Source organism: Gopherus flavomarginatus, chromosome 18, assembly GCF_025201925.1.
Source record: "Gopherus flavomarginatus isolate rGopFla2 chromosome 18, rGopFla2.mat.asm, whole genome shotgun sequence".
Taxonomy (NCBI): Eukaryota; Metazoa; Chordata; order Testudines; family Testudinidae; genus Gopherus; species Gopherus flavomarginatus.
This window is the reverse complement of record NC_066634.1, coordinates 1,369-69,526: the sequence shown is the minus strand read 5'-3', so window position 1 is coordinate 69,526 and position 68,158 is coordinate 1,369. Positions and strand designations below refer to the sequence as shown.

General features: G+C 62.9%; 3 protein-coding genes and 3 long non-coding RNA genes across 21 annotated transcripts in view; 1 reads left to right on the top strand and 5 right to left on the bottom strand.

The window, feature by feature from the left end:
* The window catches only part of LOC127036864 (transketolase-like), a 10,021-nt gene extending 8,565 nt beyond the window's left edge, over positions 1-1,456 (bottom strand). Inside the window, exon 1 of the mRNA XM_050928138.1 lies at positions 1,362-1,456. Coding sequence (XP_050784095.1) covers positions 1,362-1,456 — 95 coding nt within the window. The remainder of the gene's footprint in view (positions 1-1,361) is intronic.
* A 23,191-nt stretch (positions 1,457-24,647) lies between these two features.
* Positions 24,648-34,130, bottom strand: LOC127036817 (red-sensitive opsin). Its single transcript, XM_050928050.1, has 6 exons — positions 34,022-34,130; positions 32,532-32,828; positions 30,035-30,203; positions 28,422-28,587; positions 26,869-27,108; positions 24,648-24,857 (listed from the first exon to the last, which is right to left on the bottom strand). The coding sequence occupies exons 1-6, from the start codon at positions 34,128-34,130 to the stop codon at positions 24,741-24,743; spliced, it is 1,098 nt and encodes a 365-aa protein (XP_050784007.1). The 3' UTR covers positions 24,648-24,740.
* A 773-nt stretch (positions 34,131-34,903) lies between these two features.
* Positions 34,904-38,218, bottom strand: LOC127036825 (uncharacterized). Of its 6 annotated transcripts, none has more exons than XR_007770243.1 (3): positions 36,917-38,218; positions 36,021-36,860; positions 34,904-34,960 (listed from the first exon to the last, which is right to left on the bottom strand). It is a non-coding gene; the product is annotated as an uncharacterized LOC127036825 (long non-coding RNA). The 6 variants fall into 6 exon arrangements; XR_007770240.1 differs by having other exon boundaries at positions 34,915-34,960; positions 36,001-36,860; XR_007770242.1 differs by lacking the exon at positions 34,904-34,960 and adding an exon at positions 35,200-35,256.
* Positions 38,219-38,254: 36 nt separating this feature from the next.
* LOC127036824 (uncharacterized) lies at positions 38,255-40,257 on the bottom strand. 9 transcript variants are annotated; one of them, XR_007770233.1, is made up of 5 exons: positions 39,607-39,622; positions 39,409-39,507; positions 38,833-39,111; positions 38,655-38,733; positions 38,255-38,555 (listed from the first exon to the last, which is right to left on the bottom strand). It is a non-coding gene; the product is annotated as an uncharacterized LOC127036824 (long non-coding RNA). The 9 variants fall into 9 exon arrangements; XR_007770235.1 differs by lacking the exon at positions 38,655-38,733 and having other exon boundaries at positions 38,543-38,634; XR_007770232.1 differs by lacking the exon at positions 39,607-39,622 and adding an exon at positions 39,659-40,257 and having other exon boundaries at positions 38,549-38,733; positions 39,409-39,446.
* Positions 40,258-41,144: 887 nt separating this feature from the next.
* Positions 41,145-42,674, top strand: LOC127036999 (uncharacterized). Of its 3 annotated transcripts, XR_007770257.1 has the most exons (4): positions 41,145-41,223; positions 41,285-41,543; positions 41,741-41,912; positions 42,012-42,185. It is a non-coding gene; the product is annotated as an uncharacterized LOC127036999 (long non-coding RNA). The 3 variants fall into 3 exon arrangements; XR_007770256.1 differs by lacking the exon at positions 41,145-41,223 and having other exon boundaries at positions 41,243-41,543; XR_007770258.1 differs by lacking the exons at positions 41,145-41,223; positions 41,285-41,543 and adding an exon at positions 42,196-42,674 and having other exon boundaries at positions 41,659-41,912; positions 42,012-42,134.
* Positions 42,675-45,761: 3,087 nt separating this feature from the next.
* On the bottom strand, positions 45,762-52,187 carry LOC127037192 (blue-sensitive opsin-like). The gene is made up of 6 exons (XM_050928714.1): positions 51,585-52,187; positions 51,271-51,439; positions 49,202-49,367; positions 46,979-47,218; positions 46,655-46,781; positions 45,762-45,787 (listed from the first exon to the last, which is right to left on the bottom strand). Coding segments are annotated over exons 1-6 (1,089 nt in total). The 5' UTR covers positions 51,970-52,187; the 3' UTR covers positions 45,762-45,785.
* Between the last annotated feature and the right edge of the window lie 15,971 nt (positions 52,188-68,158).

The following is a 68,158-nucleotide window of genomic DNA, read 5'->3' as shown; positions in this document are numbered from 1 at the left end:
CCATCACCCCCCCCTGTGCACCGATCCCCCTTTGCAACAGGAGCACAAAGCCTTCCCACACAGCCCCCTCCGCCTTGCAATGGCTCCCCTGGGGGGAGGGGCACGCAGAGCCCCCCCGCCTTGCAATGGCTCCCCCGGGGGGAGGGGCCCGCACAGAGCTCCGCCCCACCTTACAATGGCTCCCCCGGGGGGAAGGGCCTGCACAGAGCCCCCTCCGCCTTGCAATGGCACCCCCAGGGGGAGGGGCCCTGTCACGGAGTGTGGGGGAGTCCAGCCCTGCACCCCTCTTCCTGGGACCCACAGTGACTCTCGGCCAGCCAGTAAAACAGAAGGTTTATTGGACAACAGGAACACAGGTTACAGCAGGGCTTGCAGGCACAGTCAGGACCCCTCCACCGAGTCCTTCTGGGCTTTCAGGGTGCTTGGATCCTAGCTAGGATCCCCTGAATTCCGCCCACACAGCCCCAAGCCCAAACTCAAACTGCTTCCCTCCTGCCGCTCCCTTCCTTTGTCCCCTTCCCGGGCAAAGGTGTTGACCTTTCCCCTCCCTTACCTAGCTCAGGTTACAGGCCCTGGCATCGTCCATCCCCTAAAGTCCTCCCCTGCTCTCCCACTCCCCACACAGACAGTCCCTACTGCATCACAGGCCCGCACAGAGCTCCCCCCCCCCGCCTTGCAATGGAACCCCTGGGGGAGGGGCCTGCACAGAGCCTCCCCCACCTTGCAATGGCACCCCTGGGGGGAGGGGCCCGCACAGAGCCCCCCCGCCTTGCAATGGCACCCTCGGGGGGAGGGGCCCGCACAGAGCCCCCCCCACCTTGCAATGGCACCCCCGGGGGAGGGGCCCGCACAGAGCCTCCCCCGCCTTGCAATGGCACCCCCGGGGGGAGGGGCCCGCACAGAGCCCCCCCCGCCTTGCAATGGCACCCCCGGGGGGAGGGGCCCGCACAGAGCCCCCCCCCGCCTTGCAATGGCACCCCCGGGGGAGGGGCCCGCACAGAGCCCCCCCTGCCTTGCAATGGCACCCCCGGGGGAGGGGCCCGCACAGAGTCCCCCTGCCTTGCAATGGCACCCCCGGGGGGAGGGGCCCGCACAGAGCCCCCCCCCGCCTTGCAATGGCACCCCCGGGGGGAGGGGCCCGCACAGAGCCCCCCTCCGCCTTGCAATGGCTCCCCGGGGGGAGGGGCACCCACAGAGCCCCCCCCCGCCTTGCAATGGCTCCCCGGGGGGAGGGGCACCCACAGAGCCCCCCCCCGCCTTGCAATGGCTCCCCCGGGGGGAGGGGCACCCACAGAGCCCCCCTCCGCCTTGCAATGGCTCCCCGGGGGGAGGGGCACCCCCCAGGGCCCGACTACGCTTACCCCGAGCCCGCAGCGCTCGTGACCCGCAGGCGGTTCGCGGCATCTCGCAGCGCCTGCAGCGGGGGCTGCTCCAGCCGGGGCTCCGCACTGGCCATGCTGCAGCTGCCGGGACCCGGCGCGGCGTCTGGCGGCTGCCCCGCCCCACCCCAGCAGGAAGTGAGATCAGAGGGGGGGATTCCCTCCAAGAATGTGGGACCCCCTAGCCCGGCCCCCCCACCCCCACACTGTTCTGCTCTGGCTGGCCAGTTGTCCACAGGATCCCCATCCAGGCCTGGAGTAACTCTGGATTGACCCCGCAGGAGCTCAGCTCAGAACCCGGCCCTGCCCCTGTTGCAATCTGGGGTGACTCCGGACTGACCCCTGCAGGAGCTCAGCTCAGAACCCAGCCCTGCCCCCGTTACAATCTGGGGTGACTCCGGATTGACCCCCGCAGGAGCTCAGCGAGGAAAAGCGGGCGTTAGCCGTGGCAGGGTGCATTGTGGGACGGCAGGGGGGCGTTAGCAACGGTAGGGTGCATTGTGGGATGGCGGAGGGGGTAAGCCGCTGCAGGGTGCATTGTGGGATGGCGGGAGGGGTGTTAGCTGTGGCAGGGTGCATTGTGGGATGGCGGGGGGGGTTAGCCATGGCAGGGTACGTTGTGGGATGGCAGGTGTGATGTTACTGAGATAATCTGGGACCATATAGAACATGGTTGCCACCAAGGTCCTGTAGTGGAAGCAAATCGCATATGCAGGGGGTGAGCTGCGGTGTCTAGGCCAGATTGCGGGGTGCTGGGTAGGATTGTCCTGTCTGGGTGCCTGTGTCATTTTGTAGTGGAAATTACGAATATTGGCTCTGTACGGTCTGTGCTTCAAACTTATGCTGTGATTCTGGGTGCCCTGTTTAAGCAATTTGTCCTGAATTGGCACCTCAGTTGAGTCCAGCCAGAACTGCAGTGTCACGGTGTAGTTGGCAGGATTCACAGAACCAGGTCAATTAAGCTTTGGGTCAGAACCCCACACTAGCCAAATCTGAATTTTGGGATTGAGAGTTTGGTTGGTTAAAGATCAGCGACCATGAGCCAGAAAGCATCAGCAAAAGCAATGAAACTTGCAATGCAGTTTGAACATGAGCAAAACCTGGCAGAAATTTGAATGAGAGAGAAGCAGCCTTGGCCCAGCTGGAGAAAGAAGCTGCTGAGAGAGAAGAAAAAGCTCGTAAGGGGCGTCTGGAGCTGCTGGCTGCTGAGGAGAAAGCTCCACAGAGGCAACAGGAGACTCACAAGATGCAACTAGGAACGGCCAGACTCCAGCCAGTTCCAAGTCAAAGAAGCAAGGGAAGAACAGCAGAAATTGGATCCTTTTGGAAGTCTAGTGTCTAACAATGTTGGTATGTTGTGTAACTCTGAGCAGTTGTCTGGTAACCAAACGTACCCAACACGGCCACCTTGTATGTCAATGCTGTTACTGTGAGTTCAGTAGAAGGTGGCTCCATAAATTGTGCCCGTGCTCTGTACAGGAGTGGTCATGGAAAATTCATAGAGTGTAAAGGTCAATGGTAAAAGCTGTTTAGGGCAAATGATGGCTTCTAACGTCACTCTTGTTAAAGCAGATCTGGTCAAAGAGGAAGATTATTTACCAGATCTGAGTGTGAATGTTGTAGTCCTCGAGGAGTTTACAGCGCGTGTGCCTTTAGCCAGAATCCACCTCGAATGGACTGGGGCTCAGCATGAAGTGATAGCTGGCATCAGGAAGTTATTGCCTAAGGATCTTTTGATTGGGGAAGATGTTAAAGCTTTGTTCAGTCCAGGTAGCCAGTCACAGGACCTGTGTCTATTGTGGGCACTGATTTGCCTGGGGAGGGTTGCTCCAAAGGTTTGTCTGTGCCAGAAAGCCGTGTGGCTGGGATTGGAGTTTCTGAACGTCTGTCTAATGTCTCAGAAGTGAATCTGGAATTAGATCAAGCACAGAAAGATCTCAGAGGTCAGGAAAATGTTTCTCAGGAGCAGGTTAAAGTTGATGGTCAGATTGAAGCCCTGGAGGTTTTTCGCCTTCCCCTGCAGCGTGGGGCACGGGTCGCTTGCTGGTGGTTTCTCTGCAGCTTGAGGTCTTCAAACCATTTTTGAGGATTTCAATAACTCGGTCCTGGGATAGGGGTTGTTATAAAATTGGATGGGTGGGGTTCTGTGGCCTGCCTTGTGCAGGAGGTCAGACTAGATGACCAGATTGGTCCCTTCTGACCTATGAGTCTATGAGTCTATGAAGCCCTAATGGAGGAAGGAAAGGGGAGATTTTCAGTGGGTGATGGATTGGTGGTTAGTGCAGGTTGTAAAAGGGAACCTGAAAAGGGTGACTGTGATTTGCTGGAAGTAGCTCAGTGTAGTGAGAAGAGCAGCAGTGTGTCTGTTGGGAATGGCCATGTGCCTGGTAGGGGAAGTTTGGAGGAGCCTAGGCAGCCTTGTGAGCAGATGGCTTTGTCTACTCAGCAGTTTGGGAAGACAAGGATAGTGGAAGATGAGTGTCTCTATCCCTTACCTGTTTTCTGGATGGAGAATTGGGACAGTGAAGGAAATGTGCCTGTGTCTGTCAGGGGTATTGACTTGCCTATGGAGGGAGCTACCTCGGTCTCCAAGCAGTTGTCTGTGAACAGCCCTCTGTGCTGGGACAAGGGAAATGAGATCCCAAGCTGTGTGTCTGGGGAAGGAGAATGTGTCTCCGGCTCTTCTGTGTCTGTGGAGCAGACAGAAAAGACGGTTACTTACCTTTGTAACTGTTGTTCTTCGAGATGTGTTGCTCATATCCATTCCAGTTAGGTGTGTGCGCCGCGCGTGCACGTTCGTCGGAAAACTTTTACCCTAGCAACTCGGTGGGCCGGCAGGTCGCCCCCTAGAGTGGCGCCACCATGGCGCTTGATATATATCCCTGCCGGCCCACCCGCTCCTCAGTTCCTTCTTGCCGGCTACTCCGACAGTGGGGAAGGAGGGCGGGTGTGGAATAGATATGAGCAACACATCTCGAAGAACAACAGTTACAAAGGTAAGTAACCGTCTTTTCTTCTTCGAGTGATTGCTCATATCCATTCCAGTTAGGTGAATCCCAAGCCTTATGTAGGCGGTGGGGTCGGAGTGAAATGTGGCAGAATGAAAACTGCTGAGCCAGAGGCTACAGCATCTCCTGACTGTTGAACCAGGGCATACTGCGAAGCAAAGGTATGGACCGAGGACCAATGGAGCTGCGCGACAGATCTCGTGGGTAGGAACACGAGCCAGCAAGGCGGCAGATGAAGCCTGAGCCCTGGTAAACTGCACGATGATGTGGCTTGGGGAAAATATGAGCCGAATCATAACAAGTTCGGAAGTCTGCCATCACCCGAGATGTGATCCTCTGAGAGGAAAACAAGCAAGCCCTCCCTTTGGCCCGCTACCGTGACAGAGCTGGGGCACCTTACGAAATGGTTCTGGCAGCGCAATATAAATGCGAGCACTCCACAGATGTCCAAGGAGTGCAATGGTTGTGCCCATTGCGTTGAGCTGTGGGTAACATGAAAGGCCGAAACCACCTTAGGGAGGAAAGCCGGGTGCGGTCATAACTGCACCTTGTCTTTGTGAAACCTAGTGTACGGCGGAACCCTCGTAAGAGCTCTGAGCTCGGAGACCCGTCTGGCCGATGTAACAGCTACGAGGAAAGTTTGTCGTCCAAGACGGGTATATCAGAGGGCCAGTCGTGAACGGCTCGACTGGGGGAGACATAAGTCTGATTAAAACTAGGTTGAGGTCCCAGGTTGGGGCTGGCGGCGCACCCGAGGGTGCAAGCTCTCCAAGCCCTTGAGGGATCTCGAACCCATAGAGCATGAGAACACGGAACGTCCACCTTAGCCTGGCTGGAAGGTAGAGATGGTTGCTGAGTGTATCCTCAGCGATGATACTGCCAGGACCTGCCGCTGAAGGCCAGAGGTAGGCCAAATAGAGGGGGTCGAGACCTCAGCAGGAGCAAGATCGAGCGTATTGCAGCTGTAGAAGAAATGCTTCCACCTGGCCCGGTACGTTGACCAGGTGGAAGGCTTCCTGTCACCCCGGCTCAGTTACGCAGCGGCCACACCGTGAGGCGAAGAGGCTGCAGGTCCGAGTGACGAAGCCTGTTGTTGCCCTGAGTGATGAGGTCTGGGTGGGGTGGCAGGGTAATTGGGTCTGTTATTGACAGGCCGAGCAACGTGGTATATCAGTGCTGCCTGGACCACTCTGGAGTGATCATGATGATGCGCGCTCTGCCCCTGCGGAGTTTGAGCAGGACCTAATGAACCAGTGGGAACAGTGGGAAGGCATAATGGAGTTGGCCTTTCCACGGCATCAGGAATGCGCCCAAGACCGATCCTGAGGAGAGACTTTGGAAGGAGCAGAACATCTGGCATTTTCTGCTCTCTCGGTGAGTGAACAGGTCTATGTGAGGAAACATCTCCGCTTCTGGACAGCAGAGCGCCTCACATGGGGCAGAGTGGTCACTCGTAAGACAGGAAAGACCTGCTGAGTCCAAGCGCCAAGACGTTCCGAACGCCTGGGAGAAGGGACGACACCAGCTCCATCGAGTAGGCCATGCAAAAGTCCCAGAAATGGATGGCCTCCTGACAAAAAAGTGGGGGGGAGGACCATGTCCCTCCCTGGATACTTATGAAGCACATGGCCGCTGTGTTGGCTGTAAACACCGAGATACAACGGCCTCGCAGCTGCCGCTGGAACCCCTGGTACGCCAGGCGGACTACTCTCATTTTTGGGGCATTGAAGTGGAATGCCAGCTCCCGAGAAGACCAAAGGCCTTAAGCTCGGAGGTGACCGTGAGCACTTGAGCAGAGAGATGATGCGTCCGTCGTCAGGGGCAGTGAGGGCTGGGGCGGAGGAAACCGCCTCCCTGCCCACACCAGGGAGGGAGTTAGCCACCACTCTAGGGAGCCTAAGGTGCTCGAGGGAACGGTGACTACCATGACCATTGGCTCCCTGTCCGGGTGGTACGCGGAGGTGAGTCGGACTTGGAAAGGACGGAGGCGGAGCTTGGCATGTTTGGTTACCAACTTGCGGGCAACCATGGACCCAGGAGACTGAGACAAGTACGAGCCGAGGTCGTTGGGAAAGCCTGCAGACCTCAGATGATTGTTGCCATCGCCTAAAACCGCAGTTGTGATAAGCAGGCTCCGGCTAGGTAGGAGACCAAGATAGCTCCTAGGAAGTCCAACCTCTGCGTGGGAACCAGAGTGGATTGCTCTATAGTGATCATCAGGCCTCGACCTGTGAATAAGACCGTGACGATGCCCACGCGCTGAGTGGTTTGTGTCTCAGAGTCTCCTCGGATAAGCGAATCGTCCAGATACGGAAAAACGCATATCCGACATCAGCGAAGGTAGGCGGCGACTATGGCCGTAAACCAGAAGTACTGACAGTCAGCTAGAAGGCGGAGGTATCTCCTGTGCGGAGGGAAGATGGCGTAGCGAAAGTACGCGTCCTTCATATCCAGGGCGGCATAGTAGCCCCCCAGGAGGCAAGGATGGAATAATGGTCCCCAGGGATACCGTGCAGAACTTCAACCTTATCCTAAACCGGTTGAGTCCGTGCAGGACTAGGAAGGTCTGAGACCTGCGTTCGAGTGGGGAACTAGGGCATAACGGGAGTAAAACCCCTTGCCCCTTTCGTCCATCGGCGTCTGCACCTCTTATACGAGGAATTGCTCGTGAGAGGGGTCCCTGAACGGGGACAGGGCTGGAATAAATTAGAGGTGGTATCTATGCTCCACCGTGCGCAGGATCTAGCGATCTGAAATTAACTAGGGCCACGCCAGGAGAAAGCGGGATTGGGATCCCGGTCTGTGACTGGTACACCGCCCTCAGGCGCACCTTGGAAGGTTCGTCTGCGACCGCCTTGGCCTCGCCGTTTGCCAAAGTCCTGTCTCTGGCTAGGCACAGAGTATGGCGGGTGGGGGCAGAAAGGCCTGCGTTTGGTCGCTGGCAAATGCATGCTGAGAGAGCGCATTAGGACCCTATCGTCCATTAGGCTTGGCAGCCTGAGGCTGTCTTTGCCGCGAAAGGCCTTTACCACAAAGGGTAAATCCGGAATGGCATACTGCAGCTCCGGCCGGAGGTTTAAAACCTGGAGCCATGAGATGCACCTCATGGCGACACCAAAGGCCAGAGTCCTGGCTGGAGAGTCTGCTGCATCGAACGAGGCCTGGAGGGATGCTCTGGGTACCTTTTTCTTTTCCCCCGTCCTCCAAGACGGCAGCGAACTCTTGGCCGGTTTCGGGGCTGGCGCCCACTGGCCATCATATCAGAATCGTGGTCCTGAGCATAAGATCTGCGCATGTGGGATGACACGCATGCGTGTCCGAATGGCCATGGAGGTACTAAAAGAAGGCACAGGCAGAGTCTCTGACTCTATCGGACCTTGCCCAACTCGGCACCGGGAGCCGGCACCGGGATGCGTACCGGTACCTGGAACGAGATCCAGACCCGCAACCAGAATGGTGCCTGGAGGTCGACCGAGATCTCGAGGCTCGGGGAGAGGCTACAGGAGTCAAGGTACCTGTCGCGGTGCCGGGAGTCGGAACGGTGCCGATAGCGGGTCGGCGAATGGGATACCGACCGGTGCAGCGAGTGCGACTAGTACCGATGAGGAAAACAGCACCGGGACTGCAAGTGGTGTCGGGCGTGCCGACAGGATCTGGAGTGTCTGCGGGACCGTGATCATGAACGGTGCCGCTCTGCTGTGCTGACAGAGGATGGTCACATGAAGAGACTGTATTACCCGCACCGGCGGTGCCGGGGTCAGGCAGCATCGACTCTGTCATGGCAATGAGATCCCTCGCCGTTGGTAATGCCGCCAGCATGGAGGGAACAGCAGGCTCAACCACAGTGCATACTGGGGAGCTGTCAGGCACCGGATTCGAAGGCCCTCATGGGACCGGGATCGACGGTACCGAGGTCGTCAGAGCTTCGGTGGGCGTCGGTGCCGGGCGATCCGAGTTAGATGAGCTGTGTGGCTGCGGTGCCGTCGGCACGGAAGCAGCAGGAGCAATAAGCTCAACCACGGCGCGCGCCGGGGAGCCGTCAGGCACCGGATTCCACGGCCCTTGTGGGACTGGAATCGACGGTGCCGACGTTGTCGGTGCTTCAGAGGTGTCGGTGCCGGGCAATCCGACTAGACGAGCTGGCTGCGGCGCCGTTGGCACGGAAGCAGCAGGAGCAGTAGCTCAACCACGGCGCGTGCCGGGGAGCCGTCAGGCACCGGATTCTACGGCCTTTATGGGACCGGGATCGACGGTGCCGACGTCGTCGGTGTCGCAGCAAGTGTCGGTGCGGGGCGATCCGACTGAGACGAGCTCTCTGGCTGCGGTGCCGTTGGCACGGAAGCAGCAGGAGCAATAGCTCAACCACGGCGCGTGCCGGGGAGCCGTCAGGCACCGGATTCTACGGCCCTTGTGGGACCGGGATCGACGGTGCCGACGTCGTCGGTGCCGCAGCAGGTGCTGGTGCCAGGCGATCCGACTAGACGAGCTCTCTGGCTGCGGTGCCGTTGGCACGGAAGCAGCAGGAGCAGAAGCTCAACCACGGCGCGTGCCGGGGAGCCGTCAGGCACCGGATTCTACGGCCCTTGTGGGACCGGGATCGACGGTGCCGACGTCGTCGGTGCCGTAGCAGGTGTTGGTGCCAGGCGATCCGACTTAGACGAGCTCTCTGGCTGCGGTGCCGATGGCACGGAAGCAGCAGGAGCAGTAGCTCAACCACGGCGCGTGCCGGGGAGCCGTCAGGCACCGGATTCTACGGCCCTTGTGCGACCGGGATCGACGGTGCCGACGTCGTTGGTGCCTCAGCAGGTGTCGGTGCCGGGCGATCCAACTTAGACGAGCTCTCTGGCTGCGGTGCAGTCGGCACGGAAGCAGCAGGAGCAGTAAGCTCTACCACGGCGCGTGCCGGGGAGCTGTTAGGCACCGGATTCAATGGCCCTGGGGGACTGGAATCGACGGTGCCGATGCCATCGGTGCCTCTGCAGGTGTCGGTGCCGGGCCATCCGACTTAGGCGAGCTCTCTGGCTGCGATGCAGGTGGCACGGAAGCAGCAGGAGCAGGGGGCTCTACCACGGCGTGTGCCGGGGAGCCGTCAGGCACCAGCAGGAATTGTAGGCTCTCTCAACCTCGGAGGAAGGGAGCGGTGCCGAGTCGACTTCGGTGCCGGCGACGGCCGGTGCCGAAAGGCCTTGGCAGTACCGGCGGAGTCCGGTGCCGAGGAGGCGCTTCTGCCAGCCGCTTGATCGTCGCTCGGCGCCCAAGGTGGAGGGGTAAGTGAAAGTCCCGCTCCTTTTTGTTCTCGGCTTAAAAGCCTTGCAAATGGGGTACTTAGCTGTCAAGTGATTCCCTGAGGCACTTCAAACAGGAGTCGTGTGGATCTCCCTTCGGCATCGGCTTCTGGCAGGCCGAGCCCATTTTAAAACCCGGTGAGCCGTGCATGGGCTCCGGCACCGGGTTCATGGAAGGGGCTACTTCCTGAACCCCGCTAACAATTATCAATCTAACTATGTTAGCAGAGAAAAAACGTATAACTATACAAATATATATATAAAGGAATTATAACTGTATAACTATATACGAGAACAACGAGTAGCTAGGGAAGTGGAGGTCAGCTAAGCTGCGCTCCACTGTTCCAACGACCGACACGGGCGGTAAGAAGGAACTGAGGAGCGGGTGGGCCGGCAGGGATATATATCAAGCGCCATGGTGGCGCCACTCTAGGGGGCGACCTGCCGGCCCACCGAGTTGCTAGGGTAAAAGTTTTCCGACGAATGTGCACGCGCGGCGCACACACCTAACTGGAATGGATATGAGCAATCACTCGAAGAAGAAGAGGCCTTTCAGCCTGTGAGGGTTGAGAATAGTGCAGTTGTCTCACAGTTGGTTCTGGATTCAACTAAAGCCCAGGAAAGGAATGGTCCTAAGTTTGTGTCTGCTGGGGAGAATGGCGCTGTGACTAGGGTGCATCCAGTTAGTGTCGTAGCAAAATCCCAGAGACCAGACAATTCTGGTGCTTGTAGTTTGCCAGTTCCTAATGTGTGGTTGGAAAAGGGTGTAGCAATTCTGTCTGCTCAGGGTGATACCCTAGCCAGGGCACAAGGAGAGCAGAAAGGTAAGTTAATTGTGTTACCTACTGACAGTTTGATGACTTGTAGCAAGAAGGAAACGATTCCTGAACTTGTGTGTGGCCAAAGGAAGGAGAATGTTTCCAACCTGTTATCTAGTGAGTCTATGAGTTTGCCTGAAAGGGGGTTGTGTAGGAATCTGCCTGGTGGGCCCGAGGTGATTCTGGATGTAAATGAGACCCAGCAAGAGGAAAGTGTCCTTTAGAGCAAGCCCTTGGTGAAGAGGGTAAGGGCAGAAGTTCTGAGAGGGGTGAATTGCTGCTTAGAAAAGCTCATAGGGAAAGGAACCCCCGTGGTAACCTTTGCAAACAGTTTCCTGCAGCTGAAGGGTGTGAACGTGAGTTAATCAAGGAAGTTTCAGTTCCTAACAGCCGGAAATTTTCTGTTGTGAATGGATCCACTGACTTTCCTTTTGAAAGATCCGGTGTGGGTAGCCTAGAGAAGGTCTCACTCAGATGGAGTAAAAGCTCTTAAGAAAGCTGAGCAGCCCTATAACCAAGTGGCTGTGTGTGGCCAGCTTGTTGGGAAGACAATCGTGTTGGAACAGGAATGTCTCCAAGCTGATTCTGTAAGTGAGCAGCCTGTGCTTCAGGGTCTGAGGACAGAATTGGTTACTGGTATTTCAGAGCAAAACAGTTTTATGGCCGAATGCTTGAGGATGCAGGGGAAAGCAAGCAAACTCTCACCCTCAGACCCTCTGGATTCAGGTGGTATCTCTGTAAGACAGTCCAGCATTGGAATTGGTAGCAGCTAAGAAGTTAAAAGCTAGTGTTTGTGTTGATGCAAATTACCTGGCTGGCAGGGAGAAGAAAGACTTGCTAATAGCTGTTAGCACAGAGAGCCTACCCAGTGAATTTGGTTAAGCAAGAGAAATCAGGGTTTGATCCTGCAGGACAAGGAGGAAAGAGAAAACTGAATTTTGCAAAGGGAAGCCGCAGTTAACCCTAAAATGCCCAAACCCCAATGGTATGGAGCCAAAGGTGTGGCATGACAAACCTGATTGTAGATGGACAATTGCAATGAATTTGTTGTTATTGCTAATGGTGATTTTTGTAACTAATGTGTTGCTATTACCAAGAACTGTAAGAATGTACAATGTGCCTAATCCTTTGGAAAATCCCATGAACATGTTGAAAGCAATACTTGGGAACACACTTTATGTTGAAGGGCGTTGTGTGACGTTATTGATATAAACTGGGACCATATAGAACATGGTTTGCAACCAAGGTCCTGTAGTTGCACCTATGTAAAGGGGGTCATATAAGGTGTCTAGGACCAGGTTCTGGGTTGCTGGTTAGGATGATGCTATCTGTATGTCTGTATCATTGTGTAGTTGAAGTTATAAGTATTGGAACTGTTGGGTCTAAACTTTTGGTGAACTTTGGGGAGCCAAAACACACCCAGACTGGCCGTCTCTGCATAATCCTTTCTGAACCCTTTATCGAACAAAGCACTGACCTGCAAACTACTCATGACACCCCCTTTCTCAAGTAGCCATTAGCCTTTATCTCTATGCATTTACTTGTTAAACTTGCTTTTCCTGTAAAATCTTGATTGATTATGCATGACCATTATCTTTTGTTAATCACTTTGTTTACTTCTGTGTATAAATATTGATGCTCACCCCTAATAAAGGGGCCACACTTAATCTAAAGCTTTGAGAGCTAAGGATAGTGTGAGCCCGTTGATCAACGCATTGGTGTCTGGTCTCTGACAGAATTGTGTGCCCCATACCAACTCCGCACGAACTCGGGTGCTGGAGAGGTGAGTGAGGACTTGCTTTATTACCTAACAATTTGGGGGCTCGTCCGGGATTTGAACCCGGGACTCTGAATGGGACATTCAAGAGGCCGCCTCACTGCCAGGCAACTGGGGAGCCCAAGCCGCTGAACTCTATGCCCTGGCCCGAGCTTGCCAGTTGGCCGCTGGTAAGACCGTTACCATTTTTACTGATAGCAAATATGCTTTTGGAGTTGTGCATTGTCATATCCACCTCTGGAAGTTTCGAGGTTTCCAGACAGCTGCCGGTAAACCCATTCAGCACCTCCCCCTCATCCACAAGCTTTTGGACGCCCTCCAAAAAACCCTCTGTCCTGGCTGTAGTTCACTGCCGGGCCCATACTAAAGATAGTAGCCCCGTTACCCGTGGGAATGCCCTGGCTGACGCCTCCGCCAAGAAGGCTGCCACCTTACCTTTAGCCATGCCCACATTGGCTATTGCAACCTCCTCCTTTACTCCACCGCACCCCGTACCAGTACCCGCTGCTGAACTACAATCGTGGGAAAGCCTCGGGGCCACTCTGGTCAAAGGGACCTGGCTTATGCCAGATGGCCGAGCCTGCCTCCCTCGCTCCACATACCCCGTGGCAGTTCGCTGGCACCATGATAAAGGGGGTCACTACGGCACGCACGCCCTCGTGGACACTATCGCTCGCTTTTGGTATGCTCCAGGCATTCAACCCTATTGCCTATCAATAGTGAAAGCATGCAGCACATGTCAGCGTAATGGACCTGCTCCGCCTCTTAACAAAATTAAGGGTGGAAGACCTCCGCCTGCTGCTCCATTTCAACATCTTCAAATTGACTTTGCAGATATGCCAAAGGCTTTTGGGAAAAAGCACCTCCTTGTTTTGGTTTGCCCTCTGACTTCCTGGGTCGAAGCTTTTCCTACTGCTAATTGTACTGCTGCCACAGTGGCGAAGATTCTCCTTAGAGATATTGTACCCCGTTTTGGCATCCCTCTTGTGCTCGACTCAGATCGCGGACCTCACTTTACTGGTCATGTCCTTGGCCGTTTAGAACAAGGACTGGGCATTTCACACTCCTTTCATACACCCTACCACCCCCAGTCTAGCGGGAAAGTTGAGCGTATGAATAGGGAACTTAAGTTTACATTGGCTAAATACTGTCAGGAAACAGGATTAAAGTGGCCTCAGGTACTTCCCTTGGTCCTGTTTCACCTTCGTACTCGCCCAACCCGCGCATTGGGATTATCCCCCTTTGAACTGCTCTATGGACACCCCCCTTTCAAAGGCAGGGCGCTACCACGTGCTGATGTTTCACTATTGGGAGGGGATCATATGACCGCGTGTCAGTTTCTCTCCCTACAGGCTCGCCTTCGTACCCTTTGGAAAGCCTCGCAGTTTTCCCAGACCGTGCCGCTGGAGGAACAAATCCACCCGTTCCAACCAGGGGACTTCGTCTGGGCCAAAAAGTTCGTTCGTGACGACACCCTCCAGCCAAGGTTTACTGGACCCCACCAGGTTCTTTTGACAACCCAGACTGCAGTGTTCCTGGAAGGACGCAAATCTTGGATCCACCACTCCCACGTCAAGCCAGCCGTAGTGGACCACAGTGACGGACCAGCAGCTCTTGTCACCACTGAGGACACTGCCTTCGACCAGTGGACCAGCTTACCTCTCTCAGACATTAGACTTAAATTGACTCGAAAAAAATGAGAGGACCCTTTATTCTGACAACTGTATGCTTTTTTTTATGCTTTTTTAGTTTATTTTCTGCTTATGAAGATAATGCTTTTATTAGATATTCCCACGAGGTTAAAACTCGTATTTTAGGAAATAGAAGTGATTGCTGGGTATGTACTCAATTTCCAGTAAATGCAGCACAGGGACTCCCCTTCACACCCATTCCCCTAACCACTGCTAATATGACTTGGATGCCACCGACTAGAATAAAAGATCCAGTCCAACCCAATCTTACATGGGACAAAACAGGAGTGCCAATTAACAAATATCTCAGGGTAACCAATCAAACAGGATCACTGTGTTTTGTTAAAGAAAAAGGGTCAACTTTTGTGGGAACAAGTAAATGCAACATATATTTTAATGGCACCGCCTTTAGTAAAAATCTTGGCTTCAAGCCTTGCGCATCCCACTTATCCCATATGTGGATCCCTCACCCCGATCCAACCTTTTCAACTTTTTCATGGAGGGGCAGGTTTTCAGAGTCAGTTTTTAAAAAGCCCTGCTCAGATCTCGAGGGTGTCCAACTAATTGTTAAAGGATACACAATTGCCTTCTACAACTGCTCAAGAAGTACTACACTGCCCTTTGAGGACAACACTACCAAATTGTGCCTCTGCAGTTCACACAACGACCCCTCTGCGTTACCAGGGGAACAGTGGTACAACGGGTGGTGGGTTACCTCCTACTTTGAGAAATGGAATACCCAAAACGCATTATATGGAACATACTGGGTGTGCGGGCCCAAGGCTTATTATTTTCTCTCCCCTGATTGGGCAGGGTCATGTTATTTGGCATGGCTAGCACCGCCTTCTCGCATCTCCCTCACTCCCCCTCATTTTCCCCACGTTCGTAACATCCGTGAAACTGACAGAGATATTAATCTCCGTGATGGTTTGTCCTGGCAGCGGTGGGCTGGTCACACTAGCTTGAAGGGTGCTATCATCCGCCTACAGGGACTATTAGAATCTTTGACAAATGAAACTGCAACCCTATTTGAAAATCAGGCCGGGGAAATGTCCCAGCTGCGCCAGTTAGCTTTGCAAAACAGAATGGCTTTAGATATGATGTTAGCAGCCCAGGGAGGAACTTGCGCCCTCATAAATGAAGAATGCTGTGTTTTTGTAAATGACACCTACTCTGACACTTTTCAACGTACCAAACACCTAAGGGAAATGGCTAAAAACTACTCCTTTGGCCAGCCACCTTATGATTGGTGGGGAGCCTTATGGAATTGGCTGCCCGGACTTGGGTGGGTTAAAAACCTCTTGGTGGGTGTTGTTGGGGCCATAGTAGTCCTTATAATACTGTGTTGCTGTATTCAGTGTGTCCCCTCCCTCATAAACTCATGTAAGTCAGTTTATTCTTTTCCCACTTCAGCTAAAAGCCTTACTCTCTTCGAATTGGCCCAGGCTGAAATTGCCAAGCGGCCCTTGAGATCTTGAAATAGGGTGTAGCTTTTTGATTAATAGTTATCTCAAAGCTACAAATGGAGGAATGTTGGGTCTAAACTTTTGGTGAACTTTGGGGAGCCAAAACACACCCAGACTGGCCGTCTCTGCATAATCCTTCCTGAACCCTTTATCGAACAAAGCACTGACCTGCAAACTACTCATGACACCCCCTTTCTCAAGTAGCCATTAGCCTTTATCTCTATGCATTTACTTGTTAAACTTGCTTTTCCTGTAAAATCTTGATTGATTATGCATGACCATTATCTTTTGTTAATCACTTTGTTTACTTCTGTGTATAAATATTGATGCTCACCCCTAATAAAGGGGCCACACTTAATCTAAAGCTTTGAGAGCTAAGGATAGTGTGAGCCCGTTGATCAACGCATTGGTGTCTGGTCTCTGACAGAATTGTGTGCCCCATACCAACTCCGCACGAACTCGGGTGCTGGAGAGGTGAGTGAGGACTTGCTTTATTACCTAACAGAACTATACTGTCTGTATTTCAAATTGGTGCTGTAGTTCTGGGTGACACCCCAGACAAGTTGGTGTTAGCTCTGCCTAGCCTGCTTGATGGCCCATTAAGGACCATCAGCTACACAACTGACCCATTGAGAGGAGGCAGATCCGCCTTGTGACTCAGCAGGGTGTGCAGGGACTGGCCCATGTGACTCCAGACTCCATGTTGCTGTAATTTTCCACAGTAAGAACAAAGAAGTGTTCTTACACCTGGAAGTGCCTGTATAAGGCTGATGCCTCATCTCCATCTGGTCTTCAATCCTGCTTCTTACCTCTGGAGGGACTTTGCTACAAGCTGAAGCTCTGAACAAAGGACTGAACGACCCGTCCCAGCGGGGGATGTTCTCCAGAGACTTGATTTGAACTTGCAGTTAATTCCATTACTGCTACAAGCCTGAACTAAGAACTTTGCCATCACTGTATGTAATTGATTCCATTTAACCAATTCTAGCTCTCCTCTCTATCTTTTTCCCTTTATGAATAAACCTTTAGATTTTAGATTCTAAAGGATTGGCAACAGCGTGATTTGTGGGTAAGATCTGATGTGTATATTGACCTGGGTCTGGGGCTTGGTCCTTTGGGATCGAGAGAACCTTTTTCTTTTACTGGGGTGTTGGTTTTCATAACCATTCATCCCCAGAACGGGTGGGACTGGTGGTGATACGGGGAGACTGGAGTGTCTAAGGAAATTGCTTGTGTGACTTGTGGTTAGCCAGTGGGGTGAAACCGAAGTCCTTTTTGTCTGACTGGTTTGGTTTGTCTTAGATGTGGAAAAACCCCAGCCTAGGTCTGTAACTGCCCTGTTTGAGCAATTGGTCCTGAATTGGCACTCTCAGTTGGATCCTGCCAGAACCGCATCGTCACACCCTGCTATACTGGTGTTTCACAGTTAATGTCTGTAAACAGTATTGGAACTTTTCACTGGGGAAAAGACATTCCAGACCTGATATGCTGTATGGAAAAGGGAAACTGAGGCACGCTACCATATTGCTTGCATGGCTAAATGCCAAGATTCCTGTACTATGGACAACATTAATTTCTACATTGATTTGATATTAATTGGATTCCAAACATTTGCCAGAGCATGTATGGATAAAGTAGCTCTTTTCTTTAGCTCTTGGCAAGATCATGTGAGACGCACAGAAACCTGCTGCAAGAGCAGATCCAATCCACTATTGTTCTAAGTTTTAACTGGAGTTTGCAAAGAGATACAATCATGTTACTGAACAAGACTTTGATAAACCATTTCTGTTATACACTGGTAGGGCCTCTAACCCAACACTCAATGTAGTGAGACGGACCTAAGGATGGGGAGCTCTTAGGATGCAGCCAGTGATGTTTTTGTCACCCCTTCCTGTATCAATTTTGCGTTAAGGGTGTGACGTTACTGAGATATTCTGGGACCAACTAGAACATGGGTGCAACCTAGGTCCTGTCGTGGCAGCAAATCGCATGTGCAGGGGGTGAGCTGCGGTGTCTAGGCCAGGTTGCGGGGTGCTGGGTAGGATTGTGCTGCCCGGGTGCACGTGTCATTTTGTAGTGGAAGTTGTGAATATCGTCTCTGTCCTGTCTGTGCTTCACACTCGGGCTGTGCCTCGGGGTGACACCCCAGACGAGTTGGGGTCAGCTCGGCCTGGCCAGCTTGGGAGCCCGTTACGGCCCATCAGCTGCAACTGACCCATGGCGAGGAGGCAGATCCGCCTTGTGACTCAGCCAAGTGCAGGGCCTGGCCCAGGTGACCCCAGGCTCCACATTGCTGTAATTTTCCACAGTGAGAACAAAGAGGTTCTTACGCCTGGAAAAGCCTAGAAAAGGCCGAGGCCTCGTCTCCACCTGGTCCTCAATCCTGCCCCTGAGCTCTGGGGACTTTGCTACGAACTGAAGCTCTGAACAAAGGACTGAACGACCCGTCCCAGCGGGGCATGTTCCAGGGACGGGATCTGAACCTGCAGGCTCCTCCGTCATGGCTACAAGCCTGACCCAAGGACTCTGCCATCACTGGATGGAACTGATTCCATGTCACCAATTCTAGCTCCCGTCTGGATCTTTTCCCTTTTATGACTAAACCTTTCGATTTTAGATTCTAGAGGGTTGGCACCAGCGGGATTGGGGGTAAGATCTGATGTGTGTATTGACTTGGGTCTGGGGCCTGATTCTTTGGGATCGAGAGAACCTTGGTCCTTTACTGGGGTGTTGGGTTTCATACCCATCCATCCCCTGCCGAGTGGCGCAGGTGGGGGCACTGGGAGACTGGAGTGTCTGAGGGAATCGTGTGTGTGACTCGTGGTTAGCCGGGGGGGTGAGACCAAAGTTCTCTGGGTCTGGCTGGTCGGTGCCGTAGAGGTGGAAAACCCCAGCCTGGGGCTGTAACTGCCCTGTTTAAGCGATTGGTCCTGAACTGGCACCTCAGTTGGGTCCCGCCAGAACCGCTTCGTCACAGCGGGGGTGGGTAAGCCACAGCAGGGAGCCTTCTGGGACGGTGGGGGGAAGCGGGCGTTAGCCGCGGCAGGTTGCCTTGTGGGACGGCGGGGGGAGGGCATTAACTGCAGCAGGGTGCAGTGTGGGATGGCAGGGGGGGCTTTTACTGCAGCAGGGTGCATTGTGGGATGGCAGGGGGGCTTTAGCTGTGGCAGGGTGCATTGTGGGATGGTGGGGGGGTGTTAGCCATGGCAGGGTGCATTGGGGGACAGCGGGGGGAAGTAGGCATTAGCTGTGGCAGGGTGCATTGTGGGACGGCGGGGGGGGTGTTAGCCGTGGCAGGGTGCATTGTGGGATGGTGGGTGGGGTGTTAGCCGCAGCAGGGTGCATTGGGGGAAGCGGGCGTTAGCTGTGGCAGGGTGCATTGTGGGACGGCGGGGGGGGCGTTACCCACGACAGGTGCATTGTGGGATGGCGGGAGGTGTTAGCCGTGGCAGGGTGCCTTAGGGGACAGCAGGGGGAGCGGGCATTAGCTGCGGCAGGGTGCATTGTGGGATGGCAGGAGGAAGCGGGCGTTAGCCACGGTAGGGTGCATTGTGGGACTGCGGGGGGACATGGGTGTTAGCCGCGGCAGGGTGCATTGTGGGACAGTGGGGCGGGCGTTAGCCACAGCAGGGTGCATTATGGGACGGCAGGGGGAATCGGGCATTAGCCACGGCAGGGTGCATTGTGGGACGGCAGGGGGACGCGGGTGTTAGCCGCGGCAGGGTGCATTGTGGGACGGCGGGGGGAAGCAGGCATTAGCTGTGGCAGGGTGCATTGTGGGACGGCGGGGGGAGTGTAAGCCACAGCAGGGTGCATTGTGGGACGGTGGGGGGGGAGTAAGCCACGGCAGGGTGCATTGTGGGATGGCGGGGGGAAGCAGGCGTTAGCTGTGGCAGGGTGCATTGTGGGACGGCGGGGTGGGCAATATGGGGGATTTGGTCACTCCCCCCTGCCTGTCCCTCACTATCTGTTTCCCCCCCACAGGTGGGCCACAGCTGTCCCACACCAGCCGTGGAGCGCGCAGACGCCAGCCCCGCCCAGTCGCCCCCTCTGGAGCTGGCTGGTGAGCAGCAGGGGGCACTGCTGGCCCAGGAAGTCACCCAGCTCTCCCGTGTCCCACTCCCAGAGGCGGGGGAGAGGTTGGGGCAGCGTCAGGGGCTGCAGGGCGAGGTGGCGATGCAGAAAGAAGCCCAGGAGGCACTGGAAGGCCGGTGGCTGGCACTGTAGGTGGGCTGGTGCCAGGCACAGCACCAGCTGCTGGAAGAGCTGCGAGAGGAGGAGGAGAGGTGAGGAGGGGAACTGGGGTCTGCCCTGCCCCCCAGTGCCCTAGGCTTGGCACCGCCCTCCCCCTCCAGTGCCCCAGGCCTGACACTGCCCTGTGCCCCACAATGTTGCACTTCTGGTCACTGTGCTGCCTGTGCATCTCCTTCCACCCCACCCCATGGCCGTGTCAGATGGGGGAACGGAGCCAAATCCCCTCCAAGCCAATCAGCAGAGCCGCAGCCCTAATGGGATCAATGGTATGAGCCAGCTGGTGCCCCGGAGCACAGGAGGGGCACCAGAAGGAAGGCACTGACTCAGGGCATCCCCCCTGCAGACACCAGAACCTGGAGGAACAGGTGAATGCCATGATGCAGCTCAACATGGCAGAGGTGGGCATGCTATGCCACAACGTGGCCTCCGTGGAGGAGAGGACGGCCTACAGCACCCACGAGAGAGCCAGGGACGTGTGGGTAAGGGCTGGGTACTGGGGAGCAGGGACCTGCGGGTAACGGCCGGGCACCAGGGAGCAGGGACCTGCGGGTAAGGGCCGGGCACCGGGGGGCGGGGACATACAGGTAAGGGATGGGCACTGGGGGGGCAGTGACGTGCGGGTAAGTTCGTGGCACCGGGGGATGGGGACGTGCGGGTAAGGGCGTGGCACCGGGGGGGCGGTGACATGCGGGTAAGGGCCGGGCACTGGGGGGGGCAGTGATGTGCGGGTAAGGGCCGGGCACTGGGGGGCCGGGACGTGCGGATAAGGGCATGGCACGGGGGGGCAGTGACGTGCGGGTAAGGGCTGGGCACCGGGAGGGCGGGGACGTGCGGGTAAGGGCTGGGCACCGGGGGGGGCGGTGACGTGCGGGTAAGGGCGTGGCACCGGGGGACGGGGACGTGCGGGTAAGGGCGTGGCACCGGGGGGGTGTTGACGTGCGGGTAAGGGCGTGGCACTGGGGGGTCGGGACGTGCGGATAAGGGCGTGACACCGGGGGGGGGGGGCGGTGACGTGCGGGTAAGGGCTAGGCAAGAGGTGGTCACTGTCTGACTCCCCAGGGTCAGCTCCACAAGGTCCATGGGCCGTGGCTGGGCTGCCCCCCAAGTGCCCTGCATGGAGGCCACGTCAGCTTAGGGTCCATGGGCCGTGGCTGGGCCGCCCCCCGAGTGCCCGGCATGGAGGCCACGTCAGCTTGGGGTCCATGGGCCGTGGCTGGGCTGCCCCCCGAGTGCCCGGCATGGAGGCCACGTCGGCTTGGGGTCCATGGGCCGTGGCTGGGCTGCCCCCCGAGTGCCCGGCGTGGAGGCCACGTCGGCTTGGGGTCCATGGGCCGTGGCTGGGCTGCCCCCCGAGTGCCCGGCGTGGAGGCCACGTCGGCTTGGGGTCCATGGGCCGTGGCTGGGCTGCCCCCCGAGTGCCCGGCGTGGAGGCCACGTCGGCTTGGGGTCCATGGGCCGTGGCTGGGCTGCCCCCCGAGTGCCCGGCGTGGAGGCCACGTCGGCTTGGGGTCCATGGGCCGTGGCTGGGCTGCCCCCCGAGTGCCCGGCGTGGAGGCCACGTCGGCTTGGGGTCCATGGGCCGTGGCTGGGCTGCCCCCCGAGTGCCCGGCGTGGAGGCCACGTCGGCTTGGGGTCCATGGGCCGTGGCTGGGCTGCCCCCCGAGTGCCCAGCATGGAGGCCACGTCAGCTTGGGGTCCTGGCTGCCCCCCAAGGGCAATGGGGCCACCAGCCGGGATCCACCTCAGCCCCCCATCCCGCCCCAGGAGGTGCTGCACGCGTTCCACACCCGCCTCTCCCAGCTGGAGCCCAGCAGCAGGCAGCCCAACTGGAGGAACAGGACCGGAACGGTGCCACCTCCACAGGCAGCTGATGAACCTGGCTGTGGCCTTGGCCACCGTCCTGCTGGTGTGCGTCTCAGCCTGCAGCCTGCCCCTGCTCTGCAGCCGCCGACGGGCGCTCTCCACACTGGGTGTGTTGGCCCTGCTCTCCATGGCCTGGCACTGCTGGGACCGCCTCCGCTGGGAGGCCTGGTAGCCAGGGACAGCGACCATGCAGCACCGGCTGCTCTCCCAGCTCGTGCCCCCAACCTGCAGAACCCCGTCTCCCTAGCCACAAGCTTACGCCGTCGGGCTGCCGTCCGACTATTAAAGGTGCTGGTGTTAGCTGTAGCAGGGTGCATTGTGGGAAGGTGTGGGTGAGGCAGGGTTAGCCGTGGCAGGGTGCATCGTGGGACGGTGCGGGTCAGTGGGTGTTAGCTGTGGCATGGTGCATCGTGGGACGGTGCAGGGGAGTGGGCGTTAGCCGTGGCAGGGTGCATCATGGGACGGTGCGGGTCAGTGGGCGTTAGCCGTGGCAGGGTGCATCGTGGGAAGGTTCTGGGAACCAGGCATTATTCGCGGCAGGGTGCATCGTGGGACGGTGCGGGTCAGTGGGCGTTAGCCGTGGCAGGGTGCATCGTGGGACGGTGCGGGTCAGTGGGCGTTAGTCGTGGCAGGGTGAATTGTGGGACGGTGTGGGAACAGGTGCCATTAGCCGTGGCAGGGTGCATCGTGGGATGATGCGGGTCAGTGGGCATTGGCCATGACGGTGTGGGTCAGTGGGCGATAGCCGTGGCAGGGTGCATCGTGGGATGGTGTGGGAGCAGGTGCCGTTAGCCGTGGCAGGGTACATCGTCGGACGGTGCGGAGGAGTGGGCGTTAGTTGTGGAAGGGTGCATGGTGGGATGGTGCGGGTCAGTGGGCGTTAGCCATGATGGTGCGGGTCAGTGGGCATTAGCCGTGGCAGGGTGCATCGTGGGACAGTGCGGGGGCAGGTGCCGTTAGCCGTGGCAGGGTGCATCGTGGGACCGTGCGGAGGAGTGGGCATTAGTCGTGGTAGGGTGAATCGTGGGACGGTGTGGGAGCAGGTGCCATTAGCCGTGGCAGGGTGCATCGTGGGATGATGCGGGTCAGTGGGCGTTAGCCATGGCAGGGTGCATCATGGGACAGTGTGGGGGAGTAGGCATTAGCCGTGGCAGGGTGCATTGTGGGACTGTGCGGGTCAGTGGGCGTTGGCCATGACGGTGCGGGTCAGTGGGCGTTAGCCGTGGCAGGGTGCATCGTGGGACGTGCGGGTCAGTGGGCATTAGCCGTGGCAGGGTGCATCATGGGACCGTGCGGAGGAGTGGGCGTTAGTCATGGCAGGGTGAATCGTGGGACGGTGTGGGAGCAGGTGCCATTAGCAGTGGCAGGGTGCATCGTGGGACGGTGTGGAGGAGTGGGCGTTAGCCATGGCAGGGTGCATTGTGGGATGGTGCGGGTCAGTGGGCATTAGCCATGACGGTGCGGGTCAGTGGGCGTTAGCCGTGGCAGGGTGCATCGTGGGATGGTGTGGGAGCAGGTGCCGTTAGCCGTGGCAGGGTACATCGTCGGACGGTGCGGAGGAGTGGGCGTTAGTTGTGGAAGGGTGCATGGTGGGATGGTGCGGGTCAGTGGGCGTTAGCCATGACGGTGCGGGTCAGTGGGCATTAGCCGTGGCAGGGTGCATCGTGGGACAGTGCGGGGGCAGGTGCCGTTAGCTGTGGCAGGGTGCATCGTGGGACCGTGCGGAGGAGTGGGCATTAGTCATGGTAGGGTGAATCGTGGGACGGTGTGGGAGCAGGTGCCATTAGCCGTGGCAGGGTGCATCGTGGGATGATGCGGGTCAGTGGGCGTTAGCCATGGCAGGGTGCATCATGGGACAGTGTGGGGGAGTAGGCATTAGCCGTGGCAGGGTGCATTGTGGGACTGTGCGGGTCAGTGGGCGTTGGCCATGACGGTGCGGGTCAGTGGGCGTTAGCCGTGGCAGGGTGCATCGTGGGACGTGCGGGTCAGTGGGCATTAGCCGTGGCAGGGTGCATCATGGGACCGTGCGGAGGAGTGGGCGTTAGTCATGGCAGGGTGAATCGTGGGACGGTGTGGGAGCAGGTGCCATTAGCAGTGGCAGGGTGCATCGTGGGACGGTGCGGAGGAGTGGGCGTTAGCCATGGCAGGGTGCATTGTGGGATGGTGCGGGTCAGTGGGCATTAGCCATGACGGTGCGGGTCAGTGGGCGTTAGCCATGGCAGGGTGCATCGTGGGACGGTGCGGAGGAGCGGGCGTTAGCCGTGGCAGGGTGCATTGTGGGACAGTGCGGGGGCACGTGCCATTAGCCGTGGCAATCTCAGCTCCCCATCTGTTGTGAACGGGGTAGCCCCCCGCCTCATCGACCCTCCCTCCATCCACCCCCAGAATCCCAGCTGCTCCCACTACTAAAGACAGATCCCCCCTGATTCCTGGCCCCCCGCGGCACCAGAGCTGGGTACAGAAGTTACAAACCTTTATTGGCTACGGTACAGGCCGGCCGCGGCACCAGCCCCGGGGCACCGAGGGGGTGGCGCCTGGCTGGGCATTTGTCCAGTCTCTGTCCCTGTGGTCCTAGCGAGGCTCCTTATCAAACACTATTTACAGGGGGGCTGGCCAGGGCTGGGGCACGGCCAGCCTGGGGGTGGAACGTGAGAGGAGCAGATTCTCCATCGCTCTGCTCAGGGGCAGCCACCTCTGGGGCAGAGCTGCATCACCCTACACGCCTGGCCCTGCTGACATGCAGCCACCTCGGACAGAGGGGCCTGTCCCCACCCAGCCAGCCCCACTGGGATGCAGCCACCTCTGGGGCAAAGTGACCTGTCCCCACCCAGCCAGCCCCACTGGGGTGCAGCCACCTCCGGGGTGGACCCAAACACTCCTAGAACAGCTCATGTTCCCTTTCCAGTAGAGCAATGACTTGTGCTGGAGGGGCGGAGCGACAGAGAATCGTGATGGGGCGGAGCCCAGGCAGCTCTTGTGGGGAGATGGGGCTGTTGCTTTACGAAAGCTAAACTCTCCGGGCCCCTGCTGGACAGAAAGGGAAGGGCCCTCGTTCCCTGGGGGGGCGGAGCCAAGTCTCCAGAGGAGGTGTGGCAAAGTCGTATGCTCAAGAGGGATCCATGCTGCGTGGGGCCAGGCAGGGAGTGGGGAAGAGTCCCATCCGTCTGCCCATCTGTCTGTCGGCCCATGGGGGTCCCTCCTATGCCGGCGACACAGAGGAGTTGGAGACGGAGGAGACCTCAGTGCGGGAGGTGGAGGAGAGCTCCGAGCCGTCGTCCACTTTCTTCCCAAACAGCTGCATTATGCAGTTACGGAACTAGGGGGCGAGAGGCGGGGTCAGACGGGGCAGGGCAGGGCACGGCACTGGGGGGTCCCCCAGAGGGCCGGGCAGGCAGCTGTTCCCGTCGTAAACCAGGCTCCTCATCTACTTCCCCCTCCATTGCTCCACCCCCCCACCTGCACCTTCACCTGTCTGTCCGTCTGCCCATACACCTACTACTCCATCTGTCTAGCAACCCTTCCTCCATCCATCCGTCTACCCACTATCCCTCCCTCCCTCCCTCCATCTATGCACTATCCCTCCATCCCTCCACCTGCACCTTCACCCTTCTGTCTGTCCACCCATACACCTACTACTCCATCCATCTAGCAACCCTTCATCCATCCATCCATCCGTCTACCCACTATCCCTCCCTCCATCCCTCCATCCCTTCATCTATGCACTATCCCTCCACCCCCCCACCTGCACCTTCACCCTTCTGTCTGTCCACCCTTACATCTACTACTCCATCCGTCTAGCAACCCTTCATCCATCCATCCATCCATCCGTCTACCCACTATCCCTCCCTCCCTCCCTCCATCCCTTCATCTATGCACTATCCCTCCACCCCCCCACCTGCACCTTCACCCTTCTGTCTGTCCACCCTTACATCTACTACTCCATCCGTCTAGCAACCCTTCCTCCATCCATCCGTCTACCCACTATCCCTCCCTCCCTCCCTCCATCCCTTCATCTATGCACTATCCCTCCATCCCTCCACCTGCACCTTCACCCTTCTGTCTGTCCACCCTTACACCTACTACTCCATCCGTCTAGCAACCCTTCATCCATCCATCCGTCTACCCACTATCCCTCCCTCCATCCCTTCATCTATGCACTATCCCTCCACCCCCCCCACCTGCACCTTCACCCTTCTGTCTGTCCACCCTTACACCTACTACTCCATCCATCTACCAACCCTTCATCCATCCATCCGTCTACCCACTATCCCTCCCTCCCTCCATCCCTTCATCTATGCACTATCCCTCCATCCCTCCACCTGCACCTTCACCTGTCTGTCCGTCTGCCCATACATCTACTACTCCATCCGTCTAGCAACCCTTCATCCATCCATCCGTCTACCCACTATCCCTCCCTCCATTCATACACCCATCCATCCACCCACATACGTGTCTATCTCTCCCTCCCTATCTCTCTTCATCTACGCATTATCCCTCCTTCCCTCCCTCCATCCATCCCTTCATCTTCGTACTATCCCTCCATCCATTCATCCACCCATCCCTCCACCCCCCCACCTGCACCTTCACCCTTCTGTCTGTCCACCCTTACATCTACTACTCCATCCATCTACCAACCCTTCATCCATCCATCCGTCTACCCACTATCCCTCCCTCCATTCATCCATCCACTTACGTGTCTACTATTTCTTCCTCCCTCCCTTCATCTACGCACTATCCCTCCATCCATTCATCCACCTACCTTTCCACTATCCCTCCCTCCCTCCCTCTATCTCTTCATCTACGCACTATCCCTCCATCCATTCATCCACCTACCTATCTCTTCATCCATCCATTCGTCTACCCACTATCCCTCCACCCATCCATCCACCTACCTGTCTACTATCCCTCCATCCATCCAAACACCCACTACCCATTCCTCCATCCACCCACCTGCACTTTCATCCATCTGTCTGTCCACTCATCCACCTACCCCCGCTTCATCCATCTACCAACTCTTCATCCATCCATCCGTCTTCTACCTTTTCATGCACCCACTCATCTTGTAGTATCCCTCCCTTCATCCATCCATCCACTCACCTACCAATCCGTCCATCCCTCCATCTGTCCATCCCTCCTCCATCCACCTGTCCCTCCAGCCCCTACACACTGCTCCCCATATACACCCATCCCTCCATCCATCCACTCACCTAACCATCCATTCATCCAACCCCTTCATATCTCCCCTCTGTCTATGGAGCTGAGAGCCCAGGTGGTGGGACTGGAGCCCTGTCCGTTTCCCAGAATGCCATGGGCTGTGAGCGACTCACCTGCCTGTTCATGAAGACATAGATAATGGGGTTGTAGATGGTGGCGCTCTTGGCGAAGTAGGCAGGCAGAGCAGCTGCCAGTGGGTGGAAGGCATAGCCAGGATTGGCGGCAGCGAAGCAGGCAAAGAAGGTGTAGGGGCCCCAGCAGAAGATGTAGGCAATGATCATGACCACTACCATGCGTGACACTTCCTTCTCCGCCTTTTGGGTGGACTCTGATTCCTTCTGCTGGGCTGCCACCTGCGGGGCAGAGGAAGACAGGCTTAGAGCATGGCCTGGGGGTTGCCAGCTCTTAACCAGCCAACCAACCATGGCCAGCTGGGCTTCTTCGGCTGCATTAGCTCAACCCGACCACTGGGCAGGCTCTTGGCCCGTCAGCCACCAAACATGGGCAAGTTAAACACCCCACTTACCCCTGGGGCTGGGTAGGTCAACTAGGCTTATGAGAAGGTTCTTGGCCAGCCAGCTACCAAGCATGGGAAGCTGGTTGGCTAGGTCAGTGGAATGCTCTAAACTGACACTAAGCTGGGGCGAGAGGTGGATACGCTGGAAGGTAGGGATAGGGTCCAGAGGGACCTGGACCTAAAAAACCTGATGAGGTTCAACAAGGACAAGGGCAGAGTCCTGCACTTAGGACGGAAGAATCCCCTGCACCGCTACAGGCTGGGGACCGAGTGGCTAGGCAGCAGTTCTGCAGAAAAGGACCTGGGGGTTACTGTGGACGAGAAGCTGGATATGAGTCAGCAGTGTGCCCTTGTTGCCAAGAAGGCTTAGGCATTTTGGGCTGTATAAGTAGGGGCATTGCCAGCAGATCGAGGGACGTGATCATTCCCCTCTATTCAGCATTGGTGAGGCCTCATCTGGAGACTGTGTCCAGTTTTGGACCCCACACTACAAGGATGTGGACAAATTGGAAAGAGTCCAGTGGAGGGCAACAAACATGATCAGGGGGCTGGAGCACATGACTTCTGAGGAGAGGCTGAGGGAACTGGGATTGTTTAGTCTGCAGAAGAGAAGAGTGAGGGGGGATTTGATAGCTGCTTTCAACTACCTGAAGGGGGGTTCCAAAGAGGATGGAGCTCAGCTGTTCTCAGTGGTGGCAGATGACAGAACAAGGAGCAATGGTCTCAAGTTGCATTGGGGGAGGTCTAGGTTGGATATCAGGAAACACTATTTCACTAGGAGGCTGGTGAAGCACTGGAATGGGTTACCTAGGGAGGTGGTGGAATCTCCTTCCTTAGAGGTTTTTAAGGTCCGGCTTGACAAAGCCCCGGCTGGGATGATTTAGTTGGGGACTGGTCCTGCTTTGAGGAGAGGGGGTGGCCTAGATACCTCCTGAGGTCCCTTCCAACCCTGAGATTCTATGAGTCTATGAGCTGTTGACAAGCTGGGTTGTATGGGGCATGTCAGCCCGGGCCATGGGAGACTCTTGGCCAAGCAGAGGGACGCTGGGCTCCTTGCTGAGCCCCAGGTGCTGGCGTAGGTTTAGTAGGCCAGTGGGAAGGCCCTTGGCCAACGTTGGGGTCCCCTGTGGAGGGTCTAGGGGTGCTCACCGTGCGGATTGCCATCCAAACTTGCAGGTAGCAGAGGATGATGACACTGAGTGGGATGAAGCAGCAGGTGATCATCAGTACAATCATGTAGGACTGGACCCCGGGGTCTGAGCTGCCACTGAACACATCTGGGCCACAGGACGTCTTCAAGCCATGGGGCCAGTACCTGGAGGAGGGTGGGGACAGTCAGGTGAGGGGGCACAGGTTCCCTAACCCCAGCCCAACTTACAGTCACTCTTCCCCCTACCTATACTTCTCCTCCCACAACGCCCTTCTCTAGCTCCAGACTCCTTCCCAGAAATATACCCACACCCCTCCGTCCACAGCCCTCCCAATTCCCCAGCCCCAATTTGGAGACACCTTCCCCACCACAACTCCACCACATAGACCCTACACACTCCCTCCCTCCACTCAGACTCTTCCTTCCCCCCTCACACCCATCCCCCTGTCCCCCTCCCTTCACCCCCTCCCTACATAGAGACCCCTCTCTCCTCCCATCTGTCTACCCCCATCCACCCCTTCTATCTATATACCTCCATCTGCCCCCTCTATCTATCTATCCATCCCCAGCCACCCCCTCTATCTATCCATCCCCAGCCACCCCCTCTATCTATCTATCCCCAGCCACCCCCCATCTATCTATCTACCCCCAGCCACCCCCTCTATCTATCTACCCCCAGCCGCCCCCTCTATCTATCCCCAGCCGCCCCCTCTATCTATCCATCCCCAGCCACCCCCTCTATCTATCTACCCCCAGCCACCCCCTCTATCTATCTACCCCCAGCCACCCCCTCTATCTATCTATCCATCCCCAGCCGCCCCCTCTATCTATCTATCCATCCCCAGCCGCCCCCTCTATCTATCCATCCCCAGCCGCCCCCTCTATCTATCTATCTATCCATCCCCAGCCGCCCCCTCTATCTATCTATCCATCCCCAGCCGCCCCCTCTATCTATCTATCCATCCCCAGCCGCCCCCTCTATCTATCTATCCATCCCCAGCCGCCCCCTCTATCTATCCATCCATCCCCAGCCGCCCCCTCTATCTATCCATCCATCCCCAGCCGCCCCCTCTATCTATCTATCCATCCCCAGCCGCCCCCTCTATCTATCTATCTACCCCCAGCCACCCCCTCTATCTATCCATCCCCAGCCACCCCCTCTATCTATCTATCTACCCCCAGCCACCCCCTCTATCTATCCATCCCCAGCCGCCCCCTCTATCTATCCATCCCCAGCCGCCCCCTCTATCTATCTATCCATCCCCAGCCGCCCCCTCTATCTATCTATCTATCCATCCCCAGCCGCCCCCTCTATCTATCTATCTATCCATCCCCAGCCGCCCCCTCTATCTATCCATCCCCAGCCGCCCCCTCTATCTATCTATCCCCAGCCACCCCCTCTATCTATCTATCCCCAGCCACCCCCTCTATCTATCCATCCCCAGCCACCCCCTCTATCTATCTATCCCCAGCCACCCCCTCTATCTATCTATCCCCAGCCACCCCCTCTATCTATCTATGTATCTATCTATCCCCATAACTCCCTCCCTCTCCCCCGTTTCTTTGCCCCTCAGGCCCCCCCCCCCCCAGCTGCGATTCTGCCGGCACCCACCTGCTCCAGCCGAAGATGGGGGGCGCGGTCCAGGTGGCGGACCAGACCCAGGAGAAGATGATGCCGCCCATGGCCAGCTTCCCGTCAAACTTGATGTTGCCAAAGGGTTTGCAGACTACGAACCAGCGCTCCCAGGAGATGATAGCCAGCGACCACAGTCCCGTGATCCCTGCAGGGGGAATTGGGGTCACTGGGGGGCCTGGGCCTGCTCCCTCCACTGGGGCCTGGGGGCCAAAGGGAGGAGTCGTGTCTTTGGATCCATGGCCAGCAAGGGCACCCTGCGGCCGGAGGACAGGGGCAGTGGGCAGTGGGCTTTGGGTGGAGTCAGGGCTTAAGTTCATCGGGGCGGGTCAATGTTCCCCCCACAGCCTCTGTGGGTGGGGCCATGGTTCTCCAGGCACGGGTGGGGCTGTGGCACCCATGGATGAGCGGGGCCATGGCTCTCTGTGGGCAGTTCCGCCGGGCAGGGTGGGGCTATGGCTCCCTGCGTGCAGGCGGAGCCCTGGCTCCCTGCGGGTGGCTCCTGTGGGCAGGGCAGGGTGGGGCCGAGGGTCCCTGCGGGTGGCTCCTGTGGGCAGGGCAGGGCGGGGCCGAGGGTCCCTGCGGGTGGCTCCTATGGGCAGGGCAGGGCGGGGCCGAGGGTCCCTGCAGGTGGCTCCTGTGGGCAGGGCAGGGCCGATGGTCCCTGCGGGTGGCTCCTGTGGGCAGGGCAGGGCGGGGCCGAGGGTCCCTGCGGGTGGCTCCTGTGGGCAGGGCGGGGCCGAGGGTCCCTGCGGGTGGCTCCTGTGGGCAGGGCAGGGCGGGGCCGAGGGTCCCTGCGGGTGGCTCCTGTGGGCAGGGCAGGGCGGGGCCGAGGGTCCCTGCGGGTGGCTCCTATGGGCAGGGCAGGGCGGGGCCGAGGGTCCCTGCAGGTGGCTCCTGTGGGCAGGGCAGGGCGGGGCCGAGGGTCCCTGCGGGTGGCTCCTGTGGGCAGGGCGGGGCCGAGGGTCCCTGCGGGTGACTCCTGTGGGCTGGGCGGGGCAGGGCAGGGCGGGGCCGAGGGTCCCTGCGGGTGGCTCCTGTGGGCAGGGCAGGGCGGGGCCGAGGGTCCCTGCGGGTGGCTCCTGTGGGCAGGGCAGGGCGGGGCCGAGGGTCCCTGCGGGTGGCTCCTGTGGGCAGGGCGGGGGCCGAGGGTCCCTGCGGGTGACTCCTGTGGGCTGGGCGGGGCAGGGCAGGGCGGGGCCGAGGGTCCCTGCGGGTGGCTCCTGTGGGCAGGGCAGGGCGGGGCCGAGGGTCCCTGCGGGTGGCTCCTGTGGGCGGGGCGGGGCCGAGGGTCCCTGCGGGTGGCTCCTGTGGGCGGGGCGGGGCCGAGGGTCCCTGCGGGTGGCTCCTGTGGGCGGGGCGGGGCCGAGGGTCCCTGCGGGTGGCTCCTGTGGGCGGGGCGGGGCCGAGGGTCCCTGCGGGTGGCTCCTGTGGGCAGGGCGGGGCAGGGCAGGGCGGGACCAAGGGTCCCTGCGGGTGGCTCCTGTGGGCAGGGCAGCGCTGAGGGTCCCTGGGGGTGGCTCCTGTGGGCAGGGCGGGGCCGAGGGTCCCTGCGGGTGCCTTCTGTGGGCAGGGCAGCGCTGAGGGTCCCTGGGGGTGGCTCCTGTGGGCAGGGCGGGGCCGAGGGTCCCTGCGGGTGGCTCCTGTGGGCGGACTGGGCCCTGGCTCCCTGTGGGTGGCTCCTCTGGGCAGGGCGGGACCGAGAGTCCCTGGGGGTGGTGTGGAGCCGTGGCTCCCTGGGGCGAGGCTGTTGCTCTCCACAGGTGGGCGGGGCCATGGCTCCCTGGGGCGGGGCCATGGCTCCCTGCAGCGGGGCGGGGCCGTGGCTCCCAGCAGGTGGGCGGGGCTGTGGCTCACTGGGGCAGGGCTGTGGCTCCCTGCAGGTGGGTGGTGCCGTGGCTCCCTGCGGCGGGGCTGTTGCTCTCTGCATGTGGGTAGGGCCGTGGCTCCCTGGGGCAGGGCCGTGGCTCTCTGCAGGTGGGCGGGGCTGTGGCTCCCTGGGGCGGGGCTGTGGCTCCCTGGGGCGGGGCCGTGGCTCCCTGCAGGTGGGTGGGGCTGTGGCTCCCTGGGGCGGAGCCATGGCTCTCTGCAGGGGGGCGGCGCCGTGGCTCCCTGGGGCGGGGCCGTGGCTCCCTGCAGGGGGGTGCAGCTGTGGCTCTCTGCAGGTGGGTGGGGCCGTGGCTCCCTGGGGCGGGGCCGTGGCTCCCTGCAGGGGGGTGCGGCTGTGGCTCCCTGCAGGTGGGCGGAGCCGTGGCTCCCTGCAGGTGGGCGGGGCCGTGGCTCCCTGGGGCGGGGCCGTGGCTCCCTGCAGGTGGGCGGGGCCGTGGCTCCCTGGGGCAGGGCCATGGCTCCCTTTTTTTGGGGCGGGGCTGTGGCTCCCTGGGGCGGGGCCATGGCTCCCTGCAGGTGGGCGGGGCCGTGGCTCCCTGGGGCGGGGCTGTGACTGCGGGGGGCGGGGCCGTGGCCCCCAGCTCACCGCAGACGGAGACCGTGTAGCCCTCCAGCACGCAGAGCGGGTGGCCCAGCACGAAGTAGCCGAAGAGCTGGTTGATGACGCTGATGGTGCTGGCGATGACGGTCTCGCCCAGGTCGGCGATCGCCAGGTTCACCAGGATCCAGTTCAGCGGGTGCCGGAGCTTCCGGAACTTCCAGGTGGCCACCAGCACCAGCCCGTTGGTGAGCACCGAGGCCGCCACCACGAAGAGCATCCAGAGCGACACCAGGTTGTAGACCCAGCGCGGGGCGATGTGGTAATTGGGGCCGTCGAAGGGGCCTGCGCGGGGCGAGGGTGAGGGGGACCCCGCTGTGCCCCGGCCCCCACCTGGCCTCCCGCGCCTCCGGCCCCCCAACTCCGCTCCCCCACGGTACCCAGCCCCCCAACTCTGCTCCCCGCCCCCCAACTCCGCTCCCCCACGGTACCCAGCCCCCGCCCCCAACTCCGCTCCCCGCCCCCCAACTCCGCTCCCCCGCGGTACCCAGCCCCCGCCCCCCAGCTCCGCTCCCCCGCGGTACCCAGCCCCTGCCCCCCAACTCCATTCCCCCGCGGTACCCAGCCCCCCAACTCCGCTCCCAGCCCCCCAAATCTGCTCCCCCGTGGTACGCAGCCCCCCCAACTCCACTCCCCGCCCCCCAACTCCGCTCCCCCGCGGTACCCAGCCCCCTGCACCCCAACTCTTCTCCCCCAGCCCCCCGCCCCCCAACTCCACTCCCCCGCGGTACCCAGCCCCCCGCCCCCAACTCCTCTCTCCCAGCCCCCCGCACCCCCAACTCCTCCCCCCAACCCCCTGCACCCAACTCCTCTCCCCCACAGTACCCAGCCCCCCACACCCCAACTCCGCTCCCTGCGGTACCCAGCCCCCCGCACCCCAACTCTTCTCCCCCAGCCCCCTGCCCCCCAACTCTGGACCCCGCGGTACCCAGCCCCCCGCCCCCCAATTCCTCTCTCCCAGCCCCCCGCACCCCACACCCCAACTCCTCCCCCCAACCCCCTGCACCCCAACTCCTCTCCCCACAGTACCCAGCCCCCCGCCCGCCAACCCCTCTCCCCCAATCCCCCAGCCCCCTGCCCACCAACTCCTCCCCCCAACCCCCTGCACCCCAACTCCTCTCCCCCACAGTACCCAGTCCCCTGCCCCCCAACTCCGCTCCGCCGCTGTACCCAGCCCCCCAACTCCTCTCCCCCACGGTACCCAGCCCCCTGCAGCCCAACTCTTCTCCCCCAGCCCCCCGCCCCCCAACTCCTCTCCTCCACAGTACCCAGCCCCCCACCCCCCAACTCCTCTCTCCCAGCCCCCCACACCACAACTCCTCTCCCCCGCGGTACCCAGCCCCCCGCACCCCAACTCTTCTCCCCTAATCCCCCAGCTGCCTGCATCTCAACTCTTCTCCCCCAGCCCCCACCACCCCAGCTCCTCTCCCCCAGCCCCAACTCCTCTCCCCCATGGTACCCAGCCCCCCTGTGCTCACCCCGCGTGTTGTTGCTGTTGGTGTAGACGAAGATGCTGTCCCGGGTTGTATCGTCGTCATCGTTGCGCCGCCGGGCGGCAAAAACGGCTCCGTCCCAGGCCTGTGTCATGGTGCCCCCGTCCCGCTGCAGCCCCCAGCCGAGCCCCGCTGTGCTCTCCCCCTTCCTCGCCCTGCCCACCTCGGTCTCAACCTCGTCGCCGCCTGCCGTTGCCTGTCGCTCTAGCGTTCCCCTCTCCCAGGCGCCCGCTCTGCGCCCGCTTCCCAGGCAGCGCCCACTTTATAGCCACCCCCCCGGGGCGGCTTACACCCCAGCCCGGAGCCAGATCCCCCAAAGCTCTTGATCCGTTAATTGGGCTCCAGGGTTAGGCCCCCCCCAGCCCCTCGCGCGGCAGCTCCCGGGCGCCATGCGTCACGCGCGGTGACTTTGCCGGACACTTCAGGTGAGAGATCAGGGGGGCTGATTACAGGGAGCCCAGAGCTAATCCCCTCTCAGCACGGCCCAGCCCTGCAATTTCCTAATGGCCCATTTTCCTAACTAGGCCAGAGACACCTGCCAGCCCGTCCCCTGCACAGCCGGAGCGACTGTTTGTCGACAGGCGAGGGAGGTGGGGAGAGCAGTTTCTCGACGCACCCCGTCCCCCACACCTCATCACACCCCATCATCCTCACACACCCTGTCACCCCATCACATCCCATCCCCCTCATCCACCCCGTCACCCGCACCTCATCACAGCCCATCACCTCACACACCCTGTCACCCCATCCCGTCCCATCCCCCTCATCCACCCCGTCACCCGCACCTCATCACACCCCATCACCACACACACCCAGTCACCCCATCCCATCCCATCACCTTCACACCAAGTCACCCCATCCCATCCCCCTCACACCAAGTCACCCCATCACATCACATCCCATCACCCTCACACAGCCCGTCACCTGCACACACAGACCGTCACCTTCACACCCCTGTCACCCCATCACATCCCATCACCCTCATCCACCCCGCCACCCACACCTCATCACACCCCATCATCCTCACACACCCTGTCACCCCATCACATCCCATCCCCCTCATCCACCCCGTCACCCGCACCTCATCACACCCCATCACCTCACACACCCTGTCACCCCATCCCATCCCATCACCTTCACACCAAGTCACCCCATCCCATCCCCCTCACACCAAGTCACCCCATCACATCACATCCCATCACCCTCACACAGCCCGTCACCTGCACACACAGACCGTCACCTTCACACCCCTGTCACCCCATCACATCCCATCACCCTCATCCACCCCGCCACCCGCACCTCATCACACCCCATCATCCTCACACACCCTGTCACCCCATCACATCCCATCCCCCTCATCCACCCCGTCACCCGCACCTCATCACACCCCATCACCTCACACACCCTGTCACCCCATCCCATCCCATCACCCTCACACCAAGTCACCCCATCCCATCCCATCCCCCTCACACCAAGTCACCCCATCACATCACATCCCATCACCCTCACACAGCCCGTCACCTGCACACACAGACCGTCACCTTCACACCCCTGTCACCCCATCACATCCCATCACCCTCATCCACCCCGCCACCCGCACCTCATCACACCCCATCATCCTCACACACCCTGTCACCCCATCACATCCCATCCCCCTCATCCACCCCGTCACCCGCACCTCATCACACCCCATCACCTCACACACCCTGTCACCCCCATCCCATCCCATCACCCTCACACCAAGTCACCCCATCCCATCCCATCCCCCTCACACCAAGTCACCCCATCACATCACATCCCATCACCCTCACATAGCCCGTCACCTGCACACACAGACCGTCACCTTCACACCCCTGTCACCCCATCCCATCCCATCACCCTCACACCAAGTCACCCCATCCCATCCCCCTCACACCAAGTCACCCCATCACATCACATCCCATCACCCTCACATAGCCCGTCACCTGCACACACAGCCCGTCACCTTCACACACCCTGTCACCCCATCACATCCCATCACCCTCATCCACCCCGTCACCCGCACCTCATCACACCCCATCATCCTCACACACCTTGTCAGCCCATCACCCTCACACACCCTGTCACCCCATCCCATCCCCCTCATCCACCCCATCACCCGCACCTCATCACACCCCATCATCCTCACACACCCTGTCACCCCATCACATCACATCCCGTCACCCTCACACACTCCGTCATCGGCACATACATCCCGTCACCTTCACACACCCTGTCACCCCCATCACTTCCCATCATCCTCATCACACCCCATCACCCTCACACACCCTGTCACCCCATCCCATCCCCCTCATATACCCTATCACACCGCATCATCCTCACACACCCTGTCACCTGCATTCATCCCATCACCTGCACACACCCTGTCACCCACATTCTCCCCGGCACCTGTACACACATCCTGTTACTCGCACCTCATCACATCCTGTTACCTTCACACACCCCATCAGCTGCACCTCATCACATCCCCATCAGTCTCACACTTCCCGTCACCCACATTCACCCCGTCACCCGCACCTCGTCACACCCCAGGGTCTGCACACACCGTCACACACATTCACCCCGACACCTGTACAAACACGCTGTCACCCACACCCCATCACATCACCTTCATACACCCCATCACCTGTACTCGATCGCATCCTGCCATTTGCATTCACCCCATCACCCGCATCCCATCACGCCCTGTCATCCACACCTTATCATACCCCATCACCCGCATTCAGCCTGTCACTTGCGCACACATCCTGCTACCCACACCCCATCACCCTCACACCTGCTGCACCTTATCACATCCCGTCACCAGCACGCTGTCACCTGCGTCTCAGCACATCCTGTTACCTTCGCACATCCCATCACCTGCACTCTCACACTCAACACCTGCACTCATTCCGTCACCCGCACACCCCATCACCTGCATCTCATCACACCTCATCACTCACACATAAACCATCACCCGCAACATGTCACACAGCCACACTGTCACCCATAGTCTGTTGCCTACACTGCATCACCCACACCTGATTAACTACATCCCGTCACCTACACTGCATCACCTACACTGTCACGCACCCACCCTGTCACCTACAGTACATCACACACACTGTCACTTAGACTGCATCACTCACACACATTGTCACCCACACCTTATTGCCTACATAGCGTCACCTATACAACATGACCCTCCCACTATTACCTACAAAAAATCAACTAAACCCTGTCACACACACACCCTCACCTGCACCCTCACCTACACTGTGTTAGCTATACAGCTTCTCACACACTGTCAGCCGCACCCTATTTCCTACACCATGTCACCAACACCCTGTCACACACCCTATCGCTACTCTCTGACTCCATCCCATCACATGCACACACATATCACCAACACCCTAACACCTGTACCATGTCACCTGCACTGCGTCCTGCCACTGTGCCCCATCATATGCAGCTATCACTCGCACCCTTTTACTTCTACCATATCCCTGACACTCAATCACCCACACGCCATCACACTCACTCCATATCACCTCCACTGCACCATGCACCCCCCCATCTCACCCGCACTGTATCATCCGGTCATCTACCCTCTCATTGTGCACTCAGACCAACAGCAAAACTCCTCACTTGTGCCATATCATCTTCACCAACAGTACCCCGTCCTGCACGCCGACGCCTCCATCCCATCACACGCACCTGTGACAAAGTGGGACTATTCTTAATGTTTTCTCTGAATACTGTGTGGGTGCCTCAGTTTCCCCTATGCATTTCTTAAGTCTCCAACGTGCATAAATGGCCGACACTCTGTATCCTGGCAACAAAGGGCCAGGGCCCTTCCCCCTGCAAGGGAATAGCTGAAGGTGTGGGAGAACAAAGAGATCAGGTGACCTCCTGGCCCAGGAAAGAGACAAAGGCCAGAGAGGAGGGGCTGGAGGGGGTTTCAGTCTGGAGCTGGCTGGGGACGGGAAGTGAGGGCAGACGTGGGGGTCTGGCTCACTGCCCCCCAGAATGGACCCGGCCGAGGGGTCCGGTTCGCGGTACCTACAAGCTCTGTGTTAGACCCTGTTCCTGTCATCGAATAAACCTCTGTGTTACTGGCTGGCTGAGAGTCACGTCTGACTGCAAAGTGGGGGTGCAGGACCCTCTGGCCCCCCCCCAGGACCCCACTTGGGCGGGCTCGCTGTGGGAAGCGCACGGAGGGGCAGAGGATGCTGAATGCTCCAAGGAGAGACCCAGGAGGTGAAGACGTGTGAGCTTCTTGCCCTGCAGACAGTCTGCTCCAAGGGAGAGGAGGCTCCCCAAAGTCCTGACTGGCTTGGTGGGGAGCAGTTCCAGAGCATCGCCCCAAGAGCTACCCAATGTTACACACACTGTCAGCTACAGCCTGCCACATGCACACGTTGGCATACACCCCGTCCCTTACCCCTCACCACACATATCACCTACACCATGTCACACACCTACCGACCAGCAGCTACACCTCACCCCATCTACATACGTTGACATACACCCCGTCCCTTACCCCTCACAACACACATCACCTGCACCATGTCACACACCTACTGACCAGCAGCTACACCTCACTCCATCTACACACGTTGACATACACCCCGTCCCTTACCCCTCACCACACACATCACCTGCACCATGTCACACACCTACCGACCAGCAGCTACACCTCACCCCATCCACATACATTGACATACACCCCGTCCCTTACCCCTCACCACACATATCATCTGCACCATGTCACACACCTACTGACCAACAGCTACACCTCATCCCATCTACACACGTTGACATACACCCCGTCCCTTACCCCTCACCACACACATCACCTGCACCATGTCACACACCTACCGACCAGCAGCTACACCTCACCCCATCCACATACGTTGACATACACCCCGTCCCTTACCCCTCACCACACACATCACCTGCACCATGTCACACACCTACTGACCAGCAGCTACACCTCACCCCATCTACACACGTTGACATACACCCCGTCCCTTACCCCTCACCACACACATCACCTACACCATGTCACACACCTACCGACCAACAGCTACACCTCATCCCATCTAAACACGTTGACATACACCCTGTCCCTTACCCCTCACCACACACATCACCTACACCATGTCACACACCTACCGACCAACAGCTACACCTCACCCCAGCTACACATGTTGACATACACCCCGTCCCTTACCCCTCACCACACACATCACCTACACCATGTCACACACCTACCGACCAGCAGCTACACCTCACCCCAGCTACACATGTTGACATACACCCCGTCCCTTACCCCTCACCACACACATCACCTGCACCATGTCACACACCTACCGACCAACAGCTACACCTCACCCCAGCTACACATGTTGACATACACCCCGTCCCTTACCCCTCACCACACACATCACCTACACCATGTCACACATCTGCCGACCAGCAGCTACACCTCATCCCACCTACACACGTTGACATACACCCCGTCCCTTACCCCTCACCACACACATCACCTGCACCATGTCACACACCCCGACAGTGACATCTACCGACCAACAACTACACCTCATCCCATCTACACACATTGACATTTATGTACCAACACCCCCATACACCCCGTCATGCCCTGACCCAATGTCCCATCAGCTGCACACACTAACACTGACACCACATCATGGACATTTTGACAGCATCTCCACGCTGACAGCTACACCCGATCACATTCTGACCTGACACCTATGCCTCCTGGCATGCACACATTTATACCCCATCACCTCAACACCTACACAGACTGACACAACCCCGTCACCCTGACAACAACACCCTGCCACACACACCACAACCCAGTGCCAACACCTACCCTGCAACAAATCTTCACATATCCTGATACAATCCCAACAGCAACACTCCAACACCTGCTCAGACACAGCAGCTGCACCCCATCAGACAGACACCTGCACCCACAGCACGCTGTCACTGACCCCCAGTGCACCCCCAGCACCTACACACTGACACGCCTACATCCCCTCAAACACACAACCCAACAGCTACAGGCCAACAGCCCCTCGGACACACAGACACAATGGACACACACCAAAACGTGCCCATACACTCCCACAACACCAAGACACCACAACATACACACCCAGCAACGGTACACCCCCACACATGAACCCTACAACACAATACTGAGTCCCCTCTGACTACTCGCAAGACCTACAGCTCATAACACAACCGCTCCCCTAACAGAAACCCAAACCCTGGCCTCCAACACATCCGCTGCCTGTGCACCATCAAACAGTGCCCTTGCTCCCAGATTGGCGCACACATGCACTCTGCAAACACCCCATATCCGCCTTGCCCCCAACCCCAATCCAGCCCCAGGGCGGGGACTGGCTGGCTCAGGGGGGCAGGGAATTGGGCAGGGGCCTGTCGCCTCTTGGGGGCGCTGGCTCCCATCTGGCCCCAGGGCAGGAACTGGTTGGTTCGGGGGCGGGGAATGGGGCAGGGACTGGCTGGCTGGTTTGGGGGCAGGGAATGAGGCAGGGGCCTGTCCCCTCTTGGGGGCGCCGGCTCCCATCTGGCCACCGGGCAGGGACTGGCTGGTTCGGGGGCAGGGAAGGGGGCAGGGACTGGCTGGCTGGTTTGGGGGCAGGGAAGGGGGCAGGGGCCTGTCCCCTCTGGGGGGTTTCAGCTCCCATCTGGCCCCAGGGCAGGGACTGGCTGGTTTGGGAGCGGGGAATGGGGCAGGGACTGGCTGGCTGGTTCGGGGGCAGGGACTGGCTGGCTCAGGGGGACGGGGAATGGGGCAGGGGCCTGTCCCCTCTCGGGGGCGCTGGCTCCCACCCAGCCCCAGGGCAGGGACTGGCTGGCTCAGGGGGTGGGGAAATGAGGCAGGGGCCTGTCCCCTCTGGGGGGTGTCAGCTCCCATCTGGCCCCAGGGCAGGGACTGGCTGGTTCGGGGGCGGGGAAAGGGGCAGGGACGAGCTGGCTGGTTCGGGGCCGGGGAATGGGGCAGGGACGAGCTGGCTGGTTCGGGGCGAGGAAGGGGGCAGGGAATGGGGCAGGGATGGGCTGGCTGGTTTGGGGCGAGGAAGGGGGCAGGGAAGGGGGCAGGGACGGGCTGGCTGGTTCGGGGCAAGAAAGGGGGCAGGGAATGGGGCAGGGATGGGCTGGCTGGTTCGGGGCGAGGAAGGGGGCAGGGAATGGGGCAGGGACGGGCTGGCTGGTTCGGGGCGAGGAAGGGGGCAGGGAATGGGGCAGGGATGGGCTGGCTGGTTCGGGGGCGGGGAAGGGGGCAGGGAATGGGGTAGGGATGGGCTGGCTGGTTCGGGGCGAGGAAGGGGTCAGGGACGGGCTGGCTGGTTCGGGGCGAGGAAGGGGGCAGGGAATGGGGCAGGGACGGGCTGGCTGGTTCGGGGCGAGGAAGGGGGCAGGGACAGGCTGGCTGGTTCGGGGCGAGGAAGGGGGCAGGGAATGGGGCAGGGACAGGCTGGCTGGTTCGGGGCGAGGAAGGGGGCAGGGAATGGGGCAGGGACGGGCTGGCTGGTTCGGGGGCGGGGAAGGGGGCAGGGAATGAGGTAGGGATGGGCTGGCTGGTTCGGGGCGAGGAATGGGGCAGGGACGGGCTGGCTGGTTCGGGGCGAGGAAGGGGGCAGGGAATGGGGCAGGGACGGGCTGGCTGGTTCGGGGCGAGGAAGGGGGCAGGGACAGGCTGGCTGGTTCGGGGCGAGGAAGGGGGCAGGGAATGGGGCAGGGACGGGCTGGCTGGTTCGGGGCGAGGAAGGGGGCAGGGAATGGGGCAGGGACGGGCTGGCTGGTTCGGGGGCGGGGAAGGGGGCAGGGAATGAGGTAGGGATGGGCTGGCTGGTTCGGGGCGAGGAATGGGGCAGAGACGGGCTGGCTGGTTCGGGGCGAGGAAGGGGGCAGGGAATGGGGCAGGGACGGGCTGGCTGGTTCGGGGCGAGGAAGGGGGCAGGGAATGGGGCAGGGATGAGCTGGCTGGTTCGGGGCGAGGAAGGGGGCAGGGACGGGCTGGCTGGTTCGGGGCGAGGAAGGGGGCAGGGAATGGGGCAGGGACGGGCTGGCTGGTTCAGGGCGAGGAAGGGGGCAGGGAATGGGGCAGGGACGGGCTGGCTGGTTCGGGGCGAGGAAGGGGGCAGGGCTGAGGTGCGAACTGGGTCAGGCCTGGGCCCGGCTGTTACATCAGTGGGGCGGGCGCGGGGGCCGCTGTAGGTCAGGGCTTGGGGCCAACTAGGGCACTCAGCTGGGCGGGGGGGCAGGCTTGAGGCTGGTGCTGGGAGTGGGGGGCACATGCCGGGCAGGGGCAAGGACCCCCCTGCTAACCCCTCTTGCCCCACATCGCCCAGCTCCCCCATGCCCCCCACTCAGACCCCCAGGGGTGTGGTACGTGGGGGGGGAGCTGCCCCCAGCCCGGTCCCCTATAGATAGCCCCAGTGGAGCCTTAATTGCTAATTAGGGCTAACGAAGGGATCAGGGAGGATTAAGGAGGGGCTGGTTCGGCTGGGCATCCCCTCACAGTGGGGGAGGGAGCGAGGGCAGGACCCCTATATACCCCCAACACAGGCCTGGGGTGGGCATTGTTGGGCCTCTCTGGCCCCACCTCCCCTCTGCCCCATCCTCTGCTGCCCAGTGCCCCCTCCCACCTCCCCATGGGGCACCCTGAGAACTGGGGTTCCCAGTGGCCCTTCGCTTGGGGGGCTCTGGGTTCTGCCTCTCCCCCAGGTCTTCCACCCCATGGCCCCTCACTGGCCCCCCTGCCCTTCCCCCTCCCTCCTGCACTAATCCCCCCCAGGTGCTCTGTGCGCTGAGCTGATGGGAGGTGACACCCCCCCGCCCCCCTAATCCCAGGATTTTCGGGTCGCTCCGGGGGAGTCTGATTAAAGGAAACGAAACTTTAATCTCCCGGGTGCGGAAAAGGGGCCGCGCTGGGCAGGGAGCAGAGCTGGGGCACTGAGCGGAGCTGGGACCAGCACCCCAGTGCCCCCCAGGCACCCCCCCAGGGCTGGAGCTGCGGGGCCCAAGCACACTCACGTGAGTCCTCGGGCACGGGGAAGCCAGGGGGCTCGGGCGGGGGGCTGGGATATTCATGCCACGCACCAGGGGTGGGGGCTCTGGGACGCTCGTGCCACGCACCAGGGGTGGGGGCTCTGGGACGCTCGTGCCACGCACCCGGGAGTAGGGGCTCTGGGACGCTCGTGCCACACACCCAGGGGTGGGGGCTCTGGGACGCTCGTGCCACGCACCCTGGAGTGGGAGCTCTGGGACGCTCGTGCCACGCACCCGGGAGTAGGGGCTCTGGGACGCTCGTGCCACGCACCCGGGAGTAGGGGCTCTGGGACGCTCGTGCCACGCACCGGGGGCGTGGGGGCTCTAGGACGCTCGTGTCACGCACCCGGGGGGCAGCGGCTCTAGCCCGGGGGGCAGGGGCTCTGGGACGCTCGTGCCACGTACCTGGGGGGCAGGGGCTCTGGGACACTCGTGCCACGCACCCGGGAGTAGGGGCTCTGGGACACTCATGCCACGCACCCGGGAGTAGGGGCTCTGGGACGCTCGTGCCCATGTCTGTGAGTTGGGGGTCCTGGGTCCCAGAGACACATGTGATGCTCCGGGGGGCTCTGGGGGGATGAGGGGTCAGGGCGCTGGTGGAGGGCAGTGTTTGGGGGGCCAGGGTTGGCAGATGGGGTGGCTGTGTCCCCCCTTTCCATGCCAAGGGGCCCTGGGGGTGACTCAACGGGGTCTCCCCTCTTCTCTCCCCTTTCCCATGAAGGAGTCGGGGGGGCAGGCCAGGAGCCCCCCCAGCGCCGGGGGGCTGGAGCCGTGTCCAGCATGAGGCAGATAAGTACCCGGGGAAGAGGGGGGTCAGGGCTGGGGCAGGCATTGGGGGTCTCAGGTGTGTGGCTGTGGCTGGGTGGGGTGGATTGGGGTGCTGAGGTGCTGGGGGCTGTGTGAGGAGTGCAGGGTGCATGGGGAGATTTGGGGGGCTGGTGCCTTGCCCCCCATCTCTGGGGCATTCACCGGGAATTCCGCTAGTTCTGAACTATTTACACTTGAAAAAAGTTCACTACTAGCAGAACTCGGGTGCGCGCCCCCCAACGTCGCAGGGGGGCAGGGCACCGGGGGAACTGTGGGGGCGCTGGGCACCAGGGGGGACGAGGGACCATGGGGGTGGGAGACAGGAGACCGCAGGGGGACCGGACACCAGGGAGGAAACGTGGGACCCCGGGAGCAGGGTATGGGGGAGAATGGGGGCCATGGAGGGACAGGACGCCAGGGGCCCATGGGGGACAGGGCACGGGGGAAAATGGGGGCCTTGGGGGGACAGGATGCCAGGGGCCCGTGGGGGGCAGGGCACGGGGGAGAATGGGGGCCTTGGGGGGCAGGGCACTGGCGGGACCGGGGGGGCAGGAGGACCGTGGAGCCGGGGGAGGGACACTGCAGTACAGCACTTGGCAAGGTGCGGGGGTTTCAGGGTGCCAGGTGCCCCCTCAAGGCCCTGTGTGGGGGGTTGCTGCTGCCCCACCCCGGGCAGGGAGCCCCCCATGGCTCCCATGCTGCCCCCAAGTGACTGCCCCAGGCCGCGCCCCCCACGGCTAATAAAGAGCCTGGAGGCTGGGAACTGAAGCTGCATTTCCAGTGTCTGTGTTTATTACCCGAGTGATTGGGGGTGGGGGTAATTAGAGCGGGAGGTAATTAATTACAGCCAGGGGGTAATTAGAGCGGGGGGGGGGGAACAGCCAGACTCATATTTACAATATACAACAGTCACATGTGGCCCCCGCTGGGTCTGTGGGGGTAGGATCAGGGTGATCTTGGGAGGGGGCACTGCTAGCGAGGGGGGGCTGTGAGTGGCCCAGAGCCCCCCCACCCCCACCTGGCTTATAGCCCCGCCCCGGCCAAGCCCAGCGCGCCTGTGGTTCCCCAGGGCATGCTGGGGTCTCTTTGGGGGGGCCCTCAGAGCACAGCATTCTGGGACGTCCCAGGGGCCCCGGAGCAGGGCATGCTGGGATATCTCCTCCCCCCCAGCAGGGCATGCTGGGGTGTCTGGGCCGCCCCCCGAGCAGGACATGCTGGGATATCTGCCACCCCACCCCCCTCCAAGCAGGGCATGCTGGGGTGTCTGCCCCCCCCCCGAGCAGGGTACGCTGGGATATCCGCCACCCCCCCACCCCCCGGCAGGGCATACTGGGGTGTCTGCCCCCCCCGAGCAGGGTATGCTGGGATATCCACCGCTCCCCCCGGCAGAGCATACTGGGGTGTCTGCCCCCCCCGAGCAGGGTATGCTCGGATATCCGCCGCCCCGCCCCCCCCAGCAGAGCATACTGGGGTGTCTGCCCCCCCCCCGAGCAGGGTATGCTGGGATATCCGCCGCCTCCTCTCCCCCCCGGCAGGGCATGCTGGGGTGTCTTCCCCCCCCCAAGCAGGGTATGCTGGGATATCCGCCCCCCCGCCCCCCCGGCAGAGCATACTGGGGTGTCTGCCCCCCCCGAGCAGGGTATGCTGGGATATCCGCCCGCCCCCGGCAGAGCATGCTGGGGTGTCTGCCCCCCCGAGCAGGATATGCTGGGATATCCACCGCCCCCCCCCGGCAGAGCATACTGGGGTGTCTGCCCCCCCCCGAGCAGGGTATGCTGGGATATCCGCCGCCTCCTCTCCCCCCCGGCAGGGCATGCTGGGGTGTCTTCCCCCCCCCAAGCAGGGTATGCTGGGATATCCGCCCCCCCGCCCCCCCGGCAGAGCATACTGGGGTGTCTGCCCCCCCCGAGCAGGGTATGCTGGGATATCCGCCCCCCCTGCCCCCAGCAGAGCATGCTGGGGTGTCTGCCCTCCCCGAGCAGGGTATGCTGGGATATCCACCCCCCCCCCGCCCCCGGCAGAGCATGCTGGGGTGGCTGCCCCCCCGAGCAGAGTATGCTGGGATATCCACCGCCCCCCCCCCGGCAGAGCACACTGGGGTGTCTGCCCCCCCCGGCAGAGCATGCTGGGATATCTTCCCCCCCCCCGAGCAGGGTATGCTGGGATATCCACCCCCCCGCCCCCGGCAGAGCATGCTGGGGTGTCTGCCCCCCCGAGCAGGATATGCTGGGATATCCACCGCCCCCCCCGGCAGAGCATACTGGGGTGTCTGCCCCCCCCGAGCAGGGTATGCTGGGATATCCGCCCCCCCGCCCCCCCGGCAGAGCATACTGGGGTGTCTGCCCTCCCCCAAGCAGGGTATGCTGGGATATCCGCCCCCCCCCCGGCAGAGCATACTGGGGTGTCTGCCCTCCCCGAGCAGGGTATGCTGGGATATCCACCCCCCCCCCGCCCCCGGCAGAGCATGCTGGGGTGTCTGCCCCCCCGAGCAGGGTATGCTGGGATATCCACCCCCCCCCGCCCCCGGCAGAGCATGCTGGGGTGTCTGCCCCCCCAAGCAGGGTATGCTGGGATATCCACCGCCCCCCCCCCCGGCAGAGCATACTGGGGTGTCTGCCCCCCCCGAGCAGGGTATGCTGGGATATCCGCCCCCCCCCGGCAGAGCATGCTGGGGTGTCCGGGGCTACGCCGGGGACACCTGGCTGGAGGAGATGGAGGAGACCTGGGTGGCCTGCGAGGACCCCGAGACGTCATCGTCCTCCCCGAAGGGGCTGCGGCCGCAGAACACCAGCTTCAGCATGCAGGAGCGGAACTGCAAGAGAGCGGGGTGAGCGTGGGGGGCGCCCCACAGCTCGGGCTAGGGGCAGAGCCCCGACTAACTCCACCCCTCTCTTTTCTGCCAGCTCCCTTCCTCGCACGTCCCTGATCCCAGCCCCCTCTGCCCCCCCATCACTGCCCCCCATTGCCCTTCGGCCTGCTCCCTACGGCCCAGCCCAGCCCGGCGCCAACCTGCTTGTTCATGAAGACGTAGATGACGGGGTTGTAGACGGTGGAGGCTTTGGAGAAGACGGAGGGCACGGAGGCCAGGCGCACGTCGAAGGGCTCCCCACGGTGTGTCACGACCCACAGCGCGAAGGAGGCGTAGGGCAGCCAGCACACCAGGAACCCGGCCACCATCACCACCACCATCTTGGTCACCTCCCGCTCCGCCTTCTGCGTCGTGGCTGACTGCTCCTGTTGCTTGGCCACCTGTGGGGAGCAAGGGGGACTGGGTGGGGCACGTGCTCCTCCATGGGGCACAGCAGCCATTGCCTGGGGCCTGCGCTCATCCCTGGGGCACAGCGGCCATTGCCTGGGGCCTGCGCTCCTCCGTGGGGGGCAGTGACGGCCATTGCCTGGGGCCTGCGCTCATCCATGGGGTCGGGGGATTGGGTGGGGCCTGCACTCATCCGTGGGGGGCAGTAACAGTCATTGCCTGGGGCCTGCGCTCATCCCTGGGGCACAGCGGCCATTGCCTGGGGCCTGCGCTCCTCCGTGGGGGGCAGTGACGGTCATTGCCTGGGGCCTGCGCTCATCCATGGGGTCGGGGGATTGGGTGGGGCCTGCACTCATCCATGGGGGGCAGTAACAGTCATTGCCTGGGGCCTGCGCTCATCCCTGGGGCACAGCGGCCATTGCCTGGGGCCTGCACTCGTCCGTGGGGGGCAGTGACGGCCATTGCCTGGGGCCTGCGCTCCTCTGTGGAGGGCAGGGGGAATTGGGTGGGGCCTGCGTTCGACCGTGGGGGGCAGGGACGGTCATTGCCTGGGGCCCACTCTCATCTATGAGGCACAGCCGCCATATTGCTGGGCCCCACCCGAATCAGCGTGGGACACTGCCGGCCACTGCAGTGGGACCCACTCTAGCCATGTGGGGCCACAGCACAGGGACCCACCGTCATTCATGTTGGGTGGCCATATCAGTGGGACCTACGCTAATTGTCTGGATGGGCAGGGCAGCCATGTAGCGGCCTGGAGCTCCCGGGGTGTCCATGTTGGTAGGCCCCCCCCCCAATCACCCATGAGGGTGGCACCCGCCCTCCCCAAACCGGCATGGTGGCCTCGTGGTGGGACCCACACAAACCCACGTGGTTTGGGGGTGGCCAGGGAGGCTGTCGTGGGGGGCATGCCATATTGGGGAACCCCCCTTATCTTTTGACACCTTGGGGACAGCTCGGGGGGGCAGAGGTCCACAATACTGGTGAGACCCACCCAAGCCCATATGGAAGCGGGTCCTGGGGGGAGACAGGGAGTGGGGGGGCACGGGGGGAAGGGGCATCTCCTGACTCTGTCTGTCCCTCCCCCACTGTATAAACCTCCAGTAAAGCCGGCTCCACCCAAACTCGCCCTGTCCCTGTCCGTGTCCGTGTCCGTCTCACGCCAGCTTCCCCCCCCAGCCGGGGAGCTGCCGCCCCACATGCTGCCTGCTCCAGGGGCGCCCCACGGCTTCCCCAGCGCTGTGACCCCACGCAGGTCCCCCGTGGCTGCAGAGCAGAGTGGGGGGGCCCCGTGGAAGGGAAGGGGCCAGGGCGGTGCCCAAGGTGGGCAGGGTTGGAGGGGGGACCCTATGCCAGTGGGGTGCAGAAAGGGTCGCTGGGGCTGGCAGGAGTCAGGGGTCCCTTGGTGGCAGTAGGGAGTTGGGGGGCCCCAGTGGCAGCGGGGTGCTCGTGGCAGTGGGATGCGACTTGGGGGAGACCTAGTGGCAGGGGTAGTCGAGGGGTATCTGTGCTGGCAGGAGTTGGGGGGCCTTGTGGCAGGAAGGCAGTCAGGGGGGCCAATGGCAGCAGGAGGGGAGTTGGGGGGCCTGTGGCAGTGGGAGCAGAGTCGGGGGGCTGTGGCAGCAAGAGGGGGGTTGGGAGGATCTGGGGCAGCGGGAGGGGAGTTGGGGGGCCCCGGGGTGGCGGGAGCGGAGTTGGGGGGCCTCTGTGCCAGTGGGAGCAGAGTCAGGGGGCTGTGGCAGTGGGAGGGGGGTTGGGAGGATCTGGGGCGGTGGGAGGAGTCGGGGGGCCCTCGGGTGGCGGGAGCGGAGTCAGAGGGTCCCAGGACGGCGGGAGCAGAGTCGGGGGGCCCCGGGGAGTCGGAGTCGGGAGCAGAGTCGGGGGGCCATGGCAGCAGAAGGGGAATCGGGAGGATCGGGGCGGCAGGAGGAGAGTTGAGGGCCCCGGGGTGGCGGGGGGCCGGTGGGGGCACTCACGGCGCGCAGTGTCAGCAGCAGGCGGCCGTAGGAGAAGATGATGACGCTCAGGGGGACCCCGAAGCAGAAGCAGAAGAGGAAGATCACGTAGGACTCGTTGTTCCACTTGTTGTTGGTCGTGTACCAGTCGGGGCCGCACGAGCACTGGAGCCCCTCGGGGATGTACCTGGGGGGGACGCAGCCCCTGTCAGCCCGGCCCTGCCCCCCGGTGCCCCCCACTCCCGACCCGCAGCCCCTGCTAGCCCAGCCCTGCCCCCCGGTGCCCCCCACTCCCGACCCGCAGCCCCTGCTAGCCCAGCCCTGCCCCCCGGTGCCCCCCACTCCCGACCCGCAGCCCCTGCTAGCCCAGCCCTGCCCCCCGGTGCCCCCCACTCCCGACCCGCAGCCCCTGCTAGCCCAGCCCTGCCCCCCGGTGCCCCCCACTCCCGACCCGCAGCCCCTGCTAGCCCAGCCCTGCCGGTGACCCCCACTCCCGACCCGCAGCCCCTGCCAGCCCAGCCCTGCCCCCCGGTGCCCCCCAATCCCGACCCACAGCCCCTTCTAGCCCTGCCCCCCAGTGCCCCCCACTGCCGACCCACAGCCCCTCCTAGCCCGGCCCTGCCCCCCGGTGCCCCCCACTGCCGACCCACAGCCCCTCCTAGCCCGGCCCTGCCCCCCGGTGCCCCCCACTCCCGACCCGCAGCCCCTGCTAGCCCGGCCCTGCCCCCCGGTGCCCCCCACTCCCGACCCGCAGCCCCTGCTAGCCCGGCCCTGCCCCCCGGTGCCCCCCACTCCCGACCCGCAGCCCCTGCTAGCCCGGCCCTGCCCCCCGGTGCCCCCCACTCCCGACCCGCAGCCCCTGCTAGCCCAGCCCTGCCCCCTAGCCCCACCGGCGCCCCCCACTTGCAACCTGTAGCCCCCCCAGCCCCGCCGGTGCCCCCCACTCCCGACTCGCAGCCCCTCCTAGCCCAGCCCTGCCCCGCCCCGCCCCCAGCCCTGCCGGTGCCCCCCACTCCCGACCCGCAGCCCCTCTTAGCCCAGCCCTGCCGGTGCCCCCCACTCCCGACCCACAGCCCCTCCTAGCCCAGCCCTGCCGGTGCCCCCCACTCCCGACCCACAGCCCCTCCTAGCCCAGCCCTGCCGGTGACCCCCACTCCCGACCTGCAGCCCCTCCTAGCCCAGCCCTGCCGGTGCCCCCCACTCCCGACCCGCAGCCCCTCCTAGCCCAGCACTGCCGGTGCCCCCCACTCCCGACCCGCAGCCCCTCCTAGCCCAGCCCTGCCGGTGCCCCCTACTCCCGACCCACAGCCCCTCCTAGCCCAGCCCTGCCGGTGTCCCCCACTGCCAACCCGCAGCCCCTCCTAGCCCAGCCCTACCCCGCCCCCAGCCGGTGTCCCCCACTCCCGATCCACAGCCCCTGCTAGCCCAGCCCTGCCCCCAAGCCCCACCGGCGCCCCCCACTTGCAACCCGTAGCCCCCCCAGCCCCGCCGGTGCCCCCCACTCCCGACCCGCAGCCCCTCCTAGCCCAGCCCTGCCCCGCCCCGCCCCCAGCCCTGCCGGTGCCCCCCACTCCCGACCCGCAGCCCCTCTTAGCCCAGCCCTGCCGGTGCCCCCCACTCCCGACCCACAGCCCCTCCTAGCCCAGCCCTGCCGGTGCCCCCCACTCCCGACCCACAGCCCCTCCTAGACCAGCCCTGCCGGTGCCCCCCACTCCCGACCCGCAGCCCCTCCTAGCCCAGCCCTGCCGGTGCCCCCCACTCCCGACCCGCAGCCCCTCCTAGCCCAGCCCTGCCGGTGCCCCCTACTCCCGACCCACAGCCCCTCCTAGCCCAGCCCTGCCCCACCCCCAGCCCTGCCGGTGTCCCCCACTGCCAACCCGCAGCCCCTCCTAGCCCAGCCCTACCCCGCCCCCAGCCGGTGTCCCCCACTCCCGATCCACAGCCCCTCCTAGCCCAGCCCTGCCCCCAAGCCCCACCGGTGCCCCCCACTCCCGACCCGCAGCCCCTCCTAGCCCAGCACTGCCGGTGCCCCCCACTCCCGACCCGCAGCCCCTGCCAGCCCATCCTCGGCTCCCCCCGCTGTGCCCTACCGGCTCCATCCGAAGAGGGGGGGTGCAGAGGCCGTGAGGCCGAAGACCCAGGTGAGGAGGCAGCCGATGATGGCGTGGGTGCCGCGGAACGTGAAGTTCCCCAGGGGTTTGCAGATCACCAGGAATCGCTCGAAGGCCACGACGGCCAGAGACCAGAGACTCACCATGCCTGAGGTGGAGAGGCTGAGACCAGCGGGGCAGCAGGGATCCCATCCGCCCCCGACCCCCTGCCTTCGATCCCCAGCCCCCAGCTAGCCCAGCCCAGACCCCCAGCCCTGCCGGTGCCCCTCGTTCCCGACCACAGCCCCACTCACCCCCCAGCGTGGCAGTGAAGCCCTCGATCTTGCAGGCCATGGGGCCCAGGGCGAAGTACATGTGGGAGAAGCTATAGAAGGCCGTGGTGCTGCCCACGGAGATGACCAGCAGGTTGGCCACGGCCAGGTTGACTAGGATGTAGTTGAGGTGGGAGCGCAGCTTCCTGTACTTGGCGGTGCAGAAGACGGTGAGGACGTTGATGGGCACGCCCAGCACAACCAGCAGGAACATGAAGGCCGACATGCCCATGAAGATGGCCGGGCTGCCCAGGTGTGTCTGCGGCACCAGGAACGGGCTCAGCGCCGTCAGATTGTTTGTGTCCAGAGGCACAGGGATGAAAAAATCCTCCGGGAGGTCGTCCCGCAGCTCGCGGGTCTTGTGCATGGCTGGCGGGAAGGGGTGGCCGAGGTGGGCAGGGAGCAGTGGGGGGAGGCTGTTTGTGGGGATGGAGGCTGGGGCAGTGGGTGAGTGGAGAGGCTACAGGATGAATGGAGGCGTGTTTTTGGAAAGAGAGACAGTGGCTGGGGATAGATAGATAGATAGAGGGGGCAGATGGGGGTATATAGATAGATAGAGGGGGCAGATGGGGGTATATAGATAGATAGAGGGGTGGCTGGGGGTAGATAGATAGAGGGGGTGGCTGGGGGTAGATAGATGGGGGGCTGGGGATAGATAGATAGAGGGTGTGGCTGCAGATAGATAGATGGGGGGGTGGCTGGGGTAGATAGATAGATGGGGGGTGGCTGGGGATAGATAGATAGAGGGGGGGTGGCTGGGGATGGATAGATAGATAGATAGAGGGGGTGGCTGGGGGTGCCTGGGGGTAGATAGATCGACGGGGGGGTGTCTGAGGACAGAGAGATGTGGTCTCGGCACAGATGGATGAATGGACAGACACACAACCAGCTACCACCGGGGCACCGGCGGGAAGGAGGGAAGGCAGCGGCTGTGGACGGAGAGGTAGCGTCCCTGTGCCCTCACGCAGCCCAGCCCTGTGGCACTGTGGCACCAGTGGGCCCCAGGGCACTCAGACGGGCAGGGGGGCCATGGCAGGCAGCAGTGAGTGGTGGAGGGGCTGAGAGAAGGGTCTTTTATACCCTAGGGAGCCAGGGGGTGCCCTGGGCTGCATGGAGAAGGGCAGTGGGATCTGTCTTTGCCCCAGTTAACACTGGCTCCTTCCTTAATCGCCCCTAAAACTGGAAAGCTCGGCTGAGCCGGGCTTATCCCCCGGCAGCGCTGTGCCCAGCACAGCCCAAGGGCTGCAAAGACGGGCTTAGCCGCGGAGTCAAGCAGCTTTGCCAAAGACTAATCACGCCCAAGCCCCGATTAAGCCCTGGCTTTGGGGGAGGCGGGGGTGACTCAGAGACCCACCAGGCCTGAACTCCTACTAATAGGGCCCTGGAGGAGAAAGGGTTAATGGGAGACCCTCCAGGACCCCCCAAACCTCTACTCCCCAGCCCTGCTGGTACCCCTCACTCCCGACCCACAGCCCCTGCTAGCCCAGCCTGGCATGTCTCTGCCTGGTCCTGTTGCCAGGGCTGTGGGTCCCAGGTGCCGAGACACGGCAGGGGGCGGAGGGGCCTAGCTGCCCTAGCTTCCCCCCATGAACTCACCCGGCGGATGATAAAAGGGACGGACGTCCCCCTTGGCAGAGCCGTCAGCCACCCCTCATCCTGGAGCGGAACCCACCAGCCCCTTGGCAAAGCGAGGGCAGGGCCAGGCCTCCCGGGGAGCAAACACAACACAGCCGACTCCCCCCGGCTCCTGGCTGCCAGAGGCCCGCGGTCACCCCGGGCAGGGGGCTGCGCCTGTCCCCCAGGGAGGTCGCTCTCCTTCTGCCCAGCCACCCCTGCACAATGTCCTGTGGCAGGGGGTTCCACAGGCCGACCGTGCACACGGTGGGCAAGTGTTTCCTCCTGTTCACGTCCTCGGGCGAGCCCTGCATTGCGCGTGGGGCATGGGCACCGACCGCGGGGCAGGCGCACTCACTATGGGGCACGGGCACCGACCGCGGGGCAGGCGCACCGACTATGGGGCACGGGCACCGACCGCGGGGCACAGACATGAACCCCCCATCCCGCCTCGGGGCTTCAACGTGCCGAAGCCCCCTGTGCCTGCCCGCACTGCCGTCTGCAGGCTTGCCCCACGATCCGTCCCACCCCACACTGCCACCAGACCACCCCACGATCCTGCCCCACACTGCCGTCTGCCGGCCTGCCCCATGATCCGTCCCACCCCACACTGCCACCAGCCCGCCCCACAATCCGTCCCAGCCCACACTGCCGTCTGCTGGCCCACCCCACGATCCATCCCGCCCCACACTGCTGTCTGCTGGCCTGCCCCATGATCCGTCCCGCCCCACACTGCCACCAGCCTGCCCCACAATCCGTCCGTCCCTCCCCACACTGCCATCTGCTGGCCCGCCCCACAATCCATCCCTCCCCACACTGCCACCAGCCTGCCTCACAATCCGGCCTGCCCCACAATCTGTCCTGCCCCACACTGCCATCTGCCCGCCCTGCCCCACAATCCGCCCCGCCCCACTCTGCTGTCTGCCCGCCCATCTGATACACCGCACCCCACATTGCCACCAGCCCATCTCGCCCCATGATACACCCCACCCCACATTGCCACCAGCCCATCTCACCCCATGATACACCCCGCCCCACATTTTCAGCAGCCCGTCCTGCCCCAATCCACCCCACATTGCCAACTGCCTGCCCCACAATCTGTCTGGCCCCACAATCCGTCCCACCCTAAATTGCACCTTCCCTGCCCACGATCTGCCCTGCCCCACCACCTGCCCGCCCCACCCTATGATCTGCCCCACCCCACATTGCCATCAGCCCACCCCATGATCCTTCCTGCCCCACATTGCCATCTGCCAGTCCCACCCCACCATCCACCCCACCCCACATTGCCACCAGCCCGCCCCACGTCTGTCCCGCCCCACGATCCACCTTGCCCCACATTGCCACCTGCCCACCCCGCCTCATGATCCGTCCCACCCCACATTTTACCTCCCTGCCTTGTCCCACAATCCACCCCATCCCACAATCCGTCCCACCCCACATTGTCTGCCCGCCCCACCCCACGATCCACCCCGCCCCGCTCCCGTCCACATTGCCACCTGCCTGCCCCACCCCATGATCCGCCCTGCCTCATATTGCCGTCTGCCCACCCTATTCCACGATCCGCCCCACCCCACACTGCCGTCTGCTTACCCAACCCCAGGATCTGTCCCACCCCATATTGCACCTTGCCGCCTGCCCCATGATCCGCTCCGCCCCGCATTGCTGTCTGCCTGCCACTCTTCGCCATCCAACCAGTGATTAGTATGCCAACAACCCTGTGCCCCCCTCACACCTTTTCTGCTGTTCCAGGCTCTGCACAGCTGGCAATGTGCCACTAGATGGCACCATGACACCATGAATCCTGATGCCACAGGAGTGGGGGCGGTTGGACTACATCTCCCAGGAGTCCTTGCAGGGGGGTAATTTGGAGCTGCAATCAGAATTTACACCCCTTCCCCCTCTGACGAGTGCCCAGGCCCTGCCGCCCCACAGGGGAGCCATGGACCAAATCCTCATAGGAGCTGGGGGGATCACCTCAAGGAGCCGGGATTAGGCCTAAATCGGGAGCTTGTGCTGCTAGGCATTAGCGGGAGTGCGTGGGGCACAGGGTGGGCTGAGCTCCCTGCCACAAGCCCCAGCCCATCCAGAGCTGGGGGAGCCTGGTGCCAGATTAGCAGGGGCTGCAGGTCGGGAGTGAGGGGCACCGGCAGAGCTGGTGGGGGAAGGGCCAGGCTAGCAGGGGCTGCGGGTCAGGAGTGAGGGGCACCGGCGGAGCAGGGCTGGGCTAGCAGGAGCTGCAGGTCAGGAGTGAGGGGCACCGGCACGGCTGGGCTGGGCTAGCAGGGGGCTGTAGGTTGGGGAGTTGGGACTGAGTCTATTTGGGGTCACCACCCTTCCGCCCCGCTGCACTATCCCCCATGGTGCTATGACCCCCTGCCCCACATTCCCAGGCTCTAGATGAAGGTGTAGGATGCCACTTTTAGCAGCTTTTGTCAGCCATGGGCAAGAGAGAGGAGGGGCTGGGCAGGGATCCAGCGAAATCAGGGCAGGATGCGTCCCTCCCAGAAACTGAGGGGGGTGTAAATCCAGGCAGCCCCACCTTACGGGCCCCTGGGCCAATCCTGGCCCTGACACCCAGGCACCAGGATGGGGAGATGTGAGTGGGGGGGGGTATAATCCCTGTGTCCCCCGCCCCGCTGTGGGGACAGAGTACATGGGCAGAAATTAAAGTCGGGGGGGATTAGCTCGCAGCAGCTGTTGTGAGGCCAATTAAAGCTCATCTCATCTCACCATGTGCTTCCGGGGGGGGGGGGGAGTGGGCAGCCCCCCACCCCACCCTTCATCCACTTGGGACAGGGGCAGGGGCTGGCTGGCTCAGGAGGATAGCAATGGGACACGGGACCTTTCTCCTCTGAGGGGTGTTGGTCGGGGGGATACATTGGGCTGTGGGGCTAAAGGCCATCTGGGGCACTGCACTGTCTGAGGCTGCCCCCACTCCCCTCCCGGAGCTAGGGACAGAACCCAGAAGTCCTGGCTCCTAGCCCCCCTTGTCCCAATGCCCTTAGCCAGGCATGTCCCATATACCTGCTTAGGGCCCAGGTTCCGATTGGGAGAGCAGAGCCCTCTGCTGGTGGGCTTGGGTTATTACTCACCAGGCTGGGCACCTCCAGGAGGTTGGCGTCTCTGAGCTAGACAAGGTGGCATGTTGAGGCGTGTGTATGGGTGTTGGCGCCCCTGATAGTCCGATCAGTGGGTGCCACAGCCGGGGGACTGAGTTTCTCCTGCTTTGGCAGGACGGCCTCAGCCCCCCATAGCCACAGGTGGCACAAAGTGGTGTCCAAGGCCCACCATACAAGGTTGGGGCAGTTGGGGGAGGGGGGCAGCCTTGGCACGACTGAGAGGCCTTGAGCCAGGGCTGATGGAAGGGATAGGGCAGAGCCATCATGACTCTGAGGCCAGGGCAGGGTCGGGGGGTGGTCTGGGTGTGACCCTAGAGCAGGGGTCGGAAACCTTTCAGAAGTGCTGGGCTGAGTCTTCATTTATTCACTCTAATTTAAGGCTTCGCGTGCCAGTGATACATTTTAATGGTTTTAGAAGGTCTTTTTCTATAAGTCTATAATATATAACAAAACTATTGTTGTATGGAAAATAAATAAGGATTTTTAAATGTTTAAGAAGCTTCATTTAAAATTAAATTAAAAGGCAGATCTCCCCAGACGGGTTGCCAGGACCCGGGCAGTGTCAGTGCCACTGAAAATCAGCTCATGAGCCGCCTTCAGCACCCGTGCCATAGGCTGCCGCCCCTGCCCTAGAGTCATGGGGGACTTGCAGAGTGCTGGGGAGGAGGGGACATGGTGGATTGAGTGGATGGCCGTGGCTAGGGGGAGTGGTTGTGGGAGAGCTGCCGTGATGTGACTGCAGCTATGTTGGGGGGGCCGGAGACTGCCTTGCCATGATGGGGTGGCCATGTTAGATGGCCTGGGGCGGCCCTGGTGTAACAGGGCGGACATGTTGCATGGCCCAGGGGGGCCTTGGCATGATTGGGCAGCCATGTTGGGGGGCCCAGGATCGCCTTGGCAGCCATGTTGGGGGGAGCTGCAGCAGGGGTCGCCATGTTGGGAGGAGCTGGGGCGGCATGGACATGATGGGACAGCCATGTTGGGGGGGTGCTGGAGCAGCGTTGGCGTGATGGGGCGGCCATGTTGGGGGGCCCAGGGCAGCCTTGGTGGCCATGTAGGGGGGACGATGTTAGGGGCCTGGGGCAGCCATGTTGGGGAGGCGCTGGGGAGCATTGGCATGATGGGGCGGCTACGTTGGGGGGCCCAGGGCGGCCTGGGTGGCCATGTTGGGGGGACAATGATAGGGGCCTGGGGCGGCCAGGTTGGGGGGGTGCTGGGGCAGAGTTGGCGTGATGGGGCGGCCATGTTGGGGTGACAATGTTAGGGGCCTGGGGCAGCCATGTTGGGGGGGCACTGGGGCAGCGTTGGCGTGATGGGGCGGCCATGTTGGGGGGACAATGTTAGGGGCCTGGGGCGGCCATTTTGGGGGGGCTGCTGGGGCAGCGTTGGCGTGATGGGGCGGCCATGTTGGGGGGCCCAGGGCGGCCTTGGCGGCCATGTTGGGGGGACAATGTTAGGGGCCTGGGGCAGCCATGTTGGGGGGGCGCTGGCGCACCGTTGGTGTGATGGGGCGGCCATGTTGGGGGGGCGCTGGGGCAGCGTTGGCGTGATGGGGCAGCCATGTTGGGGGGACAATGTTAGGGGCCTGGGGCGGCCATGTTGGGGGGGGTGCTGGGGCAGCGTTGGCGTGATGGGGCGGCCATGTTGTGGGGCCAAGGGCGGCCTTGGCGGCCACGTTGGGTGGAAAATGTTAGGGGCCTGAGGCGGCCATGTTCGGGAGGGGGCGCTGGCGCACCGTTGGTGTGATGGGGCGGCCATGTTGGGGGGGCGCTGGCGCACCATTGGTGTGATGGGGAGGCCATGTTGGGGGGGCGCTGGGGCAGCGTTGGTGTGATGGGGCGGCCATATTGGGGGGCCCAGGGCGGCCTTGGCGGCCATGTTGGGGGGACAATGTTAGGGGCCTGGGGCAGCCATGTTGGGGGGGGCGCTGGCGCACCGTTGGTGTGATGGGGCGGCCATGTTGGGGGGGCGCTGGGGCAGCGTTGGCGTGATGGGGCAGCCATGTTGGGGGGACAATGTAAGGGGCCTGGGGAGGCCATGTTGGGGGGTGCTGGCGCACCGTTGGCGTGATGAGGCGGTCGTGTTGGGGGGCCCAGGGCGGCCTTGGCGGCCATGTTGGGGGGCCCAGGGCGGCCTTGGCGGCCATGTTGAGGGCCTGGGGCAGCCATGTGGGGGGGGGGCCCTGGCGCACCGTTGGTGTGATGGGGCGGCCATGTTGGGGGGCCCAGGGCGGCCTTGGCGGCCATGTTGGGGGGACAATGTTAGGGGCCTGGGGCGGCCATGTTGAGGGGGGTGCTGGGGCAGCGTTGGCGTGATGGGGCGGCCATGTTGGGGGGCCCAGGGCGGCCTTGGCGGCTATGTGGGGGGGACAATGTTAGGGGCCTGGGGCAGCCATGTTGGGGGGGCGCTGGCGCACCATTGGTGTGATGGGGCGGCGCTGTGGCAGCGTTGGCGTGATGGGGCAGCCATGTTGGGGGGACAATGTTAGGGGCCTGGGGCGGCCATGTTGGGGGGGGGCGCTGTGGCAGCGTTGGTGTGATGGGGCAGCCATGTTGGGGGGACAATGTTAGGGGTCTGGGGCGGCCATGTTGGGGGGGGGTGCTGGGGCAGCGTTGGCGTGATGGGGCAGCCATGTTGGGGGGACAATGTTAGGGGCCTGGGGCGGCCATGTTGGGGGGGGTGCTGGGGCAGCGTTGGCGTGATGGGGCGGCCATGTTGGGGGGCCCAGGGCGGCCTTGGCGGCCATGTTGGGGGGACAATGTTAGGGGCCTGGGGCAGCCATGTTGGGGGGGGGCGCTGGCGCACCGTTGGTGTGATGGGGCGGCCATGTTGGGGGGGCGCTGGGGCAGCGTTGGCGTGATGGGGCAGCCATGTTGGGGGGACAATGTTAGGGGCCTGGGGAGGCCATGTTGGAGGGGGTGCTGGGGCAGCGTTGGCGTGATGGGGCGGCCATGTTGGGGGGCCCAGGGCGGCCTTGGCGGCCATGTTGGGGGTACAATGTTAGGGGCCTGGGGCAGCCATGTTGGGGGGGGTGCTGGCGTACCGTTGGTGTGATGGGGTGGCCATGTTGGGGGGGCGCTGTGGCAGCGTTGGCGTGATGGGGCGGCCATGTTGGGGGGACAATGTTAGGAGCCTGGGGAGGCCACGTTGGGGGGTTGCTGCCGCACCGTTGGCGTGATGGGGCGGCCATGTTGGGGGGACAATGTTAGGGGCCTGGGGAGGCCATGTTGGGGGGGCGCTGGCGCACCGTTGGTGTGATGGGGCGGCCATGTTGGGGGGACAATGTAAGGGGCCTGGGGAGGCCATGTTGGGGGGCCCAGGGCGGCCTTGGCGGCCATGTTGGGGGGACAATGTTAGGGGCCTGGGGAGGCCATGTTGGGGGGGCGCTGGCGCACCGTTGGCGTGATGGGGCGGCCATGTTGGGGTGACAATGTTAGGGGCCTGGGGAGGCTATGTTAGGGGGGCGCTGGCGCACTGTTGGCGTGATGGGGCGGCCATGTTGGGGGGACAATGTTAGGGGCCTGGGGAGGCCATGTTGGGGGGCCCAGGGCGGCCTTGGCGGCCATGTTGGGGGGACAATGTTAGGGGCCTGGTGAGGCCATGTTGGGGGGGCGCTGGCGCACCGTTGGCGTGATGGGGCGGCCATGTTGGGGGGGGGTGCTGGGGCAGCGTTGGCGTGATGGGGCGGCCATGTTGGGGGGCCCAGGGCGGCCTTGGCGGCCATGTTGGGGGGACAATGTTAGGGGCCTGGGGAGGCCATGCTGGGGGGGCGCTGGCGCACCGTTGGCGTGATGGGGCGGCCATGTTGGGGGGACAATGTTAGGGGCCTGGGGAGGCCATGTTGGGGGGGCGCTGGCGCACCGTTGGCGTGATGAGGCGGTCGTGTTGGGGGCCCAGGGCGGCCTTGGCGGCCATGTTGGGGGGCCCAGGGCAGCCCTAGGCCAGAGTGGGTGTGGCAATACCCACGCACGGGTTGGGGACTGAGGAGGAGCCACAAGGCGGTGCTGTGGCTAAGGAGGAGGCCCCGCCTGCGCCATGAGAGGCCGCTGGAAGGAGCGGTTGTGGTGACGATTAAAGGGAAAAACCGTTAAAACCGTTAAATTTCAAACCTTCGTAGCCTGAGGCCGCTGCCCGCCCACTTTAGGAAGTGATCGATGGGCCGCTGGACCAACGGGCGAGCAGAGGGGCAGCCGAGGCCCAATCAGGATCCGCGCGCGCTTCCTCAGCCGCTCCCTCTTTAGAACGTTGTAACTGACAGCGCTTGGCGCCAATTCCAACGGCCGCCGGGAGCGCGCCGGCCCCGCCCGTCGGGTCCAACGCCGCACGCCAATGAGCGCGCGGCGGCGTGGTGAGCGACAGCATCGTCGCCCAATGGCAGTGGAGGGGCGGGGCCCGTCGCTCCGGGTTTCCTCTCCGGCTCGGTCTATTCCCCCCCGCCCCCCCTCAGTCCCCGCGGGTTCTTCGCTGCGAAGAAAATGGCGGCGGCGCCGAGCGGAGACGAGGAGCGATTGTGAGTGGCCGGGGGAGGGAGGGGAGAGGCGGAGACGGGACCATTCGCTCCCCTCGCGCGGGGGGGAGGCGGACGGGCCCATCCCGCGGGCCCCGCGCCAGGAGAGGAGGGGGAGCGCGCGCGGGGGGGCTGCGGCTGTTGGTTCCTTCCCGCTCGCGGCGGCCCCTCCTCCCCCTCCCTTTCGCGCGCGCCCGGGGGGTCCCGAGTGCGTCACAGCGGCCCCCTCTGACCGGGGCGGGGCCGCCCCTCACCTGAGGGCGGAGGGAGGAGGCTGAGGGGAGGGAGGTCAAAGGGCAGCTCGCGCCAACCTGACCCCCTCGCGCTAACCTATCCCCCCTCCCCCCGCCGGGCCAACGGCCGGCTCGCGCCAACTCCCCCCCCCAACTGACCTGCCCGGCTCGCGCCAACCCCCTCAGTGTCCCCCCCAGCCCGGCTCGCGCCAACCCCCCACCCCGCCAACGGCCGGCTCGCGCCAACTCCCCCCACCAACTGACCTGCCCGGCCTCGCGCCAACCCCCTCAGTGTCCCCCCCAGCCCGGCTCGCGCCAACCCCCCACCCCGCCAACGGCCGGCTCGCGCCAACTCCCCCCCCCCAACTGACCTGCCCGGCTCGCGCCAACCCCCTCAGTGTCCCCCCCAGCCCGGCTCGCGCCAACCCCCCACCCCGCCAACGGCCGGCTCGCGCCAACTCCCCCCACCAACTGACCTGCCCGGCTCGCGCCAACCCCCTCAGTGTCCCCCCCAGCCCAACTCGCGCCAATCCCCTCAGTGTCCCCCCCAGCCCAACTCGCGCCAATCCCCTCAGTGTCCCCCCCAGCCCGGCTCATGCCAACCCCCTGAGCCCCCCCAGGCCGACTCGTGCCAACCCCCTCAGTGTCACCCCCCCCGGCTCACGCCAACCCCTCACCCAGTGCTGACCCCCCCGCCTACGGCCCAGCTCATGCCAACTTCCCCCCCCAACTGACCTGCCTGGCTCGCGCCAATCCCCTCAGCGTCCCCCCTAGCCCGGCTCATGCCAACCCCCTGAGCCCCCCCAGGCCGACTCGTGCCAACCCCCTCAGTGTCCTCCCCAACCCGACTCGCGCCAATCTCCTGAGCCCGGCTCGCGCCAACCCCCTCAGCGTCCCCCCCAGCCCGGCTCACGCCAACCCCCTCAGCGTCCCCCCCAGCTCAACTCGCGCCAACCCCCTCAGCCTCCCCGCCCCCTGACTCGCGCCAACCCCCTCAGCCTTCCCCCCAGCCCGGCTCGCGCCAACCCCGTCAGCCTCCCCCCCCGGCTCGCGCCAACCCTCTCAGCTCCCCCTCTCAGCCCGGCTCGTGCCAATCCCCTCAGCCTCCCGCCAACACCCTCAGCCTTTCCCCCAGCCCGACTCGCGCCAACCCCCTCAGCCTCCCCACCTGGCTCGCACCAATCCCCTCAGCCACCCCCCCCCGGCTCGCGCCAAGCCCACACCCAGTGCTGACCCCCCCGCCTACGGCCTGGTTCATGCCAACTTCACCCCCCAACCGACCTGCCTGGTTCCCACTAACCCCCTCAGCCGCCCCCTCCCAGGCCCGGCCTGACTCGCGCCAACCCCCTCGATGCCCCCCGGGCCTGGCTCCTGTGCCCAACCACTCAGTGCCACCCTGCCCGGCCCGACTCTTGCCAACCCCCTCAGTGCCGCCCTGCCCGGTTCCCGCCAACCCCTTCAGCCCCTCCCCTGACTCGCGCCAACGCCCTCGGTGCCGCCCTGCCTGTTCCGGCTCCCGCGCCAGCCCACTCAGCCCTCGTCCCCAGGCCCGGCCCGGCCCGGCTCCCGCGCCAGCCCACTCAGCCCTCGTCCCCAGGCCCGGCCCGGCCCGGCTCCCGCGCCAGCCCACTCAGCCCTCGTCCCCAGGCCCGGCCCGGCCCGGCTCCCGCGCCAGCCCACTCAGCCCTCGTCCCCAGGCCCGGCCCGGCCCGGCTCCCGCGCCAGCCCACTCAGCCCTCGTCCCCAGGCCCGGCCCGGCCCGGCTCCCGCGCCAGCCCACTCAGCCCTCGTCCCCAGGCCCGGCCCGGCCCGGCTCCCGCGCCAGCCCACTCAGCCCTCGTCCCCAGGCCCGGCCCGGCTCCCGCGCCAGCCCACTCAGCCCTCGTCCCCAGGCCCGGCCCGGCTCCCGCGCCAGCCCACTCAGCCCTCGTCCCCAGGCCCGGCCCGGCCCGGCTCCCGCGCCAGCCCACTCAGCTCCAGGCCTGGCCCGGCCCGGCTCCCGCGCCAGCCCACTCAGCCCTCGTCCCCAGGCCCGGCCCGGCTCCCGCGCCAGCCCACTCAGCCCTCGTCCCCAGGCCCGGCCCGGCCCGGCTCCCGCGCCAGCCCACTCAGCCCTCGTCCCCGGGCCCGGCCCGGCCCGGCTCCCGCGCCAGCCCACTCAGCCCTCGTCCCCGGGCCCGGCCCGGCCCGGCCCCCGCGCCAGCCCACTCAGCCCTCGTCCCCGGGCCCGGCCCGGCCCGGCCCCCGCGCCAGCCCACTCAGCCCTCGTCCCCGGGCCCGGCCCGGCCCGGCCCCCGCGCCAGCCCACTCAGCCCTCGTCCCCGGGCCCGGCCCGGCCCGGCCCCCGCGCCAGCCCACTCAGCCCTCGTCCCCGGGCCCGGCCCGGCCCGGCCCCCGCGCCAGCCCACTCAGCCCTCGTCCCCGGGCCCGGCCCGGCCCGGCCCCCGCGCCAGCCCACTCAGCCCTCGTCCCCGGGCCCGGCCCGGCCCGGCCCCCGCGCCAGCCCACTCAGCCCTCGTCCCCGGGCCCGGCCCGGCCCGGCCCCCGCGCCAGCCCACTCAGCCCTCGTCCCCGGGCCCGGCCCGGCCCCCGCGCCAGCCCACTCAGCCCTCGTCCCCGGGCCCGGCCCGGCCCGGCCCCCGCGCCAGCCCACTCAGCCCTCGTCCCCGGGCCCGGCCCGGCCCGGCCCCCGCGCCAGCCCACTCAGCCCTCGTCCCCGGGCCCGGCCCGGCCCGGCTCCCGCGCCAGCCCACTCAGCCCTCGTCCCCGGGCCCGGCCCGGCCCGGCTCCCGCGCCAGCCCACTCAGCCCTCGTCCCCGGGCCCGGCCCGGCCCGGCTCCCGCGCCAGCCCACTCAACTCTCGTCCCCGGGCCCGGCCCGGCTCCCGCTCCCGCCCACTCAGCCCTCGTCCCCGGGCCCGGCCCGGCTCCCGCTCCCGCCCACTCAGCCCTCGTCCCCAGGCCCGGCCCGGCCCGGCCCGGCTCCCGCGCCAGCCCACTCAGCCCTCGTCCCCAGGCCCGGCCCGGCCCGGCCCGGCTCCCGCGCCAGCCCACTCAGCCCTCGTCCCCAGGCCCGGCCCGGCCCGGCTCCCGCGCCAGCCCACTCAGCCCTCGTCCCCAGGCCCGGCCCGGCCCGGCTCCCGCGCCAGCCCACTCAGCCCTCGTCCCCAGGCCTGGCCCGGCCCGGCCCGGCTCCCGCGCCAGCCCACTCAGCCCTCGTCCCCAGGCCCGGCCCGGCTCCCGCGCCAGCCCACTCAGCCCTCGTCCCCAGGCCCGGCCCGGCCCGGCTCCCGGGCCAGCCCACTCAGCCCTCGTCCCCAGGCCCGGCCCGGCCCGGCTCCCGCGCCAGCCCACTCAGCCCTCGTCCCCAAGCCCGGCCCGGCCCGGCCCCACTCAGCCCTCGTCCCCAGGCCAGGCCCGGCCCGGCTCCCGCGCCAGCCCACTCAGCTCTCGTCCCCAGGCCCGGCCCGGCTCCCGCACCAGCCGCACCCCCCCCCCAGGCCAGGCCCGGCCCGGCTCCCGCGCCAGCCCCCTCGGCGCCGCCCCCCCAGGCCCGGCCCAGCTCCCGCGCCAGCCCCCTCGGCGCCGCCCCCCCAGGCCCGGCCCGGCTCCCGCGCCAGCCCCCTCGGCGCCGCCCCCCCAGGCCCGGCTCCCGCGCGAGCCCCCTCGGCGCCGCCCCCCCAGTCCCGGCCCGGCTCCCGCGCCAGCCCCCTCGGCGCCGCCCCCCCAGGCCCGGCCCGGCTCCCGCGCCAGCCCCCTCAGCGCCACCAACCCCCTCGGCGCTGCCCCTCACTGCCGTCCTGCCCGGCTCCCGCGCCAGCCCCCTCACTGCCGTCCTGCCCGGCTCCCGCGCCAGCCCCCTCGGTGCCGCCCGGCCTGACTCGTTCCAGTCCCCCCCATTGCCGTCTCCCCTGGCCTACTACACGCCAGCCCCCTCGGTGCTGACCCACCCGGATCACGCCGATCCCCCAGTCCAGCTCACACCAGTCCTCTAGTGCCGATCCCCTCGGCCTAGCCCATGCCAACCCCTGAGTAAGCTTACGCCAACCTGGATAGCTACCACCAACTCCTTAGTCCCGACCCCCGCCAGCCCCGCTCACGCCAAGCCCCCTCGGAGGTGTTGATGTCAGCAGCACCATTCTAGTTCCATTCACACCAACCACCCATGTGGCCCAGCCCCCTTTCATGCCAACCCTTCCCCTTGGTGCCCTCACGCCAACCTGGTGTTGCTCTGGGTCCCTCTTGTGACAACTCCCAGCTCTGTCTTGCTGCCCACTCACACCAGCCCCTTTACTGCAGAGCCACTCAGGCCTGCTCCCCCAGAGCCACCCCACTAGCTCCAGTTCCTCCTCGCAGTGCTGCCCCATTTCTGCGCATCCCTTCCTGGCACTGTGGTGCCACTCAGCCCTGCTCACGCCTGCACCCTCTGCCCAGGATGGTGCTGCTGCTCCATTTCCACTCACACCAACTCCACTGATGGCAGCTTTGTTTCCTCTCGTCCCAGTCCTCTGTGGCACTATGGTGCCCCCACCTGTGCCAGCCCCCCAGTCCTGTGGTGCTGCATGGTGTGGCTCATGCCAACACCTCCTGTCCTTGCCCGATTCCCTTTCACATCAAGTCCTGTGATGCCACCCCAGCCCCTACTCATTGCCAGCTCCCTTGCCATCGTGATGTTGTCCTGGCTCCACTCAAGCCAGCCACACTCCCAGGTCACCCCCTTTCTCTTCATGCTGATCCCATTCCCTGCCCACGCTCAACCCCCTCCTGCCCAGGTGCTGCCCAGCCTCTGCTTATTTCACCCCTTTGGTGTTTTGGATATGCCCGCCGCAGATCTGAGGTCCTGCCCCAATCCTGCTCATGCCAGCCCCTAGCTGCCTCTGCTCACAGCAGCTCCAGCCTCGAGGTGCTGCAGGCTCACCCCAGTTTCCCAAGTATCGCGGGCTCACATTAACTCCATAACACCGCCGGGCCACCCCATGCCAACCCCGGAGGAGCCTCTGACTCCTGCCAGCCCCCTACACCGGGACCCCAAAGTGCCGTGGCCTGCATGCTCGTGCAAACACCTCAGCTCCCCACTCAAGCCAGCCCAGTGAGTCGTGGCACGACGCTAAGGCATTATTGCTGAGCAGCGTCAAGTCCCAAGCACCAAAGCATTGTCCATCCTATGCCAACTCCTGCAGTGTCCTGGACGTGTCCCCCGCACTCCCACCAGCCCCTCTGGTAATCCCAGTGCAGACTGTCACCTGGGCCCTGTCCACTGGGGTCACCTTCATGATGTTTTCCCTCGGGCATAAATTGTTCACGCCGATCTCCTGGCTTCAGGCTTCCTCTTCCATTGGTTTTCCCGACTCTTCTGTGTACCGTGGGGCCACGTCCCGCGCGGTCCTGACTGGATCGCTCTGTTTACCTGACAAATTTTGCAGGAGGGGATTGTTTGAGGGTGACATTCGTAGGACATGAACTGTTGCTCCTTGCATGGCATCGGAACGAGGCTTACAGGAGCTGGGATCTCCAGTGGAGACAGAAAAGCAGCCGTCTCTGGGGAGAAACTTCCTCTGAGAGTTACGCTCGCAGCTAGCACGAGCCACCTGGCTTACCTGGGAGTTTGGGTTACTCAGAGTCTGGTGAATCCGAAGTGCGTGTCATTGAGGTGGTATTAACGTCTAGCCTGTACCAGGGGCCCAGACCGGGGTGAGAATGATTTGCATAGCTGTTGCCGTGCTTTGTAAGCTCTGTGGGGCTGAGACTGTGTCGTTCTGTGCAGCTTTAATTCGTGACTATGGATAAATGTTGAGCATTGCTGCAATTGGCAGAAGATCATCTAAGAAACTGTTCTTTTGAGCTGGGAGCTTGAAGAGATGTTCACTCCCATGCGACCCGTAAGCTTAAATATTTTGAATTGGCTTTTAGGGAAGTGGCATGAAGCTGCACCCAGGGGAGATGGTTACAGCGGGGTGATTTTCGAAGGGGAAAGACCCCAATTGGCTGTGGAAGCCCAGTTTTGTGGAGGCTGATCTCTTATTTGGCAAAACCTGCCGATCAGCCCCTAGCTGGCTGCATCCGTTTCATTTTGACTCTGCGTCTTGGAGATGCGGTGTCCAAAGAGGAACCAAAGCGCCGATGAAAGGGCTAGAGGCTACTGTCCCCGGGAGCTGGGATCCTGGTTCAACACCCTGGGCTGGGCCATGTGGAGACCACCGAGCCAGAGACTCTCTGTCTGCTAGCTTAGCCCCCTTTGGAGAAGGGACCCAGCGTTGGCAACATGTCCCAAGTGCCCGTGATGGCAGGGCCATGAGAGCTCCGGCCACTCCTAACAGCTTAGGTAGCACACAGGAGAGCAGTTGGCAAAACCCCAGAAGCAGGAGCCATCAACTGCCCCCCCCCCGGCCCTCCCCCACTCCAGCCCATGTTTGCCACACGCTCTTAAGGGAGGTCACCGAAATGTTACATCCCGTCCCTGAGAGGCACAAACAGGGGCCGGCAGCTGCGTTCCTGGTGGGAGGTTTGTCGTCTCTCTCTCAGCAGGGGCATACGCTGCAGCTTGCCCCAAAGGTTCCAAAAACCAGATCTGTGTAATAACCCAAATATGGGTTTGTGCTTCTGGGGCTCAGGTTTCTCGAGGATTGCTCTGGACTTGTGCGCACTGGAAATTGAAGTCTGACATTCTGACCCCAGGAGCTGGGGCTGTGGGGAGAAAAACCCATCATGTGTCATGAGACTTGTGATGAATTGGCTACGCTAGTTAGGTGGGTTGGGACCTGCCCAGAGCAACGGGCTCCCATCAGGGATGCCCATTGCGATGGGGGGCCTCGATCCAGGGTGAGGGGGGCCTGTGCTATGCCTGGTGTGACGAAGGTCCCTGATGTTTGTTAGCAGGAACGGGGGGACCCCCAATCTTGGTGAGTGCAGGCTTGCTCTGTTGACTGCGCTAATAGCCGTGATCGTTAAGAGGGTGGGCATTAGGGAGTAGCCACCTGGCGTGTGGTGGTTTGTTAACAGCACTCATGGTGCATCTAGGATGTGGAGCAGGCTCGGGCTTGCTGCACCTTGGAGGGCGGAGCCCCCCTGCCAGCGGTGGGCG

Bases quoted from the DNA above. Each gene is read 5' to 3' on its own strand.
- LOC127036817 (XM_050928050.1), bottom strand. From the start codon at position 34,130: ATGACACAGGCCTGGGACGGAGCCGTTTTTGCCGCCCGGCGGCGCAAC. The intron at 28,588-30,034 runs GTGGGTGCCGGC...ACCCTCCTCCAG, and splicing joins CCCATCTTCGGCTGGAGCAG to GTACTGGCCCCATGGCTTGA. The intron at 24,858-26,868 runs GTGAGTCGCTCA...CTCGCCCCCTAG, and splicing joins ATGTCTTCATGAACAGGCAG to TTCCGTAACTGCATAATGCA.
- LOC127037192 (XM_050928714.1), bottom strand. From the start codon at position 51,969: ATGCACAAGACCCGCGAGCTGCGGGACGACCTCCCGGAGGATTTTTTC. The intron at 51,440-51,584 runs GTGAGTGGGGCT...TCTCCACCTCAG, and splicing joins CTTCACTGCCACGCTGGGGG to GCATGGTGAGTCTCTGGTCT. The intron at 47,219-49,201 runs GTGAGTGCCCCC...TGCTCCCCACAG, and splicing joins TGCTGCTGACACTGCGCGCC to GTGGCCAAGCAACAGGAGCA.